General features: G+C 33.9%; 2 protein-coding genes across 11 annotated transcripts; one reads left to right on the top strand and one right to left on the bottom strand.

Moving 5' to 3' along the window:
- The first annotated feature begins 43,844 nt into the window (after nucleotides 1-43,844).
- Nucleotides 43,845-65,004, top strand: LOC149557903 (oxoglutarate-dependent flavonoid 7-O-demethylase 1-like). Of its 9 annotated transcripts, none has more exons than XM_089832360.1 (4): nucleotides 43,845-43,966; nucleotides 51,627-51,760; nucleotides 56,272-56,392; nucleotides 60,752-61,588. In XM_089832360.1, the coding sequence occupies exons 3-4, from the start codon at nucleotides 56,336-56,338 to the stop codon at nucleotides 61,055-61,057; spliced, it is 363 nt and encodes a 120-aa protein (XP_089688486.1). In that variant the 5' UTR covers nucleotides 43,845-43,966; nucleotides 51,627-51,760; nucleotides 56,272-56,335; the 3' UTR covers nucleotides 61,058-61,588. The 9 variants fall into 9 exon arrangements, 6 of the variants coding, with proteins under 6 accessions (XP_089688486.1, XP_089688484.1, XP_089688481.1 ...); XM_089832358.1 differs by lacking the exon at nucleotides 43,845-43,966 and adding an exon at nucleotides 44,068-44,403; XM_089832355.1 differs by lacking the exon at nucleotides 43,845-43,966 and adding an exon at nucleotides 49,058-49,511 and having other exon boundaries at nucleotides 49,625-51,760.
- Nucleotides 65,005-65,129: 125 nt separating this feature from the next.
- On the bottom strand, nucleotides 65,130-69,275 carry LOC149557902 (uncharacterized). Of its 2 annotated transcripts, none has more exons than XR_016364944.1 (4): nucleotides 69,026-69,275; nucleotides 67,121-67,453; nucleotides 65,857-67,037; nucleotides 65,130-65,767 (listed from the first exon to the last, which is right to left on the bottom strand). XR_016364944.1 is itself a non-coding variant. In XM_089832362.1 (4 exons), the coding sequence occupies exons 1-2, from the start codon at nucleotides 68,634-68,636 to the stop codon at nucleotides 67,220-67,222; spliced, it is 339 nt and encodes a 112-aa protein (XP_089688488.1). In that variant the 5' UTR covers nucleotides 68,637-68,914; the 3' UTR covers nucleotides 65,130-65,767; nucleotides 65,857-67,037; nucleotides 67,121-67,219. The 2 variants fall into 2 exon arrangements, 1 of the variants encoding a protein (XP_089688488.1); XM_089832362.1 differs by lacking the exon at nucleotides 69,026-69,275 and adding an exon at nucleotides 68,532-68,914.
- Between the last annotated feature and the right edge of the window lie 2,814 nt (nucleotides 69,276-72,089).

Below are 72,089 nucleotides of genomic sequence, written 5' to 3'. Positions count from 1 at the left end.
TTTAACTAGCAATCTGTTCGGCACCTACTAGCTTGATCGGCTCCCTCTCTCTAATGAAATTTAGTTAGGCTTTACAGATGTCTTAGCTAAAACCTTACATCTTTGATATGTTTCAATGTGCCTATTCTCTGTGTCTGTCATCAATACACTTTTTCATCAGTGGCTTAGCTAATCCTTCTACTTCATTTCAACATCATAACTTCAACCTTTCTCTAGGTGTTCTAGTTACAACTTATTGATTGCCTCCTCCTTGTCAATCAACCACTTGATAGTATTTGGATCACTAAAGCAATTGTCATTCCTGCAAGTAGCAAGTTTGACATCAATGACAAAACAATGATTGAGAACATTCTTTACTAGTTCCTTATGATCATTTCAACAATTTTCCTCATGATCTTTTCAATCATTTCCAACAATATCCCTCTTTGGCATTGATGGCAAAACCAAACTGATCAATTGATCAACTTAGTTACCACCAAGATTGTATACGTTGTCTGCTATTGTGTGCTACTTTTCTTGGCTTCTGCATCTTTACTACTGATCTCATATATATCTTTCAGTTTCTTTATTAATCTCCTTCTTTCATATATATCTCCCTCTTGCTTTGTATTGATCAGGTTTTTGCATATTTCTCCCTCTTTCACATAAATGCCAAAGATGTAGCATCTTTATCATGCAAAATATAAGCTTTGCGTCTCATGTTTTCTCCCTCTATCACCATATTTGTGACTGGTTTGGAGTTTCTGCTCCTGCTATCATCTTCTTCATCATTCTCCTAATATTTCAATGATTCGTTCCTGTTGATGCAGGGCAGCATCCTTGTTGCTTTAAACTGCTTGAGTTAGGGGTATTACCCCCAACTTGCCTCTAAGATATTCATAAGTATCCTTGGGCAATGGTTTAGTGAAAATATCTACAGTTTGTTCCTTTGTGTGAATGTATTCCAACTTCACTTGTTTGTCTTCTACCAATTCTCTGACATAATGATACTTGATTGCAATATGCTTGGTTTTTGCATGCATTACTGGATTTTTGGATATGTTTATAGAACTTGTATTATCACAATACAATATCACAGGTTTTCTTACCTCTTCTTTCATTCCTTTCAATAGATGTGTGAGCCACACAATGTTTGTACAATTGACTGTAGCTGCTACACATTATGATTTTGCAGTGGACTTGGATGTGCATGTTTGTTTCTTGCTAGTCCAAGTAACTAGCCTTTTACCTAAAAATAATGCACCCTTGTAAGATAACTATGACAATTTGTATGGATCATATTAATGATAGTCTATTGCCAGCATCTTTCCATTCCTCCCTTAGGTACAACATTGCAAACATTGCAAACAAAAAATATATTCTATCTTAATAAGAAGAAGATATTATTCATAACAAGTCAAACTGAAATTGTGGTATTTATCATAGGAATCTTAATAACTACACAATTGAATTACAATAAAAATATCAAAATAAGAATCACTAAATTTTACTCAAAAACTACAATTAAATTCTAATAAAAATATCACAATCTTGAATCTTGAATCTCATTATTATATTTTTATTTGAATAAATTATTATTATTATTGTTCAATACCATAAATGATTCATTGCCCTTGGGAACCTTGGAATTTCATCATCAACATAAAATAAATTAATTGAATAATGAAACAAAATAGAAAGAATGCAATTAGCATGTGAGAGTACATAATTTAATGAAAGATAATCTAGTAGGAATGATCATGTTGCAAGCATCTCATTCACCAATTGAGTGTCAATATACGAAGTTTTCTAATTAAATAAATTCAATGCAATAATCATTTTTCTTACCATAGAAAGTTGTAATGAGAATGTGATAATAAAATTCACATACAAAAACACATGTTAAACTCATTCTCAAACCCTCTAGATAGTAATTAATTCAAATGTCTTTAAATTGGAAGAGTAGAGAATCTTGAGAGTTGTGAACTGCAATGCTTCTCACTTACAATTTTCAAAATGGTTAGCTGTAAAGGAACCATCAACATATAACAACTATTTAAAATATATAAAGAACACATTTTAAATTCATTCTTAAACCCATTAGATAATAATTTATTGAAATGCTTTGAAACATTGATTGTATAGGATCATGATGCAATTCTCCTCACTTTCAATTTTTGAAACAGTCAGGTTCTTTCATATTTTGACTTTTTTTTTTTTCATTCACAACTCTCAATGGAGTGTAGGTTTCCTAAATTAGAATCCCAATACCTTATTTTATGGGTCAACCAAAGTGTTCTTGAGAACTCAACTCCATTTGAAGTCTAATTATTATCTAGATGGTGAAAAAACTGAAGTTATCTCTCATATAACCCTGGTTAACACCATGTATTAATATGTATACTATTGATAGCATTAACACTGTGTTCCAAACCCTTAAACCATTCAAATTTATAGCTAAATGTTTGATGAAAGGAATAAAATACAGGCATGGACATGACCTTGGATGAAGAAAAAATAGAAATGGAAATTGTAATCAATACCAATAATTTGAAATCTTATGCAAGGGCTTATGATATAATGGTAAATTATAAATCTTTTATTTAGGAGGTTTTGAGTTCGAGTCTATTCAAGCTTAACACATAATATTTATTGGTCTTGAGTTCAAGTTACTTTTATTCTTGAGCTCTCTTATAACAATGGATCCAAAATGTTGAACTAATGTCCTTAACATTATAATTAATCTAAACAAATAATAATAAATAAATAATAAATCTAGCCTTTGACCCATAAATTTGAAATCTTGCCTACTAAATTGTGTACCCATTAGATTAGAGTTCGGTATCTTAAATTGTAATTGAACATGATGGTTCATTAGGTAAACTTACCTCAAGTTGGGAGTGTGAGAAATGGGGAATCTACCCTATTCAATGTACACTTTGGGGTCCAATTCATGGAGCCCACTTGGATCAACAGGGTTTTTAACTCTCCATTTTTGACCAATAGCCACAATTATCATTCCCTGCATTGAACAAGGCAATAACATTTCAATCCAAACATATTATATCAAACAAAAAAGAAAAAGAAAAAGAAAAATGTGCCATAGAATCAGTTGTTAAAAACTTAGAAGTTAGAACATTCAATCCAAACATACTTGGAAGATGGAATTCAATCACACTATTAGAAAGATACCCAATTCAAGAATAAGAAAACATTTACACTCTAAACTCAAAGCCTGAGATGGGTTAAAAAAAGCTTTAAAAGTATTTTTGTTCTAGTAAAATAAATTTCTTCTAACTGAACAAAGATGATTACAATAGAAGAAACAACTCTTAGTAAGACTAGTTAGTCAAGGAAAAAATACTTACTAGTCAAGGAAAATATATTTACTAGTTAACGTAATATCACCAAAATGATCTAGATGTGTCACATGACCTGCCTTAGCAGATTCAACTCTACCTAGTTAAATTATATTACAAAAAATCATCTTCATCAGTTGAGAAATTTGGAATTTGGAATATTATATATATATATATATATATATATATATATATATATATATATATATATATATATATATATATATATATATATATATATATATATATATATATATATATATATATATATATATATATATATATATATATATATATATATATATATATATATATATATATATTACAAGTATGAATGCACATGACAAAATCATATAGGGATCACAAAGATCACAACCAAAGTCTTCACCACAATCCCTACAACCAACAAATTCGAATGCCACTACCAAACATAGGCCAATAACAACCATTCACATTATGAGGGCTCAAAGAAATGACCACTCATCAACAAAACACCAAGCTGGGTTATAAATGCAGAACCCTTAAATTTGGCTAAGTTTGAAATCTTGAAGCCCAAAAATTGGGCTAAGTCTGAATTTCTGAGGCCCTGAAATTTCCTAGAATTTTTATCTTATCTCAGAGAGGTCTGAAACCTGTCTCAAAAGATTCGTTGCATATATTAAAATATATCTTAAGTATAAGGAATTAAATATATGTCAACTTGTACTTATGATATATTTTAAACCCCATAGAAAGATTGTTTTGAACTACAAAGGTGTGAAATCCAATAAGGTGTCCAAAACCAACTTTCAAAACTTCTTTGGCCAAGCCTAACTACTCCTTGTTTCTCGTATGAGGAAGTGCACAATCTTGTGTGAGGAAGCACCAAGAATTGTGCGAACCCTCACATTCTCACATGAGGAAGTACCAAGAATCGCGTGAAGATATGCAAGGAGCTACGCGAACCTTCACATTATCACACAAAAAATTACAATTTCGCGCGAGGAAACACATCAGCAAGCCAAAAAAACTTAAGGAAAATAACTTAGGAAATGAATTTCCTCCACATTGGGGAGTATTGGATCCATGTAAGTCGAGGAATGAACACTCAAGTGCATAAACAACAAAGAAGAGGAACATGTATCCATCTAAACCATAGCAGTAAAGAACATACTAAAAGAAACATCACAATGAACATAAGCAACATTGCAATGTACAAAAATAACATCACAATAATTGAACAACCAAACTAAGTACGCGGTTCCTCCCAATCGTCAATAACATCATAAGACCATCATGGATCCTAGCCATCCCCTACGTGTAACATCCCAAACCACCGACCAGATCGTCGGTACTATCATAATAGGGACACCACTACTAAAACATGCTACAATATAAGTATAAGAAAATCTAACATGCTATTAGTAAAGCATAAGATAATCCCACAAGTAGATAACATCACCTATCACATGCTAAACATCAATAAGAAATAGATATACCAACAAAGCAATTCACATAATCTAATCATATGCTAAACATCATAATATAAGAATGCTAATAATAAAATAACATCATCTAAACATGATATCCACACATTCCAATGAAAGCATAAATCACAAGAAAGCATACTCCAAAACTCGAAGCATCAAGTGAAACATCCAACAACAGTCGCACTAGGATAAAAGACCATCTCTATACACTAGTCCCTAGTAGTGGTATGGGTAGCTATGCCTCCCAACCATGTGGTATCCATAGGTCCACACCCACCATGCTGATGGAGATAATGATCCAACCACAAACACAACACAAACCAAACATCCATGGCTAACACACATGCCAAGTAGTATGATGACTAAAACCAAGAACATAGACAATGCATAAACTATAGGTCTTGGTTAGACATCTCAATAGGCTACTAAGTAGGGGCTAACATCATGGAGAGTCACTTGGCATCGACAAGCCCAAGCTAGTATTGGCAGAATCAACTTCCCAATGGAAGGCACACAATTCTAGGCAGCATCAACTTCCCAACGAAAGGCGCACAATTCCTCTTTTTAATTATCTTAAGTTTTATTACCAAACACACATTATATTTAGTTATCACTTATATAAAACTTCCTCTGCCAATTGGGGAATAGTCACCAGGCTATGAGATAGAAGCCCCTTCATATGCTACCCTACCCTGCCCATGCTCATCCTACAACAAGTGCCCATGGGCATGCATATTCCCAACCCAACCCCAATGATCATAACTTTCGAAAGTACCATGGAAGATCGGACCTTGCAAGTCACTCAAAAAATGTATGCACATGTACTCATGTGTGGAACACCACCATCACAAAGATCATAAAACAAGGACTGGATGAGAACATAATGCAAAATAACTCTCAACCAAAAATAACTCAGGAGGATGAATTATACATGAATCCCAAGAACTATTAAAACCATACATCATGAAATCACTCAACTAGCCTCAATCTAGGAGCATGGATTCTAAATGAATCCCAATGATGCAACAAGACCAAACATCATGAACTCACTCAATCGACCTCAATTTGGGAGCATGGATTCTACATGAATCCTAGTGTCCATGAAACAATAACAAAGGTCCAAAAGAACCATAACACCCGGTACAAATCACTCAACCGAATACAAAGTTGGGAGTACAAATGTGACACACATTCCAATGCAAACACAAAAGTGCAATAGTGGTATGACTAATATCCAAATAGATCATCCAGGTCCACAACCCACATTGTGCCAAGAAAACCTGAGAAAACAGGGTGGCATGCAAAACAAGGTAAAAAACCTCAAAATTTTGGAAAACTTTGAAATTAAAACCCATTTGACCTTTCAGTACAAAAACCCCAAAAATCCAAAAATAATTAAGTTCGAACACCATATGCATAAATGGCCATCATAACAACTCAAAACCCCAAACCCTCATCCTAAAAAATAGGGAAATATTTGTACCCGCCCAACTGGGTAGAACTAGCATACAGAAATGGAGGGGAACAATAGTTCTTAGCCTCCAAACAAACAACTACAAAAAATAGAAACATAAACAGAGCCGAAACAATAAAATAGGAAAGCCCAACCTCACAACCAAAAGAAAAAAACAAGAATCTGAACCATAAAATAAATAGCCTGCAGAAGTAGTTGAAAATTGTGACAATCCAAGGTTTCCCTGAGCCAGATCCAACAAGCCCGATCTCACAATGATCCCACGCTTGTAGCTCCCACAACGAACACAACAATAAATCCTCATGAAGAGGATTTTGGGTTTTACTCTCCAAATTTCTAATTCAAAAGTGAGAAGTGAGGAATTAAATTCCTTTTTTGGATACTTATTCATTTTTCAAGTGAATAATTGATTAGGGAAAATAACCAACCAACCTTGTTAAACCCCAAATTGACTCAAATGAAAATAGATTGTTCCTATAAATAGGAATTCATCTATGGAAAAGATGCTAGAAATTAAAATAAATCAATTAAAAATCCTGAAAACCCAAAAAAACGTAAATTTCCTTAACAACTTTTGCGATAATGCGAACCTCTAAATTCACAAACACGCTCACTAGTCTAATCGCATAATGTAAATGAGTTTGGCTTTAATAATCACTGAAAGGATTAATTAAACAATTAACATAAGGATACGTCAACCATACAGGGACGACATTGGTAAAATATGAACTATTGAATCACTAACTCCATGTGCCACTGCCAGGGATATAAATCCTGCACACTAACAACACGATCAAGTGCAATTGCATATAATAACATAGCCAAATCAATAAATGCATTAAATCATCTAATTTAACCATTTATTTAATTATATCAAAATAATCTATTTACATCACTCACATTTGTATAAAGACTAACAATGCAGGAATGAAGTAAATAACCATAGCATTAAATCCATCACATAACATAATCAGTGATATGTCCAAAATACCAAATAACCAGATATCATCATAAAACACACTGTCATCTCAAAATGGCATCATCATGCAATATGATCAACTAAACAACATAGTAGTCTAACTTCTATGATATTGAAATCCAAGTATAACATCTAACCCTCAGATCATCTCACATGTAAAACATAACATAAGTAGATATCCATAGCACATAACCAATGAATCCAATAGGGACAACCCATTCCTAACTATTTAAGCATTTAATAATAGTTGTTTAAACAACAAGAAGGAGGAACTTAAAACACATAAGCAAACACCATCATAAACATGACTAACCATTGCCACAGGAACCTAGTCCAAGGTAGTAGGTAAAAAGTACATAGTGCAATCTCTACACATATATCAGGGTAATCACGGAACAACCTCATGATACCACATCGATCTTGGTAACCATTGGCACAAGCCTCAGTGAACCATAAATTGCATCATAATCTCATAAATCAACCATAAGCATAATCAAAGCAACTGATACAGAAACATACATCAAATCACCTCTATGGTGTACATGACTCATGGTAATAATTATGATCCATTAGAACAAAAGATCAACAAGGTTGCATCCATTAGGATGACTTACAGAAGTCAAATGGGAGAGACACTATAGAACATACCAATATCCATGAGAAAAATACATGGAAAGATCATAGACTCAAACATGATATAATCATTACTTCTTATAGTCAAAGCTACACTATTTCTCCACATTGAAATGTTTCTATTTATATGTTGTTAAAAATACATTTTGACCTTTTTGATACCGGTGCTACAAAATTGGCTAGATATTTTCAGTTTTTGCTTTATATTTTGCCATGCTATGGTTGAAAGTTTTCTTGTTGAAAATAGCTCGAACTTTCCTCTTATCAATCTTGATATGTCAATACCTTGACAACATTCTCATTCATCTCTTATATGTGGACATAGATACAAACTTTCACTTTATTTAAACTAACCCTATACAAACTTTCTGTTTGCATTGGTCTAAACTTACCATATTGTATAGCCACTTGGATTGCAAGTGCAAAATCTAATGGACATAATTGCACACACTAGGAGATAACAAATATCACTAATAGAGATAATTGACCATATAGAGATCACATATCTATCACCAACATGATGTCATTCAGATTTTTGAACAAAGGTTAGGGTGATTTATGTGCTATATATAGTAGTATATAAATACATGAAAAAATGATAAATATCTAGTAGTGTCTCCAATGAGCATCTACAATATATGCTCCAAGAATAGGAGAAATCCAAACTACTCCAGCCCAATCGGTTACATTCCTTGAGGAAGTCATTGTACCCTCATGCAATTTACTTGTCAAATAGATCACTAAATTTGAGGCAATCCCATAGAAAGCCATTATTTTGAATACTTCATACATTGCAACAAAATTTCATAAATTAATGAGTTTGACTTAAAAAAGTATACATGCATTCTAATAGCAATATCGTAATTTGACACAATTCAAAGAATAATGCCTACTTATCATGAATCTATCAATTAAAACTCCACAAAACACCTTACAATTAACTAAACTTGCTAATGCAAAATTGTAGATGTGAATAACATCATACCATTGATTTGATAAACTTGTGAATGTCACTCTGAATCAAGAATGCATGTGCAACTGCATTCTATATGCATGGACAATAGGCTAAGTTGAAAAAACCCTCCATGTTTACATTTATTTAATAAGTCTATTAAGTTTTTAAAAGTATAGATCATCATGAATGCTAGAACTCTAGCTGCTATGGATGAGAGAATGTCCTCAGTAAGGCAACATATAGAAAGTCTTGATTTTCTTGTATGCGGAGGACATTACCCTTGCCTATAAGAGTCAAAGCTACAATGTTCATGATGGTATATAACTTAAAATACCTAATTAAAGACCTCTAACAAAAATGAAAACCTGTTGGGTTTTTTCAGCTCCACCTGATGTCATATGGATATGAATTGAGATTGCATATTGAACCTGGCCTCCTTTTGCATTGCTTAAAACCAAGAGATTCATAGAGTTAGTTGTCATGCAATAGGTTAATGGTGAGATTCACTTGGTTTTGAGAATAGTTTAATATTCTCTGCTAATCAGGACCAACCACATGAAGGTGGAAGCAGCTCATTTGGCCCTACCCCACGAACATCTAAATTCCCCATTAACATCTATGTTATATTAATAGAATGTAATATTCATGCATTATCACATGATAAAATTAATTAACACCTAAGTTTCATTAAAACATTCACATTAATATTAAAACATATGATTCATTATAACAATCACATAAACATTCAATATAACATAAATAAAAATGTTAACACATAAGTTTCATTAGAACATTCACATTAACATTAAAACATAAGCTTCATTATAAGAATCACATAAACATTCAATAGAACATAAATAAAACATCTAGACATAAGCATCAATCATTATCAAATAAGTTATATAAGTTCACATGAATAATTTGCTTTTTCTTTTTCTTTTTCTTTTTATTTTTTTGTCCTTTCCTATATTGTTGTAGAGGCATATCCATGCCATCATCGATATTTCTTCTCACATGTGGATGTGATCTCATTGTCCTTTACAAAGATGGGTCCTCTGCAATAACAAAAACACTTGGATTAAATTTAAAAAATTTGAGACTTTAAATATTTTAAACAACATTGTAGCACTCTTTACCTTGTCCAACCAGATCATCTTGCCCGTCGGCTTGGACCTCAACATGCTCATGAAGAAACACCTCCACATCCCCTGCAACTGTAATACAAGATATTTTCTTAGTCCCAACACATATTATAAGTAGATTTGTATTACTACACCAAATTCAATTTAAAATGTTTACTTGTCTTAATAATTCAAAAATAAAAAATTGAATAGAAAATATATACCTTAAGTACTATGATCCACATTCGAATCGATGTCTCCATGCTGCTCAGCTGGTGTATCAGGATTGATAGGTTACAATCCAATGTAAATAATTAGTGCAATTATCAACATTATATACATATAAATACAAAAAAAAAATGTTGAGAAATGTTAATCATTTATTTTAAAACATATAAATATATTCACTTTAAAGTTTTAAACAAAAATATAATCATTGTTTCCTTACTTCAAATAAATATAAAGACTTATATTTTTGGAACGTAATATCAAACACAATAATTGATTCAACGTTCAATTTCAAATAAAATTCATTTGACTTATTTACCTCATTGATAGATCCAATAGAAGAACCTTGCACACTCATTGCTCAGAGTTGTTCAGCCACAACTATATAGCCTCATCTGTAGGCTAATTTCTTGTCCTCTTCAGAAATTATTTTTAAAACTCCATGGCTTACATTTTTGCTTGGTATCATGATGTTTTTTTGTAATCAATTTCATCAAAGACCAAATTTTTTACAATTTATAAATATTTACCTATTATTTTTCATTTACTTATACTTACAATTCATGCAACAAGTTTTGAATATCCACCCAAGCCAAGCTTGTGCTATTCGTGCTTCTATTTTCTTGCTTCAGTTGTCTTTGATGTGCCAAAACATATATGAAGTTTGAAATATGTTAGATCACATAAGTATTAAGAGTAATTATTACATAATGTTATTCTTAATATTATGACATATCTTATTTCCTCAGGTTGTCCCATGTCTCCACCATCTCTTGATTTTTATCAGTGGCATCCTTTTTAAGATTCTCCCACTCAATAATAGGAATATATGGGGGCCTCTCATAACAAGGGTTGTTTTTCATTTGGATCTTGTAGTTGTACCTAATAAACTTCAAACATCAGCCCACTTTCCCAAGGAGCCTAAGTCTTTGAAAGATGTTGGGTCCAAAAAGTGTTGTCATGACATTAATGAGTTTATCCTTTAACTCTTCATTTTGCAAATTCCACTTCTAAGAAATGAAAAAAACTATTAGATTCATAAATGAATTGAATTTACCTTTTAATTTACTTGAAGAAATTGATTACAGGAAACATGAACTAGCATAAAATCAAAATATGATACCATGTGCATATGGTCGACCCAAATATGTGCAAACATTCATCATTAAGTTTTTTATAAAATATATTATTCCCTGCAGAATAATAATGAGATTAGTAGTTATTGCAAGGGATTGCATGAGAGGTCAGTGCATTTGATTATGAGTATAAGATTGTATAGTTAGAGAAAGGATCAATCTTTAAATTACATGGAAGTTGGGATACTCTTAGGGGAAGACCATCTTCATTGCTCACAAGCAATTGATCACAATTCTTTAGTGTTCTCATACATCTAACACAAGTACACCCAGGAATTCCCTCATCACCTCTTGTATAAAATGAATCCAATATTACAAAATGCCCCCTAAGAAATAATAGTTCAAGTGAAATAAACATATGAAAATTGAGAGTGTAAAAGATGAATCTACTTACCAATAGGCACTGCCACTACATCTGTGTCCATGCTACGTGTTGTCGAATTTGTAGTTAGCATTACCTCTTCGGTTATGTTCCTTGTAGCAAGCAGTGTAGTGAACATAGGATCGATGGTAGGAGCTAAAAAATAAAATTGTTAGAGCATAATAAAACAAGATTTTTAGATCTAATAAAAAAAAATTGTTCTAGGAAAACACAAGCGTAGGATAGAATATGTGATGTACTTGAACTGCCTAAAGTATCATCCTCTAAGACATTGCCCTTGTACCTCCTCAACATCCTCTATAAAAATAACACATATGCATTTTATTTAATGACATAAATAAAAGAGTATACTATAAAAACTATTATTGAACTTTTGTTATAATAAAAAACTACATTAATACTTACTGTATATGTCTGAACTAGGTGCATCAACTCATTTTCCATCTATTGTATTTTAGGAGTCTAAGGTCAAGTTGCCAATTGCTTTAACCTTCTTGCTAAATCATGAAGCACCTTTTGCCCTACAGCCATAGGATCAGTGGTTGGCACAAAATCAATAATGAATTCATCCTGCTCATCATGTGGCTCCTCGTGGAATACTTTTTCTTTTCCCTTTTCCTGATCAACACTCATTTGTAAGAACAATATTATTAGTGCTATATTTAAAATCAATCCAAAATAGTAGCAAAGAATAAAATGAAATAAAAAATATGCAATCACATGTTTCTTGTATCTAATTTGTACAACAACAATGAGTATCACTTATTGGGAAGAAGAGGTCCCATGAGAACCATCATCGCCATGCATATCCTATGGCTGTTGATCCATATCATAGCCTTGTATTTCAAAAAAAATTATTAAGACATGTTAAAACACATGTGCTATTATTCTAAATTAGCAAAATAAATATACAAATTTAATAGTATGTTGGATTTATTAATTGGATTTGATTTTAAATGTGCATAGTATGTAGCACCACCTATGATAGTGGCTTTTTTTGTATCTATGTGATTCAAATTTTAATCAATAAGAAGCTCTTCGCCTCCACACATTGATTTTATCGCACATACAGATATGCAATTTCCTTTGCACACTTCAAATATGCAATTGGGTCTCTTCTTAGTTGACACAAGTCATGTACTATTTATAAAACCTACAATATTTTCTAATGCTTTTGACCTTCCAAAAATTTATATAGCTATTGTCTTACTTTTTTCACTAACTTTTTGTTGTATTTAATTTATCACGAGTGCATACCTACACATACTTTTTTATATATCTAACAATCTGCATCCAACTACTATAATCATAGCAAGGTCTAACATACTCCATCAATTCAACAACCTTTTTATAAGATACTTTTATGCCATCTATGAAAAATAAGCCCAAACCATGTAATGAGGATGGTGCTATGTGATATATTCTCTATATCTAACAAAAAAATCAGTGTTTACTAGAGGAAGTTCATCAGGGACCCATTGTTTTTGTAGATATCTGTACTCAAAGGGCACATCAAATTTGCATTCACTCTCATCATCATAAGAACATGACCCCCTTTAGAAAGGAAAAATTTCATGCACTTATTGAATTTCTTTCTGATATATTGACCTCTAGTGGATCTCCTTAATTTGGACATACTAAATGTCTCACTTTCTTCTTCCATTCCTACATTTTCCTTGCTCAAGGAAGACAAATGTAACAAATACCTATTCACTAGTACGTGCACTCCACAAAATAAGAGAGATAGGCAAAAATGAGAAAGATATTTTATAAATGGTAAAAGACATTAATCTCTATGGGGTATACTGACTTATACCTAAATATCCATAAGACCGTGTGGGATGCTTGTGAAAGGTTTTTGGGTTTCTACATATGTAAATCAATTGCCTTATGTTAGCTAAAAAATTCATGATATATTAGCATCACATATGAATTATAAAATTTAAAAGGTACATGACAAGCTAATGAAATTAATCATTGATCTATCAAGAACTTAATATTGAATAGCATATGCATTGATTACATAACTTTACATTTCATTCTTGTCATTGATAATCAAACCCCCCTTCAATGTTAGCTAATCAAACCCCTCATCATTGATATTATTCTTCATCCATCTCATCATTAGGATCATCATCATCATCGACATCGTCACCACCACTATCATGGTCATCGTCGTCATTGTCATCATCATCATCATCATCATCATCGATGTAGGAGCATCCTAGGTTGACGAGTTATCCTGGCCATTTGTGTTCATTCTACTAGTTGATATCGAGTTGCAACAGTTGCCAAGTGCCAATAATTTTGCAGTATAAGCTGAGTTGAAGTTATCCCATGTCATCTTAACATTTAAATTAGTGTGCTATCCCATCTCAATCTACAGTGTGTGTTGAGTTCCACAGTGTGTGCAGAGCTATCCTTCATGTAATGAGCTATTCTTCATGTGCTGAGTGATCCTTCATGTGCCGAGTGTTCTTGTTTATGATAAGTGTTAGCATTTTGGATGAGTTTTTTGTATTTTGTTTCTTAATGGGAGCCAACTTGAAAGATTAATTTTGATCACAAATTTTATGATTAGGTCTTCTCTTGGGATGTGTGCAGACCATTTTTGGGTCAACCTTTCTATTTTGTAATGTTTTGGAATCTTTTGTAAGCTATTTTGGCAAGTATAAATAGGGTGTTTAGGCTTAGAGTTAGGGAAAAACTAGGAGGTTTAGAAAGTTGGTTGCATATGTGTCTGGAAGTGTGAATTTGAAGTTAGATCTTGGATCTTGAATCTATATTGTATCTAGTTGTAACCAAGAAGGCTTTATAGTTGGGTATGTATGTTGATCATTTGAAGAATCAATAAAAGACTATTGTTCTCTCTCTTAGTGTTGTTCTCTTTGTGTATTTTCTTCCATTGTGTTAACTCTGCAAGGTTGTTTTTGATTGTTGGGTGTGCCTTGGCTCTAGTTCTTCTTTCCCTCCTTGCATCAATCCTCCTCCTCCTCCTTCTCCTCCTCACCATCATGATTAGTAGCAACATCATTTGTATCAAGAGCATCATTGACTAACTCTTGATCATGATCCACTTCTTCCTCTTCCTTGATATCTTCTTCTTCCATCACATTATACTTTATCACCCTTCCTCTTGGAGCACATCTAAAAAAAAATGACCAACCCAATTTATGTGGAACCTATGAGTAAAATACCTACTCACATTGGCTTGGAAGAACATAGGGATCATCTCCAACTGGCTCAAACAACCTTGTATTAATCTTTGAAAATTCATTCTCATGCTCAATAACAAATCTATCAGGATCATTTTGATTGAGTCATAGTTTGTAGCATTTGACAATGAAGAGAACTAATTTGAAGGAATTAAAGTCACAATCAAGTATATCAACCAAAATGCCATAGTATCAATTTTGAGATTCTCAAGGATGTAAGTCATTTCTAGATGAAATATTGGTCACCTGGAAGATTGCACGTATCCTACAATCAAAAGTTCTTTTTGTGTCATCAAATTATTTGATGTGAAATTTATAATCATTTCATAACATAGCCTTGTGGTGTGTCACCTACAATAATGTCAAACATGTATAACTTATTGCATCATGAGTTCAAAAACATATGATTGATTAACAAACTTATAAGTACTTGGAGATCACTTAAACCATATGCTAAATCTATTTTGTTTTGTGTAACATTGGGATCTCCATTAAAATGAGCTTTTTTAACCAATGAATACATAGATTCCCATTTTAATCTATGACCAAAATGTTAACATCATTCAATCCATATCATCATCCAATCTTTGATTGTTTGCAATAAACAAATGTATTGCATCCCACTCTTTAGCAGTTGTACAAAAGTAAATAGATGACATACAATAGATTTATTTTGAAGATTAAGAATTAATTAACAATAATAACATCTCATTATTTATTACCTTTCACTTTTCTAAATCTATCGTTCCCCACCAAGTATTCCCCTTCAAATTTTTTAATAGAGTCAAGATTCCAAATGCAATTTATATGGGTCTTTGCTACAAGATTAGGAAGATATTGAGTAATGTACACCATCATCTAGTATACCATATATCCCTCAATCATAGAACCCTTGGGACGTGCTCTTTGTCTAACCAAACCTTTCAAAAAATTTAGGTGTCTCTCAACCATCCACATTGACCTAGGCTATATAGATCCACACAATTCAATATCCTCAACTTGGTGTATGAGGTAATGTTCTTTTGCATTGAAAAAAGTCAAAGGTAAAAACTTTTGCATTTCCCACATTAGTAGATGAATTCTTTTCTTCCGATATTTTATATCTTCTTTATGGATTTCTTTAGATGAAAACCACCTACAAGGGATTCAAGACACAAAAACATATAAATATGAGACTTTAAAATATATTACTTGTTTGATATATTGAACAAATATCACTACTTACCTCATGCATTTCCCAAGATCATATATCACTTGTTTGATATTATTGTCGAAGTTGTTTGAGAGTGATAGGGGTAGCACATATTGCAAAATTGTCAACTGATCATTTCATTCTTTTCTAAAGTAATACAATAAAAATTTAATGCAATTTCACAAATATATTGTAAATACAAAAGATTATGACATACCTTGATGAAGGTATGAAAATCATGCATTTTCATCCCGAGCCCAAATTCACTTTTCTTTGATATGAGATTTCTTATATTCGCAATAAATCGTGTAGGAAATCAAATTTTTCGTATGACTTCTTTGATGTCATTAATGCATTGCTCCATTAATAACTAAGGAAGGGAACCTGCATTAATATGGTCTCCATTGCTATTTGATTCAATGATATTTTTCATTGCATGATTGGAATCATGAATGCCACTATGAATTTTGGTAAGTTTTTCTTTTCCACGCCTTCCATCCAAAATTTTCAACAGTGTCTCTATTACATTCTTTCTAATATTTATAGTATTAAACAAATGCACAATTTTTAGTTTCTTGTAGTAGGATAGCCTACTAAATTCTTTAGGATAACAGTTTAGTCCCTTTAGAAGGTGGTCAGTGATGCCTTGACAAACTTCACAATCATCAATTACATAATTAGCCAACAAAACACAATCAAAATATATAATTTCCAAACATAAACCATTAGGTAGAGTGGTACTACCTCAAATTCTATTATATTTCAATTGTCATATGTGAGGTGTCATTCTTCATGGCTTTGATGTAGTCTCTTCTTTCCCATTGAAAAGATTTTTTTTGACACTTCAATACTTATGATTTTTGTGGAGGAAGTGCCTATTCTCATCAAACACCTATTTTCTTGAACTTTTGGAATGATGAGATTTCATCTTTGGACCACACATTAGACATGCAATTTTTTCCTTTTTTTGAAGACCTATGAGATAATGATACAATTGGATTAAATATGTTCATTTTTGGAATTAATATTATCGTGTACAACTAGATTTCAGCATAACATACCACATAAATGTGTCAACCCTGGGGCATCATGAATTTTCCACAAAAGCATTGAATGGAATTGAAATTGCTTTTTCCCAATTGTTCTAGAGATATCATACATCGTGAAACCATTTCACAACACCAACAACTCATCGATACGAGGTGCAATACATACATTCATATCTTTCACTTGGTACTTACCTAGTTAAATGAACAACATCAAATAATTATTGTGGTCATTTCACTCCAAGACTTATAATTACATGTAGATAACAATAAAATATATGGAACAATCATTGCCAACATAATGTGCTCTCTCTTTATTGACATCCATGGAGGAAGGTTATTGTTGATAATGAAAACAAGACACACTGAGTAAACCAAGCTCATCTCTCCAAATGGATTGATACTGTCAGTTGCTAGAGAAAGCCTCCGATTTTGAGGTTCTTCTTTAAAGTGTGACCACTTTTCCTCTATGTCTATAAATGTTGAACTATCTACATGAATTTGAATAATGTCATATCGACTTCTATTGCATGTAGGGTATGCTAGAAATAGGAATTATTGAGAGGGGAGGTAAATCAATAATCTACAAACTTTAGTCACCAACTGGATATTATTTGTTACTTTAAACCATAAATAAAAAAGTAACAAAGTAATAAAGTAATGCTGAACAGTAATAGTAACCATACATAAAGATAACAAATAACAACATATTTTTTAAACTAGGGAAACCATGGCCAAGGGAAAACCTTGGTGGGGATGATACCCCCTAGATAATATACTGATATATAAGTTCCTTGTTAGCAGATGGACCCTGTTAGGAGTGAATGAGAAAATTCAGTATAGAGAGTCCTTCTTAGGAGACTTTGAATCCCTTTTAGGAGATTCCAACCCTATTAGGAGTTGTGCCAACCTTGTTAGGAGTTGTAGTATAGTAGATACAAGATGAGCCGACTGCCCAAACATGCACTTCCAATTACAAGAAGAGCTCACTGCCCAAACAAGTAATCAAACTTTTGGAATATAGATTCTATAACATCTTTCTTAATTGATCTTTGATCTTTAGCTCGATCTTGGATTAAAAAATAGCTTTATAGAAACTTCACATATATCACTTTCACAAAAGTTCGCATATAATTGCTCAACACGACTTCTACCACAATTACACACTTCTCATTGCAAGATGTCTTTTGCATAAATACCATGCCTTTTCAAAATTTTTTGCTGGGTTGGCTAAGACCACAATATAATTTTCCAACTTATACTAAACATTTAAGATGTTGGCCCTAATTGGTCAAGTAATTATTTTGTAAATATAATAATTCTTTTCCTTTAATTCTATTGTCCTATTTTATTGCTAAAACACAAATATCTCTTTTTTGTACAATCCATATAGACTTTTGAGGTTATACTCATCATCATAAACATGTATACTATCTCCATCTAACTTTTCTAGTCATACTATGATGTTAGTAACAAGTTACATACAAAACAATACACTGCTATAAACCAAATTCATACTTAGACCATTTTCTGAGTACCAAAATCTAAGTATCTTTATTTCTAAGGTTTCCTGTAAGCATGTACATCATGTGTTGCCATAAATGACAACAATTACATATCTTCATTGGCCAGTTTTCAACAATCTCCTCCTTTGGCATTGATGGCAACAAAATAGGGAAAATTGGCTAAGTATTAAAAAAACTAAAAAATAACATAGTAACGTTACATCTATTACAACCTGTCCATCTTACATATGCTCCCCCTTACAATATGATTTCATATCTTACAATTTTATCTTCTCTTTACCCAATTTACAATTTTCTTATGCATTTTCTCCCCCTTTGACATCAATGACAAAGGTTAGAATGTCAAAAAATGTCAAAAACTACTATAAAAAATGTTGTTCTTCTACCTTTAATTTGATAGTATCTTCATAAAATCATCAAAAAATTCCTTAAGATTTCTCATACCTTTTGTTTGTGTATCCTTGGTTGATTCAGTAGAGGTGGGAATTGCACATAAGGCATATGATGCAATCTCAAATGCATTAAGGTTGGAGTATAAAAAGTTAGAATAAGTGTCCTTGGCCTTGGCACATTCCTCCAACTATTTCTCAACAATAGATATTTTCAAGGCAATACTCTCAAAAATTTGATAGTCTCTTCAAAATTTGTTCCTTCTAAAGTTCTAGTTTCTTGATATCATTATGAATACTGGCCACTTGTCCTTCAAAATCATCAATTTTACTAGTAGGATGTTGTAACTGGCTAGATAGAGCCTTTAGCTCACTCATCTTTCCTCCAATTTGACTATCAAAGTCCTTAGTCAACTTGTGAGATAGAGTACATTTGATGTATAATATCTTACCATCCTGTTGACACTTCTGAAGTTCCTTGATACAAGTATCAAGACTTATCAAATTGTTCATAATATTCTGACAAATAGTGCTTAAAAAGTTAGCATCATGTGAGATCTATGCCTTAGATTCTACAACATCCAGTAAATTTGTGAATTCCTCATCAAAAGATTTTAGCCTACCAGTGCCCTCTATTCAGGATCTACCTTTGGGTGCTAGACTGCCAGAGTACTATGTAATTTGTTAGTAACCTCCATCAAGGTTCTCTGTAGGCTCTTTACTATCTTGTTCTTCTGAATAAGTTTTGACAAAGATGAGATCGAGTCAGTTTGATCATCATCATTAGTTATTAGGCTAGCAAGCAGAAGCAGAGTGGATGAACTAGAAGGTTTAGTGTCATCTTCCCTTTGCTTCTTTTCAATTTCCTCTTTGACTCTTCTTTCTTCTTCCTCTTTCTCTTCTCTTTCCTTTCTTTCTTTTTCTCTCTTTTCTTCCTCTTCTAATATCTTCTTCTTATCTTCCTCTATTTTCCTTTTCATTTCTTGTTTAATTAATCTTTTCTTTTCTTCCTCAACTTTTCTTTTCATCTCATCTTCAAGTAATTTCTGCTTGGTCTCTTCTATTTTCTTCCCCTCTTCCTCTAAGAACCTTTTTTCCTCTTCAATTTGTTTCAATTGATCTTCAATATCTTCAACTTCCAAGGTTGCGAAGCTTTTTTTACTGACTATTTAGAAGTAGTTACCTTCTCTGTTTGTTTAGCTTCTTGTTCTTGTTCTTGTTCTTCACTAGACTCAACAATTGTCAATAATGTCTTTTGTCTCTTTCCTAGTCTAGTGGCTTGTTGCTTGACCCTTTTAGACTTGGTGGTCACAACTTCCACTAATCTCTTAGATTTCCTCTTTGACTCACTTGTGTGAACATTTGATATTGCTGCATAAGGGGTGCTCTATTCTAAAGATGTCTCTACAATAGGTACTGATAAAGTTTTCACATTCAATATACCTTGTTTGATAGCCTATCTGACTGCTTGTGACTCACTCTCAGTCATACTAGCATTTGAAAAAGCTTGCTTCATTATTGTTTCTATCTTCTTGTGAGATGCTTTCTCCAAGGATGCCTGATGAGCTGATTGGGTAATCTCATCATAAGTTCAAGATCTATACTCAGCTTGGTCCTTCTCTGATTTCAACAATAAATCAATGTATCCAACTGCTACTTCATCACTTAATTCATAACCTAAGGGATCAAGAAACATTTCCTGAGGTTCTAATGCTTGAATATAAGTAGAATATGTATCAACCATAACACAAATATCTTCCTTAAATCTATCTATGATTGCAGGTGTGATTTTGAATCTCCGTCTCATCTCATTCTGAAATGTTTTCATTATCAAATTCCCACTATCCAATGTTTTATTTATTGGATGTCTTCTACATACGTTTGTAATCTTCTCTATTGTACATCATTCACTACTCATAATATCTATGACTGAAAAATATGGAAATATTTTAAGTACATGAAAGAATAAATGATTGATTAGTGACTGAAATCTAAACACACCATTCTTAGTCCTTTTGACTTTCTCTAGGTTCTCAAGAAGTTGTTGCATTCTTAGAATTTCATTAAGGTTACATACCTTGTAGGCTGCATAGATGAATCCGGCTGACAATTCATCAATCTTAGAACTTGCACATATAGAGTAGGAAATGATTCCACTCAGGAATCTTACATCATCTTGTTTAATGGTGCTGATCACCATGTCCTTTCCATTATACACTACTTTTGTGTAGCTCTCAACTTTCTTCTTAACTAATTTCCCACCTATAGGTACACTGCCTTGTTTACTAAGATCAATTACCTCATGAATAAGATCAACTGAAATATCAACTACACTATCTTCCATCCATAGTTTTCCATCATGTATTCTACTTAGTATGATCCGCGTCCACTCATCTGTGTCCAATTCTTGGTAGAAATGATATTTGAACAGGTCTAGTTCCTTCAAATGTTCAAATCTAGGTTTCATAGTCATATTGTGATGAAAGACTAGTTCCATATCCTTATTCATATACTCCCAATAGATTCAAACTTGCTATTAAGATAACTTCCTACATTTTCCAAATAAACTGCATTGTTCAGAGTAATGGATAATGCTAAATTAAGGTTTCCTTCTATAGGTTTCATGGAAACAACCTTAAATTTTGGTCTCTCCTCATTCTCAACATTATGAACTACTAACATATCCATGCTTCTATCAAATATAAACTTTTTATTAAATAAATTCTATGAACAAATGATAAAATACCTCTTTTCAAAAATAAGGTTTACTTTGAAATCCCCTTGTCAAGCCACTTTTGAGTGCTCTATGCTTTTGATGTAATCACAATGAAGTGGTAATCAAGTTTGTACTCTATTTATTGCTTCAACTTGAACTTGCATTAATTGCGTACTTTGCAAATACAAAAAAGTTGTCAATTATATTCTGAAATCAAATATTTGCTAAGGATCTTCTATTTGATCTTTAGATTCTGCCTGAAGTTTCTCATAGCTTCCTTCCATCATGACAATGCTTCAAAAAATTTTGCTCCATAAAATTCTCAGCAAGAACATAGTTTTTATCTTCTACTACAGAATTGACTTACTCTATAATAACAATAAATCTTAATTCCTTCCTAACTAGTGTAGATAAGCTCCAAATTACAAGCGAGATTAGATGTAGTCTAAACATATCTTGATACACCTTTTCCCAACTTCGCTACCTCTAGATGAATTTTTCAAATTCTAGCGCTGCGAACAAGCTTAATTCAACTTAATTGAATCAAACTCAATAACTGACTTCAATCTTCCCACCTCATCATCTTCTAGCTTTTCTTTTCAGATGTGTAATCCTTTTAAAAATGCCTCATTGATTTCTTTTCAAAGTTCATTGACTACATTTCCTTGTTCCTCATTATCTTTGTTAGTTCCAGAGTTCTTCTCATGGTTCCTTCTGTCATTTTCAACATTTCTTTCATCATTTCTTCTATTTTTGAAGTTTCTTCCATTGTTCCTTCTATCTCTGAAGTTTATGTCCATTCTGTAATACTTTTTTGTATGTTCGAAGTTGTTGCATAATTGACATATTGGAGTTCTGCTTCTAGGATTTTGATGATCATCAGGTGCATGACAATTTCAAGCTATGTGTCCAAAGTTGTTACACTTATAACACACAATCTGTATTCTTTCTTCATAAGGTCTTCCTTCTCTTGATGTTCTTTCATTAGACCTTCTTCTATTTGTAGGGTTATTATTTCTAGACATTCTACTATTCATTCTATTATTATCATACTTAGGTTTCCTACAATCAATTACTTTATGACCCATACCATGACAATTATGACAATAAAAGTCCTCAACATGATTAAATGACTTATTTGTGCAATCTCTTTTCATATGTCCTATTTCATTACATGAAAAACACTTACCTCTAAGTTCATACCTTGTTTCCTTAGGAGATTCCACTTGCTTTGGTTCATTGAATATCTCAACTTCCTTGTCTTGTCTAACTTCTTTAGGTTTATCAGAAGATTGACTAGATTCAATATTATCATCAGATTTATCTTTTTCTTTTAGATCTGATCTAATCTCAAGTTTCTTTAAAAGCATGTTAAATAGATAACCAAGACCAGTCTTATCATAAGTAGGTCGTTGTATTGACATTGAATCATCAAGCTTTTCTCTGCTAGAATAAATCTTCTCAAGTTGTTGCTTGCACTGAGTTAATTCATCTTTCACAATAGTATTGTACTTATGAAGTTCTTCATGATCTTCTTTCAATGTTTCAAATTCAGATGTCTTCTTTGCCATACTTGCTCTAAGATCTGTAACCTCAGTCTTCAAATCAGGTTCAACTTTTCTTGGATCACTCCTCAAAGTCAACTTCAGATTCGTAATCTTCAATTCATGCTTCAAGATCTTGTACTCTATCTTTAGCTTTGAATAATCATCATCACTAGTTTTAGATTCAGGCTTGGATTTGAGATGTTGAATCTTTTCCTTCAATTCTCCAATGTATACTTTGGAGTCTTCATATCTATCCTTCATCTTATCTCTTTCTTCAGTAAGGAGATCAATTTATTCAAGTTCCTCTTCAAGGTTCTTCATCAACTGTTCCATATCCATAGGGATCTTACTTAAGTTGTTAAGCCTCTTCTGAGTAATTGTGCTTAGATACCAATTGTTAGAAATAAGAATTAATGGGGTGGGGTGGGGTGGGTGAATTAGTAATCTACAAACTTTAGTCACCAACGAGATATTATTTTTTATTTTAAACCATACATAACAAAGTAATAAAGTGATGCTAAATAGTAACATTAACCATGCACAAATATAACTCACAACACCATATTTTATTAACTAGGGAAACCTTGGCCAAGGGAAAACCTCAGTGGGGATGATACCCACTAAATAATAAATTGATATATAAGTTCCTTGTTAGAGGATGGACCCTGTTAGGACTCAATGAGAAAATTTAGTATAGAGAGTCCTTGTCAGGAGACTTTGAATCCTTGTTAGGAGATTCCAACCTTGTTAGGAGTTGTAGTATAGTATATGCAAGATGAGCCCATTGACCAAACACGTACTTCCAATTACAAGAAGAGTTCATTGCCTAAACAAGTAATTAGACTTCTAGAATATAGATTTTGTAACTTCTTTCTTGACTGATCTTTGATCTTCAGCTCCATCTTAGATCACAAAATAGCTTTACAAAAACTTCATAGATATTGCTTTCACAAACATTCATATATAATTGCTCAACACAACTTCTACCACAATTACACACTTCTCATTGCAAGATGTCTTTTGGATAACTACAATGCCTTTCAAAAAATTGTTGTTGGGTTGGCTAAAAACACAATACACTTTTCCAACTTACAGTAAACATCTAGGATGTCGGCCCTAATTGGTCAAGTAATTATTTTGTAAATAAATTAATTCATGTTCTTTAATTTCACTATCATGTTTCATTTCTAAAACATGAATATCTCTTTTTCATATAGTTCATATAGACTTTTGAGGTTATACACATCATCATCAACATGTCTACTATCTCCATCTAACTTTGCTAGTCATAATATGATGTCAGTAACAAGTTACATACAAAACAATACATTGTTGTAAACCAAATTCATACTTAGACAATTTTTCGAGTACCAAAAGCTAAGTATCTTTATTTTCGAGGTGTCTTATAAGCATTTACATCATGTGTTTCCATAAATGATAACAATTATGTATCTTCATTAGCTAATTGTCAATAAGGTAATCCATAAATTATGCCAAGCTACTACACCTAAATAATTTTTTAAGACGTGGAATAATGGGGATGTAGCACAAAACCTTGCGAGGCACCTTTTTTGTCACATGTCATCTCGATATTTTCTTGTATGGCATTCGAGACATTCTATTGCATTTTCATGTTTTTAATGATAAAAAAATGATCTTCAGGACAAGTATCTATTTCTTGATACTCCATTCCAACATGTTTCATGGTAGCACATAATTCTCAGTATGAGCAAGGGAGAAGATTTGATGGTGGTAACAAATAGTCACCTATCAATCTCCAAAAATAAATATAAATCATTGGTATAAACAATATTAATGGTACATATTTCACCTTTTATAGACTATAATAATGTATATGACAAACCTTAGCATACATGACATTGTAATGTTGGATAAACTATTCATAACCTTCAAATTCACCAACAAGAATACAATAGAGAGAAGATTTGACTGGGATCCTTTGGAAATGTCATGTTTGCCTTCTCAAGTAGAGGTATATCATGGATGGCCTCAATATCATCCTCATCATCAGTAGAAACAACAACATTGGTACAAATGTTTCATGGATCAATGCATTTGTACCATCATCTTTAAATGTGTTTTCTGGCACATGATCATCATCTTCCATGGATCGCGATCTTCTCCTTCAATAATCGCACCTCTATGTTCCCCCATATTCACACCTCCATGTTCCTCCAAGGTGTGGTGGTCCATATCCCGTACTACCATGGGGAGATTGATCTATATAAAAATGATGATAATCAAACCCCCATTTCATGGTTTGTATGTATATTAATTATGAAAATAATATAGCATACAACTTACCAATGGATGATAGTCAAACCCCCTTCAGTGTGACCATTCTCCCTACAATGTCTTTTAGTTGTTTTGATTTTGAATCTTCTTGTCATTAAGCCGTTACAACTCTTGCAAGGACAATACAATTTGTCATCGCCTTCTCTTTGAAAGTTAGACAACAATCTAGCGATTGTCTCCCTATTTTGATCAAATTCACTTGTATTATCTAACATGATCCTTCTTCATGGGAATAACTTATTCTTGTACCCTTATTGAGTTGGTTGTACTTAATGTTTATATCTGCACATATGGTTTTGAAAGAAAAAATTGGTGTAATTAATGTATATATTTGCATAAATATTAGGCATGTTGTACTTATTTTTTATATTTGCTAATATAGTCTTGAAAGAAAAATCTGGTATAATTAATGTGTATATTTGGAAAAATATTGGACATGTTGTACTTAATGTTTATATCTGCACATATGGTTTTGAAAGAAAATTTTGGTCTAATTGATGTGTATATCTAGAAAAATATTGGACACATTGTACTTAATGTTTATATCTGTACATATGGTTTCGAAAGAAAAATTTAGTCTAATTAATGTGTATATCTGCAAAAATATTGGACATTTTGTACTTAATGTTTATATTTGCGCATATGGTTTTGAAAGATAAATTTGGTCACCTTACTCAAATTCAACATTATTCCTTTTTAACATCCCACCTTTGCATTTCATCCCTATTGATGGAGACACAACCAAAGACTAGAATGAACACACAAGAAAAGGAAAATATTATTATCAATGAAAAATGCCCTATGGGCTTACAACAATATGATTCCGGAGAAAGAAATCCTCCACACAATACCTTCTCTCTAACTCCACTAAGAGCTGCCTTTACAATGCCAAAAAGGTTCTTAAATAAGCCCCAAATGGTTTAGGGTTAGGAATAAATCCTAGAATATGCTAGCTAGCATCTACCACCAAAACAGAAGGTTCTAGAAATCACGTTAGAAGTCGGTATAAAATTAGAAGAATCCAAAAATGGTGGTCCAACTTTTAAAAGGCATAACTTTTGAACCGTAACTCTGATTGACGAACCGTTTACATTTCCAAAAAGTTCTCGAAATGCTCTACAACGCTATGCACCAAATTTTCTCATCCCCCATTTTTTGGCCTTGTACAAGGCCGTTTAGTGCCCCATATCTGACTTTGAAGCGCTCTTAGGAGGTCTCTAGGAAAATTAAAACTGCAATAACTTTGTAACCATAAAGCCTTTTGACCTGATTCTTTTTTTGGAGTGTTTTAAATTAAAAGTACAATCATCCCTCCAAATTAAATGCTCTAACTCATCATAATTTTGGCTCAATTATAAAATAACTCATTTATGCATTTACACGTATCCCAAGGTGCTTAAAAACTAATAAAACTCTAACCCAGAAAACTAATAGTGGAACAGTGAGAGTTGGAACCTTTATTTAACCCAAATGGGTATCTAGAAATGAAAACAAATTAAACAGAAACTATCTCTAGGCATATTTCTGGGTGATACAAGATTGCCCTTACACTATTGGATGCGCCTGCATCACCTATTCATCACATTTCTCACCCAATGATTGACCCATCTCACCACTATAAATATGCTCCATTTATACCTCCATCTAAAACATCTACACAACTCCCATTTCATATTGATTACTTATTTGGACTATGTTTCTCCCATTGATAAGTTTTGATAGTGGCAAAGAACTAATTATCTTAGTTGTTGATGAGAACCAATAGACATTATTGTCTAGCTTAGGGACATAATGAGAAGATATAGCTGCAATGAAGGAAATGTCATAATTTGTGTTTCATTTATGCCTCTTCATTTTGATTTTGTTCAAGGGAAGCCCATCAATGCTAATAAAAAACAACAATGCATTTTATAAGAGTTTACAGTTGTTCAACAAAATTAATGTTTTACAAGAAAACACACCTAAAGAACTGTTAGCTTAGAAGCAAGAACATGGTGTTGATTTCCTTCATTAGGTCCAGTGTAGACACCATGACAATGATCTCATATTTTACTGGCCTGCCATATTAAAATATTGGGCATCCTATACAACTTTTGTATGCTTTGCATCTTCAATTGATTTATTAAAACATTCATAAAAAAGGAAAAAGATACGTATCATTTCCCTCATTTGGTCCAACGTAGATGTCATGAAAATGATCTCATATTTTATTGGACTATCATATTAAAATATTGGGCATCCTACACAAATTTTGTACACTTTGCATCTTTAATTACTTTAATAAAACATTCATGAAAAAGGCCAATTAACTCCACCTATGTGCATGCCACAAGAATCTTGCCTCTCCTCTCAATGAAATCATAAGACCCAAGATCTACAATACAATATATAATATATGCAACTCTTCATGGGTATGGAAACAAAAAATTAGTCATAGTTTCTATTTTATATAGGCTTTGTATTGGTAGATCTAGATAAATCAATTCCTTCAATTGGGTTTTTTAAATGTTTCAATAGGTTTTCTTGGGTTTGAATCCAAAACATGTATAATAGGTAAGACATATGATTAATACTTGGATTGTAGCCTAAGGCAATGGAGTTAACAAATGCATTTGTTTATATATATTTGGGGTTGTTGCATTTTGCCAATATTTGACATGGTTTGTCCAATGCCAACAAGAAGGATAACATGTGCCATTGAACCAAGTCAATGTCTATCCAAATCATTTAATTTTTTGGCAATTAAACTAGAAAGTTAGAATGTGAGCATCAAAGATTTCCCATATGTTCAAAACTCAAACCTAATGGATGTTGGTAGTTTTGTACTAACAAACATGAGTGATTCAATTCCATTCACATGCATCTTGTTGGTTAAAAATGGATATAGGCATTTGTATCCAACTAATATTCTCACAACCTTTTTAATTGATTTCGTTGTCTAAAAAGCTACTTGTCTCCCTTTGTTGAATTTCCTTGAATATGATTAAATAATAACCCCCCACAAATATAAATGTACAATCATATACCACTAAATGATGTCTTGTGCTTGTAAAGAGTTCCATTACATATGTTAGATCTGCCATCATAGCAAATCAATTGTAATGGGCACTCACATGTATTCCAATGCATATATTTCCTTATATGCACAATTGGTAATTGTTATACCTTATAGAAGATAAAATTTTATAGGTACAATTACTCAATCTTGTACTACAATAGATAAGATGTTCTCTATAAATATTCGGCTTTTCCATTGCTTATGTTGGAGTTCTTTCTGGGTAAGGAACATATTAGGTGGGTTTAAACCTAATACCAAGAAGCATAAGACAAGGACAAGCCTAAAATGAGCTAAATATTATATTCAACAAGGCTAAATTTTAGTTGTGGGCCAACATTAATAGAGTCATCACCTGACTCACTTCATTTTAAGCTCTATAGGGCCAAGATGGGCAAACCTTAGGGATTGATCTTATTAACTTGACACTCTTCTCTACAAGACTATCCCCTATAGTAGAAATGGTTTGTATTCTTCTATAATTTACAGATAAACTTTCTGATTACAATAGCTAATTATAACCAAAGGGAAAGTAAATGAAAATAAGTAACGACTGTATATGAGAAATGTTAGTATGCTAATAGAAAACAAATTTAAATAAAGCTTCTACAAACTAAACAAAATTCATAAACTTCAAGATAGACTAAGATGAGCTCTCAATTGAGAATATGAGCCATTAATGGACTCTCTCAATGAGAAGCTCTCTTGTTGAGTGGCTTTGTCTAAATAAATAGGATGTATGCTCAAGCTTATGCTTCAAAAAGGGCTTCAAATGGAGTTGAAATTTGGGTGTGAGTGTATGGTTTTGATGTAAAATGGCTTCTTAAAATGGCATTATGACTTTACTTCATGGATTGTGTTAAAATGGCTTGGGAGAGGATTCCTTACATAGGCAAGAGGCTTGAGGGATTGAGGGGTAAGATGCAAGGATGGGAGAAAGCTCATGGAGGGCTTAGATTGCATGAGAGGAGAGCACATGGATTGTGCTTCCTTACAGCCAATCAGGGACTCACACATGTCACAGGGTGAGAGGATGGAGGAAAGGGGAAGGATGAGTCAACAAAGGAGGCTCAAGGGATAAAATCTTCATAAAGACCCTCATAATGGCTTGTAAGAGCAATAAAAGGGCTTGGAAGAGTCATTTATGGCCTAGTGGGCTTCATAAAGTTTTATGGTTGAGATATTTCGAAAGAGATGAGAGAAATTTTGACTTGGGCTTGATTAGGAAGGTTTTAAGCTTGCTTAGGATTGTGCAAATGATTAGAGGATGAATTAGGATGGTTTAGGATTAACTTAGGGATAGGCAAGTGGATGGCATTTAATGAGGGTGGGTGAAGGAGGAGATATTTGTTAACTTTGGCTTGGGTTAGTAAGTCTTAACCCATGTTTAGAGAATGTGACAAGCTTAGGAGGGTATTAGGATTAGGTTTAAAGACATCTTCTAGAAGAGTCTAGACTTTGGATGAGGATAAAGACTTTCTAGAATAGTCTAGAATTCCCTAGGATGAGGATGAAGACTTTCTAGAAGAGTCTAGAACTTCTTAGGATGAGGATGAAGACTTTCTAGAAGAGTCTAGAACTTCTTAGGATAAGGATAAATTAGATTTTTAGGAAATAAATAAAGTTTTATTTATTTCAAGGGTTTGGGTTGAGGAGATATTTATTAAAACTTTTTAAATAAACATGAGGATTAATATTTAATCTTAATTAAATATTTTGAGTTGGGATTAGGGGTAGGAAATGATGGGATTAGCCTTTAATCAAAATTAAAGAAGGATTAGAAGATTTTGGAAGAGGTTAGTGGTCTTAAGGAAATTGGCCAAGTTTTGGGCAAAAAATAAATTTTTTATTTATTTTGGGTTTTTTGGTCAATTTATTAATTAAATAATTAATAAATAAGGAAATAATATTTAAATAAGATTTAAACATTTTTGGGAGGGATTCCTTAATTAAATATTTTTAATTAAGATAAAGGGATTTAATGGCATAAAAATAAATAAATAAATTAAATAAATAATTAATTAATAAATGATGATGTCATCAGGAATTTTTCAAAAAATAAAGATACTTTATTTTCTAAAGATTTTTAGGTGTCTACAACGACCAACACTTCTAGTTCTTCAATACATAAAAAGGTAAATTGATATTCGATTAAAGATTTGGATCTCAGCATAACCCAAGTATGCAACAACAGAGAACATGCAATCTCTAAGCTAACCAATCCCTTATCCATTGGGCATCAACTAAACCTTAACATACACATGGACACCTAAAGTATACTTATAGATTCAAACATCTGATCTATCTATTTAACTTCTATATATACATCTTTTTCATAAAAACTCTCATACTTATTGAATATCCTTATGGTGAAAACTGCAACCTTGTCAATGTAAACAAGCATTTACATGGCTCTTTGTTCCAATAGAAAATCTATCTAGACATACAAACTTAAGGGATTACAACTAAGTTTAAGCTCTTTGTTCTTAAACACAAAACATTGCAGATAATAGGAGAAGGAGATGAGAATCAATATGAAACTAAGAAAAATGAAGCTCTTGTATTAATCTCATTGAAACCAATACATCATCTATATGTCAAAACTTAGAAAATAACACCAAGGAATGTCTATGTAGCATAAAATGCTTCAAAAGAAACACACTACTGCTGTTCATAACAAAGGAATATTGAGAAGAAAATGGTATCACAACTCTAGAACTGGAGCCAACCTTGTGGTCTCACTAGTCATAAAAATTGGAACTTGTACAAAGACAAGAGAGGAATAATTTATAAAGGAGAATAAATTTCTAGATCTGCAATCTGATTCTGACATGTGTCCTACTAAAATTGTCTTCATCTTGATGTTGTTGAAATTGATCTTCTTCGTCTGCCAACAATTAAAACCATCAATGCTGTTATAGAAATATCTGATATATATCTCCTTAAAGTAATCAACAAAAAATCCTCTAAAGAAAATATCAGATATACATCATAATATGTGCTAGAGTTTCAAATCTAATCATGGTTTGTCATGCTCTGCTTTTGTCGTGAAATTCAATTGTACTATCAGCAAACTCTTCATTGCTTCCAACTACCTTTAAAACATTCAATTTTACCTTTACGGTTGCTTAGGGCATTTGATCACATCAAAATATGATCTAATCCTGATATTTTTTCATCTGAAAACATCAAACTAGCATTTCCATTAAGGATGCCCCAAAATTACAAAACCTCTCGTAGCTGCCTGTGGTGAACACCTGTATAAAAACTGACTGCAAAAATGGAAAATTCATCTCTTGTTAATTCCAATGGTATATCACATTGTACATTTTGGATAAAAATTGTGCCTCTGAGACTAATCTGAATTTTAGGCCCTAGGCCATGAATTGTTATTAAATGAAAAATTTAAATGATCTTATAGTATAAACTATATGAAATCATTAAATTTATTTAATCCTTTCAACTTTTGAATTTCTATGCATTGAAATAATTGAAAAATCTTTGAACTTTCAATTTTATTAATTTTCCCTTCATTCCCCATATCTCTTCCAATCCACTGATGCCACTTGTCCACTTCCAATTTGCCATCACCATACGATGCAGGCCCCACATAACATTATACATTTGAAAATTTGAAATCATTTCCTTCTAAAATATTACAATCCATCATTCCCATGATATCTTAGCTCTTCAACATTATTTCTACGATCTTACAACAATGTCAGCAACGTCGTAACATCTTACTTCTTCAAATTTCATGCCCTGACCATACGAAAAACTCACCATTTTGATTATCATAACTTTGTAACACATTAAAATTTATTTGGTGACCATACACCAATTGTACTATCAGAGAACCTTACCTCGGCATAATATCAGGGCTCCCAACTTTACCTCTCATGATCTCACGGCAATGGCATAATATCTTAGACCTCCAACTGAGGCATCCCGGACTTACGATCCGTCGTAGGATCGTAACTTGATCTTATGAAATGCTTCTTGAATTGCAACGTCACCATTCTTTTGCATTGACCATTAAAATATTGCTGACTTTGCTACCAATTGGCCTCGGTGGGGCCCCATCACATGACTAATGACTTCCAATAGCCCTGTGTCCCTTAAGACACATACAATATTGTACCTTGGGTCATTTAAAAAAACTTATTTACCCATTTCTCATTCAACGTGGGATAAACATCCTAAGCATTGCTTTCATTGTGTTTTGCAAAGGACTTGCAAAGGGATAGGAAACACCACCCTTGGGAGGAAAAACATCTCCACACTGTGACTTCCAAAGTAGTTAAAAAAAATTAGACTTCCCTGCCACCATTCCCTGTACATCCTTTTTATGGAGCCCTATATTCTTCCACACATTAGAGCTTTTTATCCCCTCATGAATGCTCTCCCTTGTCTTCAAACGTGGATTTTTGGGCCTTGAAAACCTTTGGTGCTTTCTACCTTTGTGGGCGACTCCTCTCTTTTGTGTGGAGACTACCCTTGTATGCTGAGGTATCTTGCATTTTCTGTGTATGTGATGCATTTTGATAACTTGATGAAGAAAGGGGGAGAGCGACATGTTCTACTTTCAAATCCTTGTGAATCTCTTACTTAGTGATGTTCTAGTCCAACTACAACACTTGTATTTGTCTTATTTTAAATGTTGCATAATCAAACATCATATAGATGGAGACATCACACATGTATTGTATTGATTGCGCTCACTCTATTGCGGAGATTTAAATGGAAAAGGCCTGAGAGAATTGGCAGGAGAGCCTAATCAAAAAGGCCTCTAAACCTCCTTCTTATATTCATTAGGATGTTCACATTTCTTGTAACTCCCCAAGTTCAAAAAGTGTCAATATATTCTTGGGCACCAGTCTGGAAGAAAATCCTGAATATCCATTACTGAATTTATGTTAAAAGACATGGTATCTTCCTTGAACTTAGTCCACAGGTCTCCACCTATGTAAGATGTATCAGGCTGATTTATAAGAGCATCCATATTTACCATTTAATCCATGCTTCTTATAACCTTATGGCATCCGAAACATGGGCAACCCACATTGAATCATTGAAAATATATCTATGCAACGTTCCCCTTTATTTTGATTGAAAAACCAACAATCTGCATGTCTCAATGTGAAAAAATAAAAACTTTTCTTTTTATTTCAAATCTTCAAGATATATTCAAGGCAAGACAAATTCAATCCCCATGGCATTTAATTAATTTGAAACAATTAGTCAGACCCCCAAAGCGGGTTTGGCTACAATTTTTTTTGAACTAAAACACCCAACATTGCAAATTGATCCATTGATCACCAGGTACTAACTGGATTCAAAATCAACCATTGAACCATTATTTAGAACTCATTTATCACTTATCTGTAAACTATGATTTTGTGATAACATGGCCTATCGGGTGGCTTTAAAAACTGACCTAAATAGATAACTGGGCTTTGAAAGCTAAAATGCCAATAATTTGTTCCACACTCCTTGACCCTATCAGATCTCGTTGCATGATGAATTTGGGGTCAAAAGATATTGGTCATCAAAGTTTCTCAGTTAAAACTGTCAGCAAATAACATGTTAAAAAAACATAAAACACATTTGGTTTTAGCTTCAAAAACTAGGGAAATGGATGCTTGAGGGTACAAAAAATGGAAAAATAGTTCATTGCCATGAGGGAAATATAGATCTATGATCTAGTGTCATGATGGATAACGGGAGACATTTGGCGAGTGCGTGAACTGGGCTACTCAGAATTGTAGGACTGGAAACATCAATAGAAAAGTATTTTTTGCAAATGGAATGTCCATAAGAAAGTGTGCAGACGGATTCGTCAAGGTTTACAAACTAGCACACTTGAAATATTTCTAAAGTAGAATGTAGTAGTATAAACCATTTGATCTAGGCAATCATAGATTTAGAGTTATAACATCCCGAATAGGGGTACTGACCAATCTGTATTTTATGACACAAGTAAAAGTTATAAATTGCATTTAGAATCGTGTTTGAAAACTAATCAAACAGATTCGTCATAAGCTTAAATCCAAATCGTAGCAAGTGTGTGACCTCTAGAATGTAATGCAAAAATGAATTTTCTCTGTAGGGTCAACTGGGTCAAAGTTATAATAGGTCAAGCAGGGCTTCCTGAATTTCTGAGAAATATGCATCAGCATGGTAGAGGTAAGTAACCAACTTTGAGGGATTCAAAACCTGGTCAAAACATATCAAAATGACTCAAAAATAGAAACATAGGTTCATTGATATGCATACTAAACAATTCAAAGTGACGAGTCATGAAACACAACCGAGTGCAAGATATTCAGATGCAAACTAGGCCTCCTGTCGCTATTTGACAATTAGGCAAAAATGTAGAATTAAACACTGCTCAAAATAGAACTTCACAGAATGACTCAGAAGGACAATTTGTCAATATAGGACACATAGATATGCTGAATGCAAGGTGTTAGAAACATAAAACACCTTTAGGCCTTAAAATGATAACCACGTACACAAGCATGAAAATGCGCATATAGGGCTCAAAGTGACTCAAAATTTTGGAATGATACTCAAAATGGGGAATGCAAATTTGAGTCCCATTAGCTTATAAGAATGTTTCAAGGTTGGGAACCACTTCAATATCCTTTGCATGGTTTAGAGGTAATTTCATTGTGGCAGAGGCTTGTGCAAGGGAATGAGCCTTATGATTATGACATTTACACAGAAGCAAAACTTGCTTCTTCAACTCCTTACACTTAACTCTTCACTAAATTATTCTTCTAGTAGTGAGAATAGATGCTACAAATTCTTGGGAGCCAAGGGACCCTAAACCTATGCTATATTTTCTAGAGACATGGGATAAGTTACCAAAAATTTCAATACTTCATAATATTCTAGATCATATAGTGATGTCCAAATTAACAACATCAATAGATACTTGGGATCCCCACAGGGAGACTATGCCAATACATGCATGGTTACATCCTTGGTTTCCATTGTTGGGCCATCATATGGTGCCTTTATATCCAACCATTAGTTATAAGTTGGGGAATGTGCTTCATGCCTGACATGCAAGTGATGCATCTGCATATGCAATTTTATCACCTTGCAAAATTGTATTTGATCCTGCTAGCTGGAAATAACTAATTGTCTGTTTTATTATACCTAATCTGATGATAGTTCTATAGGAATTTGTAATCAACCAAAATAATTAGTAACTAGAAAAATTTAATTTGGTTATGGCTTGTTTCTTTTTAAAAATATTTGCTATGATATATTTTTGTAAAATTTCTTGTGAACTCTGCCCATTTTTCCTGGTCTGCATTATTTTTGTGCAGGATCTTGAGGTAAGTCACTTAGTGCTAGTTGAATGAGTTTTATTATTTTATTATTTGGATTATGAAATATGTACACATTTGGATCATTTTTTATCTTTTGTAATAATATGCAACAAGCACCTTAAAAAACATCTCTCTGTATATATAAAGAGAAGCCCTCAAACAAGTAAGACATGGAAAGAATCCCTTCAATACTTGTTTTAATCTATCAATTGCAATACCATAATGATAATACTTCTTCTATACACTATGGATGTATCATATGGTTATGCTTTTGTTAATATTTTCAATTTCACTTATTACATATATTTTGGATGTATCATATGGTTACACTTTTGTTTATAATATAATAATTCCAATTTCTCTGTAAAATTGATTCTCTATTTCAGTACCACGATGTTCAATTATTTGACTGTTATAATAATTATATTTAAATTCCCATCTTTTGTTCTCAAGCATGAAGAAATATCATTTCACTACATACATTAATATTTAAAAAGAAAAAGAAAATCTGAGTTGAACTGAATTGATAAGAAAAAAACAAGCATATCGCAGCAGTGGTGTTATATAGAGTGACTAAAATGACTTTTAGGGGCCTCATTGAAAGTATCCATATACAATGTACATGTATAAAATTGTTCATCTTTTTCAAGTGAAGTTGTCTACTAATTTTAGGTTATTTTTTGAGAATTTTTCTATTAAGAATATGGATGTATAATTTTTAGAAATAAATGGTGTTATACTTCAATCTGTGATGCATATAGAACGTTTAATTACTTGACATCTTAGAAATGCATCAAACAAAAGTTAGTCTTATATAACAATTGTATTGCAACATACAAGAAGCTTGTTAGCAAACGCAAACTCCTTTATTTTATTAGTAACTTTTTGCCCTAAATCTAAAGGAATTTAAACTCTTTAGGTGGCAAGTATTGGAAACATGGATTCTCTAGTTGATGAAAGTTTTCAACCCAAAGAACGAAATTGATGAATTTATTACAAACCTTGATAATCATTATATAGTAGTTTTCATTTGGGTGAAATGCAAATGAAGTGAAATGTGAAGACCTGAAATACATGATGTTGACAATGGATTTTATATTGGAAATAACAATGAATGTAGCGAACAGGTGAGCATTCATGAATAAAAAGAACCTTGTTATGAGCTCCTATGGTATTGCTCATGATCAAAGGTGGGTGGCCCAAATATTTTTGCAAATGGTACAATCTTTTTTATGGTAAAACTGGGGAAGTTGTTGGTGTGCACCATTTTTTCCACATTGGATCCCTTGTCATTTCTTGCCTTAAGTTCCTTGGTTGTTCAATATGTGTCCATGTATGTGATTGGTAGAGATTATGCAGAACTATTTGGCTTGAATTTGGAGGAGCTTAAAAACCCATGGTTTCTAATATGGAGATCTTTGGATGTTTAGTTATCAAGCAAACACATGGTTTTAGTGGGTTGTTGTATGCATGGAAGCACTACTACTGTGCTAAATGGCTAGTCTTACACTTGATCAACCCTCATGGAGTTCACTTTCACATGTTTAAACATAAAGATCCCAAAAAAGAGCCCTATTTTTTATTGGTAGAATGTCTCAAAAAAATTTCAGCTAATGGATTGAAGATTGTAAGATGTCCATAAATGAAACTTGTTAAGTATGCTTTAAAAAATTTCAAGAAACTGCATTTCTTTGGTATGAAGTATTATTTTATATTTAAAAAATTAGTTCTAATAGACTTTGAGAGTTTCATAAGGAATTGATAATGATAATGTAGACCAAGACTACACTAATACTCACTGATAATCTTTTGTGTAGGGAGAATGCAAAGCAAGGGCACAAAGATCACAAGGTAATGACACATCAACACAATCGCAGAGCAAGGGCACGACATAGAAACAAAATATAGAGCAAGGGCATAGCTAGGCAGTGAAATCATAGATCTCCACACTCTTTCACTCTATACCCTCGTTCAGAGCTCTTCGCATGCAACTCTCTCCACAATCGATCAAATGGGAATGGTTAATATTGTTTTTCTTTTCTTTTTTGTTTATAATTCCTTATAGATTTTTTATCCTCCATAAGAACTAATGCCAATGCAATAACTAATGTCCTTAAGAAATTCTCCACCTAGCACAAGTAAATAAGAATTATGTGCTTCTCAAAAAGTTTCCATTATGAGAGATTTGGGAGGAACCTTCTACTCACTAGATCCCACTACAAACAACACTGTATGACATTTACCCATTTACCCCAAATGGATTCCCTTTATCCCTCCACTAAAACCCTTCAATCAAGGCACACTCATCTTAATGCTTTCATTTATCTCGACTAAGACTAGAGATTAAAAACCCAATGTCCAATGATATTTGACATATCCCTCTACACAAAGGATAATGTTCATCCAACTTTCTAGATTTAGTGATCAATCACTCAATACTTGACTTCCTATAAGATTTAAAAGTATTGACAACCCAATTTATAGTGCTTACAAAGAAAAAAAAGATTGTACAACTTGGCAATCAAATTTTAGATTAAAACATTTGACCATTTTAAAAGATGGGAACAATACAATAATTTTGTTAGCTCAAAATTAGGTAATATAAAACTTGACTTTCAAATGTAAATACTCAAGTAAACACTCAAGATCCTACAAATAAGATGTAAATGTCCAACCTAGAATACCCAAATTACTTATTCATTGAATTAAATTAGGCTATCAAACTCACGCATTCAAACAAACAATTCACTTTTCTGAATGTACCTTTCCAATCCAATTGACCAAAAAAGGTCAATTATACACGTAGTTAAATTTTAATTATTTTAGTTTGTCAAGCACACCAAGAGGTTATTTGAAAAATAAATTAACTCCAAGTGACTAGATATGATGCATCACAATGATCAATAAAAATATCACTGTGCCATTAGCTTGGGCAGTCTCAACCTTAAGCAAGAAAACTGTGAAGAATATTGGAGGATCAATGGTTGAAAAGCTAATTCAACACTCTCCTTACAACTATAAATGTTAATGCTAGTGTAAATAGGTTGAGAATAACCAACACATGGTCAAAAGAAGGCAAAGAAGAAATTAGAAATGGAGAAAGAGCTTCAACCAAGGCTACATAAAAAACTATTTTGTAATGTCTCCTATTCCCAATTAAAATATCCTCCACCTAGTAAAACAAACTGTTCTATCTATCCTGTTCATCATTGATGAGCTCTCATTACAACTAAGCAATTAAAGTGGGAATGATAAGAGGTGATGAATGCTCACAATGATATTAAACACTTGAATGATATTAATCACAAACCATGTTGTCACAAAGGTTTTATCAAGAATTCTATAGATTATCTACTCCATTGTGATCATTTAAATCACTTTGTGTGAATATTTTGTGCTAATTTATTGGATTCCCTATTTCATAGCTTGATTAAGCATCTTTACTAGAATCACAACAAAAGAGTAATAGTTATTGATATAAATAGATGACAATCGATGGGGAGTGATAACCTCTATTAACAACAACAATGTACATAATAATTTATTCTATATCGATCATATATGAGGCCATCAATATCACTTCTATTGCTAATTCTGATAAGCACTAATCAAGATCAAAAGGAAGAAGGGCAATGAAATCTAAGAAAGACAAGATAACATATGAAAAGTATTGTTTCAAATGCACAAAAATGGCATCAATCCCTCCAGACTAATTTTCCCTAGCTTAGTTCGCACTTCAAATTTAGGCAACACAATTTGTGCCACCACTAAAATGTCGTCAATCCCTCCTAGCTCGTTCACACCCTAGTTTTGTTTGCCCTAGCTCTGTTCACACTTTGCATGCAACATTTGAGGAAAATGAGAAATATTTTTCTTTTGTTTATAATCATGTGGGTGTTGCAAAAATGACGACATTGTTGATTTTACGATGGCGTCGGGGACACTTACAAAAAAAAGCACAAAAGTCATCTGCAAATTACACTACTGTTGCAATTTGCCATCTCAATTTGACCCCAAATGTAATACTAAAAGGCGTATGTCAAATCTATCAAAGGAATCTATGAAGGAAACCAAGAGGATATTGAAGTATGTGAAAGGAACCATAGATTTTGGTATTCTAATCACTCCTCTAACAAATTCAATCTTGTTGGTTTTAGTGATTCAGATTGGGGAGGTAGGTTGGATGACTAGAAATCCACATGTGGTAATTTTTTTCTTTGGGTTCTAGTTTAATCATATGGAGCTCAAAGAAGCAAATCATGGTTTCTCTCTCTTCTATAGAAATGAAATATGTTGCAGTTACTTTGGTAGACACATAAACTTTATAGCTTAGAAAGCTTCTTGAAGAAATTAGAGAGGTACAAATTTAGCCTACTATGATCTCTTGTGACAACATTAGTCCCATTAAATTGACCAAGAATCTAGTTCATCATAGCAAGACAAAGCACTTTGATTTGAAATAACATTTCATCAGAAATTTGATACAAAAGCGGTTTAATTGAAGTATTTGAACACAAAGGACCAAATCGCTGATATATTCACAAAGGCAGTTGAAAAAGATCAATTTTTTGCACTTTGAGATATGATTGTTGGCTATGAGCATCAAGGGGGAGCATCAAGGGGAGTATTAAAATTGATATCGTTAATATCATTGTTAACAAGATTAAGAATACTATGCAGTGGCATAATTAGCCGCAATTGAAATTAGCTTTCTTCAATTTATTTTATTAATTCATGCATCTATTCAAGGGACTTTGTTATTCATTACTCCACAGTTTTTGAGTGAGGAATAAGCGCATGTTTCAAGATGTTGAACTCACCATTAATTTCAATAAAGCATGCTATGCATGCGTAATTAATTTTCAGTCAATGCTAGTGTCTACTAATTAAATTAGTAAGTTTTAAATCAACTTTCTTTTAGCATAGAAGAGTCTGCAATGACTCTAATATAACAGAGTCAATGTAATAGTCTTTTTATCAAAGTATATACACTGTAATAAAAGTTCAATATTATCTACCCCAAAATAGAGCACCTTCTGTTCAATAATAGAGCTTTTTTTTTCTATTTTATTAGTCCTTGCCTTCTAAAGGCAGGGATTATAATTTTCAACTTGCTATTAGCTATTAATTCATTTCTCAAAAATGGTGCAAGATCAATAAATTTGACCACATCCTATGGCCACTAATATTTTTTCTATTAAAATGATTTTTTCTATAATTTATTGCTATTTTTCGATTGGTTTTTTCAAAATTTGCTAGTGATTTTTTCTATTTTGGCAGAGAGAAATACGAACAATTTCTAGCATCCTTTACGAGACTTCTTCCTTCTAACACATGTCTGCATGTACCGCTATCAGGAAACTCATGCACATGCCAAATGCCACTACTAAAATATACTTCATATAACTTTGCTATGTCTGGCTAGTCTCCATTTTATACTATCATCTTTTTGGTTGATGCATTTTTGCATGGTTTTCTTTGTTTAGGCTAGACATTAGGATCAAAAGTGAACTCAATTTTCCTCATGATTGTAGGATTTCCTACATTGTGCATAGAATTTAGGGTGCATAACATTTAGGTGGGAGGATCCATGACACCCATTCATTTGCTTTTCTTTACTTCAAACTTTTGTAGGCTCATGTAGCTCTTGTGTAACTTATCCATGGATAGGGTTGTCAATTTTATTTTCTATACCCTAGAGCCTCCTTCTCATCACACCAGTTTTTATTTTAGTTACGACTGCAATAAAATGATTTGTGGCATTGTTAAGGTATAGAAGAATATAATATCTATTTTTCTTTTTTCTTTCTTGTAAATCAATGTTCTATATAACTCACTAGGTTGATTGATATGTAATAGGATATATTGTGCGCTTCAATTCCATAGTTCAATTTGTTTTTGTTCTTTTAATGTTAGTCATTTCCTCTATTTGCTTGGTATGATAAAATTGGGTTATTTCTCTATGATAAATTGACACCAACACTCGCCATAATACCCAACTTATAGTTGTAGGAAAATGATTAATTTAATGTGATGCCTAGGTTTAAAAGTGTAATGCCCACCCATAGTTTATTTTTCCATTATATTTACCAAACTCTTTTATGCCTATTTCATGGATGTGTTAGTTTCAAGGATATAATTTCATAACTTGGACTAGAGATATATCAACGATGATTACTTAGTTGACTATATTTCATGTGTTGTTTAATGATCATGGTCACTAGTGCATTAATGATGCTTTAATGATTCATAATTACTAAATGTGATTTCTTTCATAGAAATGTCAGATGATGCTTTAATGATGATTACTTCATATTCGTAACGATGCATTATTTTATCTAAGCATTTGATGTTTGACTTATAACTATTATGGTACTTACCCCATATTTGCATGTGTATGGTGCGTGTGTTTGTTTTATCTTTTTGTTTGTCATGTTTGATATGGTTAAGGGAGGGAGTCATAGTCACTTGCTAGTCGGGATCTACACGATGTACCACTCCCTGCCATTGCTTGTATAGTTTAGATATATTTATATACATGTACATGCTCATTTTTTATGCAAAATGTAGGTACCAGACATCGACTTTGCTGAATTGCCAAGATGAGCATGCCCTATCATAACAACTCAATGGTAAGAATGGGGAGATAATGTACCATATCATAATTATTTGTCCTGAGAAGGAGGACATGTATTTGGCTTTCCACCCTTTTTAAACCTAGGAGTTTATCTTTGTCCGTGTTGTTTGATTTTGAGTTTTGGTCTGTTTTGATAATGTTGCTTTTATGTGGATTTTGCTATGTGATTTATTTGATAAATGATTTAATTATAATATTTGGGTTAATCATATTATTAAATATTATTTGATTAAAAAGAAACTATTAAAGCATGAGAATATTTAATTAATGAAAAAACTAATTAAATTGATATGGATATAAGTTTTCATTTGTGCCCATTCATATTATGACTTGAATCATAGTATATTCTCCCACTGTTTATTCAACATAAAATCATGCACATTAATTAAAGCGTAACTTCCACATCTGGGCTATAATATTAGGTTTTCCCAATGTTCCTTTTTTATTTAATATATATTTCCTTAAGTTTGTGCTATAAATAGAGGCTTTCACTTTATACTAAACCAAGGTCAAATCCTATTATTTTATCCTAAACATGAAGTCGCCTATAAATTTCTCCAATGTATTCTAAAAAGATTACTAACAAAGATAGTATAGGTTGAACTTGTAATCTTGGGCTTTTGCTGCAGTCTTTCTAGCAAATAAGCTTATAAAGAAATTGTCTGCTTTCAAATTTTAGTACACGAATTGCATTTTTAAGCTCTCCACTAAATGGATATTTTGGCTTTTAAGTGTGTCTGTTGGAGTTTAAAGATAATGTGGAATTCTTCACATCATTTTCTAGATAGGAGATTTTAAAAGTCATCATATTTATAAAAATTATGATATTTTTGTTATTGTTTTTGAATTTAATTATTTGAGATATTTTAATATGAATTATTTAGAACTCATTCTATAGCTTTGTCGAGATGATAGAGAGCTTAAGGAGATGATTACCCTCTAAAAACCTATTGATGGATCACAAGTTTGATATTGAACAATCTCACACAATCTAATTCAAAATAATAGAAACAACATATAATTACTAAATAAGCATTGACATAAAAGATTTATACAATAAATTGACATAAAAATTTAATAATCTATGTACGTAGAATTACAAACACTTGAGCCATGCAAATTGGTGTAACATAACATCTAGGAAAATAGATAGTGAAAGCCACTAATCTTTTCATATAGAGGAAATGGTTTTGTTGACAGATGCAATTGTTGGGGAAAGAAGATTCAGCACATACTTTTCAGTTTGTCCATCCTCTCCATTGTCTTGAGGTGACATGTTATAATTTTGATTTGTAATCTATGTGTGCCACTTTTAGAAGTAGATATGTAATCTATGTGTGCCACTTTTAGAAGTAGATATGTTCCATAATAGATATTATAACGTAAGAATATAATAATATATTATAAAAAAGAATTCAGCAATCCTTTAGTGTGTGTTGTTTATTTTACAGATTGGGGGTTTGACATGCTTCTGTGGGTTTGACAGATTTTTAACATTTTATAGCTCACACGATCCGTACATCCAAGGATGAAACTGGGCACCCACTGAAATTAATTTAAAAAATAAAACAAAAAATGTTTTAAATGATCTAGAATCTAGTGTCCTTTCCAGGCATTTGAAACTGAGCATGAAGCTCTGCCCAAATACAAAATACCCTAGCGAAGAGACTACAGAACTCTGCATAGCCTCAATTTGATTTTGTCAGGTAGTCCCAAAACACATAAGCGTAGTTCATACCAATCTAAACATTGACCATCTATATGCTACTAATATCACAAGCTCTCCTAGGTTACAGAACATTCAATGTCAATTTAGTTTGTGTGAAAAATCAAACTATTGCAGTCACTGATAATTAATCTCCTATCACAAATGATTATTAAACTGCTGAAAATAAATTTCCAGCTAATATCGAAAAATAACACAACTGCAACTTCACTTAAAATATGGAAAGAAATGCGCAACAGAATGAACACAATATTTTCGGACAAATTGTCTCTGGAAAAAACCCCTAAGGGAAAACCAGTTCTACAGATGAGAAATTATATTAAACTTCAGAAAATCAAGAGATACAAAATTCCTTGCCTCACACTGGCAGAACTCCGACAACCTCCTAATTTCTCCCGCTGATATTTCTCACTGCTATCCCTGCGCTAACACTGCGCCCTTGCTAACACTGCAAGACTGTTTGCTAACACTGCAAACTCCTTCTCCAAAACGCTTCTTCCTTGCTAATACTGCAAGACTGTTTGCTAACACTGCAAACTGCTTCTCCAAAAGCTTCCTGCCTTCTGTGCTCTTGCTAACACTGCAAGACTGTTTGCTAACACTGCAAACAGCTTCACCAAAGCTTCACCGCCTTACTCTCCAAATGCCCCCTAGACCCCTTTTTATACTACTCTTGTTGGTAAATCAACGACCGAGATTAAATCAAACCAACGACTGAGATTAAGACAACTCGACAGCCAATAATAGAATTGGTTGCAAAGTGTCCAAAAGGGAATCTCTAAAATTAGTAAATAATAACCATTTACTAATTTTTGGCAAGTGGACAAACAGCTGTCCAAACCACCCATAAATACAACCGCTATTCATAGATAAGGACGAACAACTGTCCAAGCTACCCAAAAATAGTGCTGCTATTTCCGGGTCAGAAATAACAGCTGTCCAACTAACAATAATTAACACTCCCTCTTAGCGAGGAAGCTGTTTTGCATGACACCCATCTTATCTCTGAAGAAGATAAATTTGGCCTTTCCCAAAGCCTTCGTCAGAATGTCTGCTACCTGCTCATCTGTAGGTATGTATTGTAGTCGAACAACTTTCTTCAATCTGCACACGTGGGTCTCTTTGCTGTGTGCTACAAAGCCTTCTGGTTGTTCTATGTATACCTCCTCCTTCAACTCACCATTGAGGAATGCTGTCTTGACATCCATTTGATGGATCTGCCATCCCATCTGTGCTGCAAGTGAGATTACAGCTCGTATAGAAGTATACCTGGCAACTAGAGCAAATGTCTCCTCATAGTCTATTCCCTCCTTCTGAGAGAACCCCTTTGCCACAAACCTAGCCTTGTATTTCTCGATGCTACCATCTGCACCATGCTTTATCTTATAGATCCAGCGTGATCCAACTACAGCCCTATCTGTTGGTCTAGGTACTACCTCCCACACATCATTCTGCATTATTGAAGAATATTCCTCAACCATAGCATCTCACCAGACCTGTTGTTCTGCAGCTTCCTGATAGCTAGAAGGCTCACTATCTACCAACTGACTAACATAGTCATTGAACTTGGCTGGTTGTCTTCGCTGTCTAGTACTCTTCCTAGGAGCTCCCACAAACTCCTGAGTATCCCTTTGTGCACAATCTCTGATGAAGTGATATCTGATATCTATATGTTTAGACCTATCATGAAACACTGGATTTTCAGACAACTTGATGCAACTCTGATTGTCACAATGTATCACAGTAGTCTCAACCTTCTGACCAAACAAGGCTACTAACAACTTCCGAAGCCATATAGCTTCACATGTCGCCATGCTAGCTGCTATGTATTCTGCTTCTGCTGAACTTAGAGCCACAGACTTCTGCTTCCTGCTGAACCAAGATACAACTCCTGATCTCAAGCTGAAACAACACCCTGAAGTGCTCCTTTTGTCTGTTGTACTTCCTGCCCAATCTGCGTCAGTATAGCCTATCAACCTGATACCTTCACCTTGAACATATCTGATCCCATACTCGACTGTACCACACAAGTAACGTAGCACATGCTTAGCCGCTCTCCAATGCATTCTCTTTGGTTCAACCATGAACTGACTAAGAGAGTTTACTGCAAATGCTATATCTGGTCTAGTGTTGACCAAATACATAAGCAAACCAATCAACTGTCTATATAAAGTGGGATCTACATCTTTCTCCTTAGATGTATCGTCATGCTCTGTGCTCACATCCAGAACACCTGTCACTGTCTCACGAAGCAATCTAAGTGCTCCATGATGAATATGGCCCAACCTCCTATGCCATAGCTCTCCAAGATCTCTAGGATTATTGTTGCTCATAAGTGCCTTAGGAGTATCAAACTGCAATCTATAAAGGCGACCACTCCTAACTCCAATAGTTATGGGTGATTTCCAATCCTTGTGCTTAATCAACACATGTGTCCCTCTAAAGAGTACATTATACCCTCTATCCTGAAGAACAGATACAGAAATCAAATTCATACCTAAGCCCGGCACATATAACACATCATGAAGAGGAATTATCTTTCCATTCTCCCTCTGAAACTGAACAGTCCCTTTCCCAACAGGGTTGAGTTTGGACAAGTTTCCCATAGAAATCTGGATGTTGGTGTCCTCCTCCTTGTAACTGGAGAAGTACTCTCTAACTCCTGTCATATGAAATGACGCCCCACTATCTATATACCAAACACACTGTGAGGTTGAGCTAACCATACAAGCTCATCTTCCATTCTGCTGGAGAGTTCTTCTGCACTTGCTGAAGCTGCCACCTGCTTCTTACCCTTTTTCCTCTCTGGGCAATCACTGACATAGTGGCCAAACTCGTGACATCCAAAGCACTTAACCTTAGAAAGGTCCTTCTTCTTCTTTTCACTTTGTGAATTTGATCCTTTGCTAGATCCCTTCTTTGCTTTCCCTTTACCCGCTAAGGCAACGTACTCTTGTTCCACCTCATTTTTCTGACTCTTGTTGGCCCCATTGACAAGACTTAGTCTAAACTCCTCCTGAGTGAAATCAGTCCACAGTCGATCCCAACTCGGTAAAGTATCTCATCCACTGACAACTTGAACAAAGACACTCCATTGTTTAGTAAACCCATTTAGGGCTATTCTCACTAGCTCATCATCACTAGGGCTATCTCCAACAACTGCTAACTCATCCTTGACAAGTCTGAGCCTGGTGAGGTAACTTGTGACGTCTTCTCCCTGATTCATCCGGGTATTCTTTAGCTTCTCTCTGAGAATCAACTTCCTGTTAGTGGTAGCATTCTGGTACAGATTTAGAATGGCGTCCCACATCTTCTTTGCTGTATCTAGCTCCGAGATATGTGGAACAATATGATCCTTGACACCATCAAGGATAATCCTCCTCGCTTTGGCATCGTCCTTCCTATATGCTGCAAGCTGTGTTGCATCCGTTGGTACAGGTACACCACTGGTAGCATAATCTTTGATACCATTCTCTTCCAACAATAAGGAAATTATGGCCTTCCAGACACCAAAATTTGAGGCACCATCCAATCTATCCTGATCTCTCAAACCAGCTGAAGCCATCTCAAGGGTTTAAAGCAATAATAAATCTAAAGAGATTAAAATTTCTTTCCTAGGGAAAAACTCTTCTACCCTTAACAATGCTCTGATACCATGTGAAAAATCAAACTATTGCAGTCACTGATTATTAATCTCCTATCACAAATGATTATTAAACTGCTGAAAATAAATTTCCAGCTAATATCGAAAAATAACACAACTGCAACTTCACTTAAAATATGGAAAGAAATGCGCAACAGAATCAACACAATATTTTCGGACAAATTGTCCCTGGAAAAAACCCCTAAGGGAAAACCAGTTCTACAGATGAGAAATTATATTAAACTTCAGCAAATCAAGAGATACAAAATTTCTTGCCTCACACTGGCAGAACTCCGACAACCTCCTAATTTCTCCCGCTGATATTTCTCACTGCTATCCCTGCGCTAACACTGCGCCCTTGCTAACACTGCAAGACTGTTTGCTAACACTGCAAACTCCTTCTCCAAAATGCTTCTTCCTTGCTAATACTGCAAGACTGTTTGCTAACACTGCAAACTGCTTCTCCAAAAGCTTCCTGCCTTCTGTGCTCTTGCTAACACTGCAAGACTGTTTGCTAACACTGCAAACAGCTTCACCAAAGCTTCACCGCCTTACTCTCCAAATGCCCCCTAGACCCCTTTTTATACTACTCTTGTTGGTAAATCAACGACCGAGATTAAATCAAACCAACGACTGAGATTAAGACAACTCGACAGCCAATAATAGAATTGGTTGCAAAGTGTCCAAAAGGGAATCTCTAAAATTAGTAAATAATAACCATTTACTAATTTTTGGCAAGTGGACAAACAGCTGTCCAAACCACCCATAAATACAACCGCTATTCATAGATAAGGACGAACAGCTGTCCAAGTTACCCAAAAATAGTGCTGCTATTTCCAGGTCAGAAATAACAGTTGTCCAACTAACAATAATTAACAGTTTGAAATAAGGTCATTTAATCTAATTTTCTTTTGGATTACCTAAAATTGGTCTATAGAACCCATTTATCTGATAGCTTAATATTGCATTTTTAATAAATAATGAAAGTAGAGATGTTGCTGGACAAAACTTTAAGGAAATAAGAAAAGTGGCTCTGAAATTGATGGTAACAATATAAGATTGGGACTGCAGCCAACTTAGCTATATTTTCTATTTCTGCATTCTCCAATCCTTTCAATACATCCACTGCCAATGAATGTGTCTTGGTAGACAGCTGAGATCAATATTACTGTCGATAAAAATACAAAAATGGGACTTATCTTTGTCTTTACGGTAACGCTATGAAATGAAAATTCTCCTCCTTTGATCTTAATTATTTGGTTGGAATCGTAGGTGCAACAATTTCAGTAATAGGAACTTTTAAGCCAAAGAAAACAATTTCAGTAATAGGAACTTTTAAGACAAAGAATACATTATGTGATTTTAATAAACCAACATTTTCCTGATAATGGTGTACTCTTGAATTGCAGGATATTGTTTCAGCATGTGAAAAATGAATTGCAATGGTATTGAGGTGCAATGTCATTAATTATTTTACAATTTGTTTTTATTAATTTGATGAATCTACGCAGTTTCAATTTTTTAGAAATACGGTCTGAACTAGACTATTGCCTATCAGGGCATCGATGTTTTTCGTATAAGAAATAATAGCAGAATTATAAGCCCATATAAGAGCTGGCAGGGATGGAGAAACATGATAGTCTTCAAGAAAATATGGTCATAAAAAAAAATGATCTCTAAATGAGAAAAAATATATTCATAAAAAAATGATTTCATAGTGAGAGAATTATGACGAAGGAATGATGCAAGGCTTCCTCAAAGACGCTTTAGCCTCAAAATTCTGATTCCCATCCTCCAAAGTAGTCTTATATATAATTCCATAGTTACTCTTGCCTATTACTTATCTAATTTCACAAAGTAGATATCTGTTCTGAAAACAGTGGGCGGACAAGCTTTCCTCCTACCTTTCCTCCTTCCACCCCAGCAGATGGTTCAGCGGTACTTTTCTCTCAACCAGATCTTGCAACAGACTGCGAAGGTTTTTGACCAAAGAAACAGAGGAGCATAATTTCTATTGATACTTATGGACAACTTTTTTAATCAATTTATGTTCTCTCAAGAAAGAACATTTTTATAATATTTTAATGTTTGATTAGTTTTCTTTCCTTGCATAAGACAGGGACTCCAGGGGCTCCAGCTCCAGGGACTCCAGCTCTGCAGAGCCCTTGTATATCTTGTTTTTATGATTGAATTTAGTAGTTGTTGTTGCTATTTGAATCCTACAGAATCCACAATTTTGATGTTGAACTGTGGATAGATCTTTACACTTTTAAAAATAAAATACCGAGTTACAAGAATCAAAGTGAGATATTTGAAACAATGTGTTTTGAAGGTTGGTTCAAGTCTCCCGGGATTTAAAGGGAAGGTTTTAATTTCTTTGCAGATAAAGAATGAGGATATTTCACTCGAGGACATACTTTCACAAATATGAAAATGATTGATTGCAAGTGTGAATGAAATATGTTCACATGAAGGGAAATAATTATTTTGTAAATTGAGGTAAAAATAATTTCAGAAGAGGGGAATAATAAGCTGTAGTGTTGGGATTGTTTCATCATTGAATGTTTTTCACGGGAATATAGCGAAGGATGATTGCAGTTTCTTTTAAATTGGATTCTTATTCTGTGAAGCATATGATATACCTCATTCTATATAATGATGCAGCGTTGCAACTCCATTACTTGATTTCAAAGTTGTATGTAGTTTACGACATAAAAAATTCACTGGGGTGAAACATCCCAATACAAACAACAGGAAACAAAACCTGCAATTTTAACTTTGATTCTCTTGTTTGCCTTTCTGAACTCTATTTGTTCACCATCTACTTTCCCCTGTTACAACATTTGCCAGCATCCATCAAGGCATAATGAAATATATAAAAAATGTCAAAGCATAATCAAGGCACACAAGTGTGTGACAGAAAGCCTCTGCAAAAGGTGGAAGCATGAATAAGTAATATGAAGTCCGTAAAATGTGAGAGCATGAACAAACACGCAAACTGTTTGACAGAAAGCCTCTGCATAACAGCCTCAAAATGCCATCTCATTGAATGCAATGGTCATAGAATTTCAGGAGGTTTTTCTCAGATATTATAATTGGAAATGCTATGTTTGACATGCATTCAAAATGTACAGTCATAGACAACGCCTCTGAATTGTTTGGCATACTGCCTCTAAACGATGTCATGTGGGTTGAATATATCAACTGACATGGAATTGCATTGGAACATTGTGGTTGTCTGTGTGACACAAAGCCAAGAGATGTAGTGCTTATTGAATTCAAGGTTTTTGACGGAAAGTTCCGTTATTAACAGCAGTACTCCAGAAGATAAGGTGACAATCCCAAATATTTTATTTGCTATATTCTTTGCTTAATCCTGGTCTAGGTTTTCTACTTCTTTACAAAGAGAAGCAAAGTGAAAGAGTGTTTATATATAATTGGAAGATAGTTGTTCTCTGCAGTTAAAATTTTCTGTATATATGAAAATTTCTGTAATTTCCAAAACAGGGCATAATATAGATTGTAACTGACAGATTCATGTTTATATGAAATGAATACAGGATGAAGAATCTGTTTACAGTGCTGTTGGGCTTCAGCAAGGGAACGTGAATGTTGATTGTCATGGGGAAATTTTAAGAATTTATCTTTGAAGAAGAAACCTCATCATTTGGTCCATGTTCTTCCCGCACACAGAGTAAGTTCTTATAACTTTTTGGAACCAGTTAATAACTTTCCAGATTATTTACTGAACATCACTTTCTTCAGAGATTAACCAGTTATAGTAAACATTCTCCCAAAGATCCCTTAACCTTTGTGCACACGTCACTGGGAAAAGAGTCTTCTCAGAGTGTATGTATAATTTTGAATTTCAGTCTTTGGAATCAAGACAACATTGATGGCATTCAAATACCCAATTCAAGCAAGATTTCACCTCATCCGTCTTCCTTCTACATTTAGGGATAAATAGCTTGGGAACAAAGCGGAGCAGATGAGCATACAAAGAAAATGCTCAGCTCACAAGAGATACTTTCATGTCCGACAGATTCAAACAAAAGAGAATTCCAGGGCATATTTTGCATTCGACCTTCAAAGAGGAAAGAAAGGCCCATGCAAGTGGGAAATCTTCTCTTTGGGAATCCCCACCTAGTAAACAGTTCGATTGTGGGCTTTTACAAGAACCGTGGTTGAATAAATGTTATGTTCCAGAGCATTTGGAAAAGGCAATATGTGATCACATTTATTCATGGACAGAGACAAATACAAGTTTTGTCGAAAATCTTGTAGAGCTAGCATGGAAGTAAGAGGCAGAAGATTGGACAAAATTCTGGGAAGAAACACATGAGATAGGAACTGAAATAGAAGTAGATATTCTTGGACTGTTGATCGAAGAACTGATATCCGATCTTGCTTGTCGTCAAACATGACATAAATCTACTTTATGAAAATTAGTGCTATTTGCAAGAACCGGTATTATTTTTGCTGGGTTTTTACAGAGGGTCAAAAGATTATAGTATGCTTACCACTTTGTCCTAATGATAATCAAGCCGTACGCTTGGACTGATTGCAACCAAACGAGTACTGTTCAAATTCTGATTTGGATTCCAGAGTTGCAATGCAAACTGCTTTTTGGAGTGGAGTAAGGGAGTTATTGTCACATATATGGCAGGGTTAAATGAAACTGACTTCCGGCCTTGCACTGAAGCAATTTGAACTTTTTAAAAGGAAAGTGTTATACCCCTATGTCTTCAAAAGCATGCAGTGCCTTTTTTTGTGGAATAAATTCTCGACTAATAGTGACATTAGATAATTTGTAATTGGTGTAATCCTTGCACCTGGTTGGTGCAAGTGCTAGTTTTATTACATCTTGTTTGTACATGAAAGGTGCAAGTGCTAGTTTAATTACATCTTGTTTGCACATAAAATGAAAGATAATTTAAGTCTATGGAATTCAATGTAGCGAAATCATTTTCTTACAAGTTGCCCCACTAAGCCGCCCATAGTCTCCATAACTCTATCCCCTTCTCCCATCACTACCAATCCTTTCTCAACTATGACACTCTTTTGATCCAACTTCTTATTTGTAAATTCTATCGTGTAGCTTTCAGATGTGTGGTATTGAGAATATTCTGTGAAGACACCTATCCATACCCATCTCCCTGCCTCCAAGTTCACATAAGATGTGCAACCATGGCTAGATTTTGTACATACCCTTAGCTCTTCCATAGATGAACCCCACACAACAAATCAAACAATAATGGCATTGCCATTCCTGGGCTGCTTCACTTCTAATTAAACGCCACTTTCCACATTAGAGCAGGAGTCAATGACAGAGAGAGTAAGAATTGAAGCCAAGGAGTTTACAATTGAGGCTGCATTCCTGACTGCTCGTGTACAAACTACTATTTTGCCAGCCCTTTTCTGCAAATAAATTGTGCATCAATATTCAAGCTAAGTCTCACTAGCACAAAAAATAGTTAGAATTCTAAATTCTGAGAAATTTGCATTACCTGCATGCTTTGAATGCAACTTTCAACAACTGTTTTCCTCAGTCCTGTGAGATGCAGCCTTCAACAACTGTTTTCCTCAGTCCTGTGAGATGCAGTGCCCTCAATCTTTCATTGGACACCAGATTCAAACCTTTAATTTTCTTAACTTGGTAGCTACCCATCAGTCTAAATTCCTGGAGAGTAGTTAATTGTGCAAAGCTGGGAAGTGCAGACAACTTGGGGCATTTCATTATAACCAGTGTTCTGACAGAACTTCGTAGGCTTTCTATTTTCCTCAGATTGCTATTGCTACAAATTGCAGGTGTCTCAAGGGCAGCGCAAGTGTCTTTTGCGATGAAAATCTTGGACAATTCATCATTGCCTGATACGTCTATAGCATGAAGCTATATCTATATCTTGCGAAAGAAAGTGGCTCAAAGCACACCAAAGGAAAACTTCCTTCTGGAATCTCACCGTATTGTTATTCGCTTCCCTTCCAATAATAGAATAGGGGCCGTAGCCCATAGAATCGTAGGGCCCATAGAATTGTAGGGCAATAAAGCAACTATATCCGGCCCAACTAAGATATATATATAGGGCTCTTATAGTTCCTTCTTATCTTTAGTTCCTTCTTTAGTTGATGATTTTATGCATGCGCCCTTTTTTTTCGATGTAGTGTTTCTTTTCAATCATTACCCCACTTCCACATGACAGGATAGGCAATCAACTTTTCCCAACATAACCAAACCACTAGAATGAATGGAGGGGCCATGCGTAGTGATTGATGGCCCTACTATTCTATGGCATTCTCTCATTCTTTTTTCACCTCCCACTGGCAATGCAAAGTGCCTTCTTCTATTCTTTCCAGTGAGAAACGACTAGCGGAAACAATAGGGCTAGGAATGACCCCACCTTAGGATGATTAGGAAGCACCCCTGCCTTTCTCTACCACTATTTATGTACATCCCCATTTAATGCCCCCTATTCTGCCCTTTGCAGTTCCATAGTAGGCACTTAGCGGCGCCATATTTGCCGCTACCAACTAGGCAGTTCCAGCCGCCTTTCGGGTGCTTTCGAAGATGCATGCAGAAGTCGACTGGCTCTTCCAATAGCTACATCCAAACCTAAGGGCGACACACACTATAGAGGTAGGGTTAACCCAGGACTACTGAAATGGGGTTATATTAGGCCCCGCTATTGGCTGACTGCATGAAGAATGTTTGGACATAAAACAGAACCAGATGGTTAAGGGCTCTCCCTAACAGTCAAGCACTTCATCTCTTACTACCATGTACACCAACTTGCCCTACCATTTTATAGGGATGGCCTCCTTGTGCATTCGAACCGATTCCCCGCAACACTGGGGCAACTTGTCGAAGTCTCACTTATTGTTCCCATTATGCCTATAGAATGGTAGGGCTTTAGTAGGGTTTCTCCTTCTAAAATGCTCCAAACGCATCGCATCAGAAGGCTGAAACTAAAACCTATGAATCGTAAACATGGCAGCCCTTTATAGAGTTTTCCTCTAATTTATGGCTATGTATATGGTTCTACTGGTTGGGTAAACTCAACCTCTTTCTCCAAGTTATCAGAGGCAACTTCACACTTTCCCCTTACTCCCCTTACTGCTGCCTATTGATAGACCTTGGCTTTGGTTGATGCGGGTATCCATAGAGATTGCGGCGAAGCACATAATATTGTAGATGAGGTCTGCTTTATAAGGCTGTTGATGGCTGGAAGCTAAGCCATAGAGAAGGGGATGCCTATGCCAGTTCCTATTTGGTTTGGTCCCTCGACAGAAGCTCATGTAGAGGGACCTCAGGCCTCTCGGCTATAAGTGCCTAGTGGTAGTTGCATGTGTCTTGATTGCCTGGTCCGTGTAGACTTTATTTTGAGTGTCTGGTTGTTTGGTATAAGTCAATTTGTCTACCTTCAAAATAGTAGGGGTGCCCTCCCCGTCTCCTCCCTCCCACAATTGCCTATAAAATTGTAGGGCCCCCTGCATTTTTAGATTAAGTAAGGACATAGAATTGTAGGCATTCACCCTGCATGCATTTAGACTAGTATTCGGTGATTCCCTATAGAATGTGGGTGTAACATTCATATAATAAGACGGGGCCACCCATGTTACGTATATAACCAAGCCCTATTATTCTATTATTCAACTATACCCAGCCAAATACTCTGCCCTCTATTCATTGGCAGGGCGGGAGGTATTTTAAGGGGAGGGGCCTAGAATTTTATGGGCTATGACAAGTTGGGTTGGGTGGGAGTTAGTAGTTCTATAGCTCCTGGGAACAATTCAATATACTCATCCCCACCAACCACCATAGTTCACTGGCTCAAGCCCAAGTATAGTTCCCATGTTAGCTGGTTTATTATTTTTATATATTTTTCAAATTAGAAAATAACTAATTATTTGAACTTTTATTGGTAGCTATCAAAAAAGGCAAGAAGAAAAATCTTTTTTTCTAAATCAAAATTAGAGATAATCTAAAAGTCTAACAACTGCTTTATACTTTTGGCATTAAATAATGCATTAATGGAGAACTTTCTCTTGAGAATTCTCTGATTTTTTAAATCATTTTTCTTCCACTGCCATAAGCATTAAATTTGACATTAATGCAGAGCTTTATCTGGACAATCATCTAGTTTTGTTAATCATTTTCTCTATCCACCGCCTCTCTCTGTTTGTCTCAATTATTTTGTTGTCTGGCAGGCCATCATTCTAAAGCTAAAGTTGGATAAACTTGCAGTGTATTTGAGGAGCTTCGGCAATCGTCATGAAAATAGAGTGGGAATACAGGTTGTTTCTGTGCTGGAATGCTTTTTATAGACAAGTACTATTATTAATCTAATAATTAGCACACACTGCATTTGTTGTGCCATTTCCTGAGCTTCTAAGAAGTGGTTTCAATGTTTTTTATTGTCTATTCTTGGCTTGTTTTCATGCTTAGAGACATGAAAATAAAGAGCAATAGTTCAACATTTTTTCTTTTGTTTAAGGTTAGGGTATTTTTCATGTTTCCATTAAGTTGTGCTCCATGTAAATTTAGGGATACGAAGGGATGGCTGTGAGGAGGTGTCTGGCAGTACAACTCGCACATGACTAGCAACTCATCTTCATACTCGTTCAAATAATTTTCATTAATCCCATGGCTGGAAGCCCTGACGATAGGATATGTAGCCCCACGGATGCCATTGGGCAAGTAGCGACAGTAGGAAACATCTTTCTTCACGTCCTTAGGCCTCTCAATCATGGGGAACATAAGCCCCTGGGGACCTAAATCCATGGCCTTTTTAGCCATAACAGGTTCATTATCAGGGATCTTGATGATCGCAGGGGTATTTGTGGCCACCAATACCTGCAGCACATGAACGACCGCCATGAAATCACCAGGGCCGTGCTTCATGTCCACAACAGCAAAATATTTGCTTTTACCAATAGCAATTCTATGTATTAAATTTTAGCACATTGTCCAAATGTGATCTAAAATTGCAATCTGTATATTAAAATTTACAAATAAAGAGGTATGCATTTCATTCATTAAACAAAATCCAATCCTAGGGTCATAGTACAGTGGAAGAAACAAATTATCTTTGAAATTTCTAACATACCAAACTTGAAAGTAAAATCCTCATTGAGCACTGAGATTTCTACGACTCCCACTCAACATTCTTTTTCACTTTTAGACATCAGCAGGTTAGGTCAGCTTGAGGTTAGGGGTAGAATCGTATATCTTTTCAAGGATGCTTTTTAGTCACACGACTGGTCGTGTACTATGCAACTATGAAAAAATCTAACTGGGTATCGAGTTAAAGTATTCTTGGTATAGAGTTAAACTATTCATTAGAACTGCTCTTAATTGAACACATCATAATCCTTGCCTATATTTAAAGGTTGAATGACCACTATCGTTGTCTTTTCAACAACTGTTCTAGATCATAAATTGCTGGTGGGTATACTACATAACACTAATGTAGAAGCTCAACTAAGATATTGGTAACAGATGTCCATCATGTGACAATATGAATTCCAATCAAACATTGGCTCGCCAAATACTTACTGTTGCAAATGACAAATAGAATTTGAAGTTAATAAATAAGTAAATGAGATCTGTGACTGTTTTTCCCATTTGTACACTGAGTAACCAAATTTGTATTGCATAAAGAGAGAAGTCCCTTCCATATTACAAACTTTGTGGCTGTCAGATACAACTGATCCTCCGTGTTGAATGATACATACACTTGAATTTCTTTACCAAAATCATATCACATCAGTGCAACCAAAATAGTCAAAATTTTGCTTTAGGTAATCAAAGCAATTTACATTCAATCCCTGGATCAGCAGCTCTCCTATTGAACTTGGTGTTTTAGCATTTGCTTAAGTTCATACCGAAGTAAAGAACATAAAAACAAGAATAATAATCTATTTATCCAAAACCGCATTTCAATATTTTAAGAAACATGATTCTATCAAGAAATTTGCATGCCATATTAGTTATAACAGTAATACATATATTCCAATTTCCCAAAAATATATATTTTTTTGTTTGATACACTCACTACTTAGGACAAGCATATGCCTGCCCCAATTTATCAAATACATCTTTTTTTTGTTTGATACACTCGCTACTTAGGACAAGCAAATTGGCACAATGCTGATGTATTTATCTGCTGTCAAATTCTATTGCACATAAATTTGACAGCCTTCTATATACATACTTCTTCTCACTTCAAAATTTGACAGCCTTCAATGTTTTCTACAGTTAGTTAATATATGTTGCATGCACTTTTATTATTACGTCTACTGAATATTGTTCTCTATTTCATGCACTTTTATTATTACGTCTACAAAAGTAATTACTTAATTTTTTAAAAAGCTTTTGGGAAATTTCTGAATTGAATTGTTTTTTGTAACAGCAATTAACTTTCACTATTTTGCATGATATCTTTTTCTCCATGAAGTTGGTTTCATTACTGTTCCTCATTAGCCAGTTCATTAGCTTTAACTCTTAGCTAAATGTTAACTTGTAATGATGGATTCCTTCATCATTTTTTTGTTAGTTACATTTATGCTTTTCACTTATCTAGATTTCTTCTACAGTTATCAAATGTCTCTCACTTTCATAATTTTATCGCATACTCCAAGCTCCTTTATAGCATATGGCAGGAACTGTGACGCATTGTGTCCCTTGTTACTATAGGTACGTATCGTAGAGTTTCTATTAACACCACTAAAATTTTATACTGAGTATGTATTTAATCTTACAAATTTAATTTTTTAATCAGATTTGGCAGGGAAGCTGAAGTATACACTATTGTTAATACCATAATCAAAATTTAAACTATAAGAGTTTTAATTTTTTCGTATTCATGAATTTAACTCCCAATTTCTGATTGAGCTTTTTATTTGTGGATGGTGTAATTAATCATGGAATTGAGCCATCTTTGGTAGCCAGTATGTTAGATGTAGCCCATAAGTTCTTCTTCCTCTCCTCAGAGGAGTAGTAGTATGGTAATAGGGATGTATTGGATCTAATGAGATATGGAAGCAACTTCAATGCGAAAGTCAACCAATTTTTCAGTTGGAGAGATTATCTAAGGCATAAAATCATCCAAAATATAGGTGGTATTTTGAGCATTTTGATGTCAGAAGAGATAAAACCTTAAAAAATAGAAAGCATGAGTTTAGATTTTTAACATTTTATAGCTCAAATGATCCGTACATCCAAGGATGAAACTGGGCACTGACTAAAATTAATTTAAAAAATAAAACAAAAAATGTTTTAAATGATCTAAAATCTAGTGTCCTTTCCAGGCATGTGAAACTGAGCATGAAGCTCTGCCTAAATACAAAATACCCTAGCGAAGAGACTAAAGAACTCTGCATAGCTTCAATTGGATTTTGTCAGCTAGTCCCAAAACACATGAGCGTAGTTCATACCAATCTAAACATTGACCATCTATATGCTACTAATATCACAAGCTCTCCTAGGTTACAACATAGTTGCTAGAAATGTGACGGCAAACTGTCATTTCATGTTTCAATGCAAGAAATCGACTGTTTCTAGCAAGGAGGAAAAACATTGCGAGGTGTCTTGTTGGACAAAATAAATTTATTAATTCTTTAATGTTTATGTCAAAACATTTAGGGCTTGTTTGGCTGTGGGAATATAAAAATGGGAATAAGAATAACTATTCTAGAATACTTATTCTCGAATAGAAAATGGGGTTATGTAGTCCTATTCTTGTTTGGTTCACCCATAATTTTATGCGGAATTCATGTACTCAAAAATTTATGTTTTCTAAAATAAAAAAAATTGGAGTAGGAAAACATATCCAATTCCACCAATTTAGGTGGAATAGCAAATGCTCATTTTTGGGCCAAAATTGGAATACATATTCCAATTTTTTTCCTATTCCAATTCCGATTTGGTGCATCCAAACAGAGAATTCAAAATTTCAAGAATATAAATATGCCTATTTCACTTGTATTCCTGTTGCCAAACGGACCCTTAGGTTTAGAAATTGACGAAGTAGTAGTTTCAAGTAGTCGTTCCCGAGTATTAACTCTTTTACATTTAGTTTCTGAGATTGAGTGAGGATTTGTTGCATTATTATCTCCATTTTTACATTCTAATTATTTTTAGTTAATATAGTATTAATTTATTAATTATCTTTATTTACAAATAGTTCTCTTTATTATACGAGTTTGTTATAAGTTCATGGTTAGTATACTTATTTGTTAAACTATAGTTCGTTAATTATTTCATTTCCTTTCTCAATTAATAGTTATTTAAATATTATATTTATTTTGATCTAAAATTTAAATAAAAAATTTAAAAATAATTTATTATATTATTAGTCTTTGTTTTTATTGTATTTGATAAGCAGCAGTTAAAATTGTGATCTTGCTAATAAATTTCAATGGTGTAATTTTGAGAAATCAAATTATATATATATATATATATATCATGTTTCTTATACGCAACTTTTAAAATTATCATTTCTCGTCACCTTGTCGTTGCGATTACGTTTCTCGTTTCTCCTCTCTGATAACTATGGATTACAGAATATTCAATGTTAATTTAGTTTGATATAAGCTCATCTAATGTAATTTTCTTTTGGATTATGTCAAATTGGTCTATAGAACCCATTTATCTGATAGCTCATTATTGCATTTTTAATGAAAGTAGAGATGTTGCTGGACAATACTTCAAGGAAATAAGAAAAGTGGCTCTGAAATTGATGGCAACCATATAAGATTGGGACTGCAGCCAAATCACATAGGAACTATCTTCAGAGAGGGCCTTTCGGTTGGCATAGTAAACTTTAATCTAGCATCTGCACAACGAGAGCTTACGATGGCCATTGCACCCCATTCTGACCATGCTAGACTTACCATACTGTCACAAAATGAAGTGGGAGGTCTACAAGTGCAGCATGAGGGTTATTGGGTGGCAGTGGAAGTTGATCCAAACAACTTCATTGTTAATGTATAAAGTTCATCAGAAAAGTGATAATATCTATTTAAGATTTATCCATCTGATAAAGCCATGCCATTATCTGAGGAAAAGAAGCATCCCTATTGCTGAAGACTCTTCCCCGTCTATGGATATACTTAATGGGACACTGTATATGTTGACAGTTCTCTTCAACCACCATAGTAATTATTTGTAGAAATCCACGGAGTTTAAGCATAGTAGTTTCCTGGATGTCAGGGTAACCCTTGCACCTCTGAAATGTTAATGTTAAAAAGTTCATGCAATAATGTTAAAATGTCCATGGAATTGAGTCCAGGAGCATATAGTTGATATTGACATCATTTGGATGCAAATATTCTATTTTTCAACTTAGCTATATTTTCTATTTCTGCATTCTCCAATCCTTTCAATACATCCACTGCCAATGAATGTGCCTTGGTAGACAGCTGAGATCAATATTACTCTCGATAAAAATACAAAAATGGGACTTGTCTCTTGTCCTTATGGTAATGCTATGAAATGAAAATTCTCCTCGTATAATCTTAATTATTTGGTTGGAATCGTAGGTGCAACAATTTCAGTAATAGGAACTTTTAAGCCAAAGAACACAATTTCAGTAATAGGAACTTTTAAGACAAAGAATACATTATGTGATATTAATAAACAACATTTTCCTGATAATGGTGTACTCTTGAATTGCAGGATATTGTTTCAGAATGTGAAAAATGAATTGCAATGGTGTTGGGGTGCAATGTCATTAATTATTTTACAATTTGATTTTATTAATTTGATGAATCAACACAGAGGTTCAATTTTTTAGAAATACAGTCTGAACTAGACTATTGCCTATCAGGGCATCAATGTTTTTCGTATAAGAAATAATAGCAGCATTACAAACCCATATAAGAGCTGGCAGGGATGGAGAAACATGATAGTCTTCAAGAAAATAATGAGAGAAAAAATATATACATAAAAAAATGATCTCATAGTGAGCGAATTATGACAAAGGAATGATGCAAGGCTTCCTCAAAGACACTTTAGCCTCAAAATTCTGATTCCCATCCTCCAGAGTAGTCTTATATATAAGTATCTTATATATAAGTACTCTTATACATAATTCCATAGTTACTCTTGCCTATTACTTATCTAATTTCACAAAGTAGATAATCTATTCTGAAAACAGAGGGCCATCAAAGTGGACAAGCTTTCCTCCTACCTCTCCTCCTTCGACTCCAGCAGATGGTTCAGCGGTACTTTTCTCTCAACCAGATCTTGCAACAGACTGCAAAGGTTTTTGACAGAAGAAACAGAGGAGCATAATTTCTATTGATACTTATGGACAACTGTTTTAATCAATTTATGTTATCTCAAGAAAAAACTTTTTATAATATTTTAATATTTGATTAGGTTTCTTTTCTTGCATAAAACAGGGACTCCAGGGACTCGAGCTCTATAGAGCCCTTGTATATCTTGTTTTTATTATTGAATTTAGTAGTTGTTGTTGCTATTTGAATCCTATAAAGAAACCACAATTTTGATGTTGAAGTGTGGATGGATCTTTACACTTTTAAAAATAAAATACCGAGTTACAAGAATCAAAGTGAGATATTTAAAAGTATGTGTTTTGAAGGTTGGTTCAAGTCTCCCAGAATTTGAAGGGAAGGTTTTAATTTCTTTGCAGATAAAGAATGAGGATATTTCACTCGAGGACATACTTTCACAAATATGAAAATGATTGATTGCAAGTGTGAATGAAATATGTTCACATGAAGGGATATAATTATTTTGTAAATTGGGGTAAAAATAATTTCAGAAGAGGGGAATAATAAGTTGTAGTTGGGATTGTTTCATCATTGAATGTCTTTCACGGGAATGATAGCAAAGGATGATTGCAGTTTCTTTTAAATTGGATTCTTATTCTGTGAAGCATATGATATACCTCATTCTGTATAATGATGCAGCGTTGCAGCTCCATTGCTTGATTTCAAAGTTGTATGTAGTTTACAACATAAAATATTCACTGGGGTGAAACATCCCAATACAAACAACAGGAAACAAAACCTGCAACTTAACTTTGATTCTCTAATTTGCCTTTCTGAACTCTGTTTGCTCCCCATCTACTTTCCCCTGTTACAACATTTGCCAGCATCCATCAAGGCATAATGAAATATATAAAAATATCAAAGCATAATCAAGGCACACAAGTGTGTGACAGAAAGCCTCTGCAAAAGGTGGAAGCATGAACAAGGCATATGAACTGTTTAATAGAAAGCGTCTGTAAAATGTGAGAGCATGAACAAGCACGCAAACTGTTTGATAGAAAGCCTCTGCATAACAGCCTCGAAATGCTGTCTCATTGAATGCAATGGTCATAGAATTTCAGGAGGTTTTTGTCAGATTTTATAATTTGAAATGCTATGTTTGGCATGCATTTAAAATGTACAATCATAGACAATGCCTCTGAATTGTTTGGCATAATGCCTCTAAACGATTTCATGTGGGTTGAATATATCAACTGACGTGGAATTGCATTGGAACATTGTGGTCGTCTGTGTGACACAAAGCCAAGAGATGTAGTGCTTATTGAATTCCAGGTTTTTGACAGAAAGTTCCGTTATTAACAGCAGTACTCCAGAAGATGAGGTGACAATCCCGAATATTTTATTTGCTATATTCTTTGCTTAATCCTGATCTAGGTTTTTAACGTCTTTACAAAGAGAAGCAAAGTGAAAGAGTGCTTATATATAATTGGAAGATAGTTGTTCTCTGCAGTTAAAATTTTCTGTATATATGAAAATTTCTATAATTTCTAAAACAGGGCATAATATAGATTGTAACTGACAGATTCATGTTTCTATGAAATGAATACAGGATGAAGAATCTGTTTACAGTGCTGTCGGGTTTCAGCAAGGGAACGTGAATGTTGATTGTCATGGGGAAATTTTAAGAATTTATCTTTGAAGAAGAAACTTCATCATTTGGTCCATGTTCTTCCCGCACACAGAGTAAGTTCTTATAACTTTATGGAACCAGTTATTAACTTTCCCGATTATTTACTGAGCATTGCTTTCTTCAGAGATTAACCAGTTATAGTAAACATTCTACCAAAGATCCCTTAACCTTTGGGTACACGTCACTGGGAAAAGAGTCTTCTCAGAGTGTATGTATAAATTTGAATTTCAGTCTTTGGAATCAAGACAACATTGATGGCATTCAAATACCCAATTCAAGCAAGATTTCACCTCATCCGTCCCCCTTCTACATTAGGCAGAAATAGCTTGGGAACAAAGCGGAGCAGATGAGCATACAAAGAAAATGCTCAGCTCACAAGAGATACTTTCATGTCTGACAGATTCAAACAAAAGAGAATTCCAAGGCATATTTTGCTTTGGACCTTCAAAGAGGAAAGAAAGGCCAATGCAAGCAGGCAATCTTCTCTTTGGTAATCCCCACCTAGTAAACAGTTCGATTGTGGGCTTTTACAAGAACCATGGTTGAATAAATGTTGTGTTCCAGAGCATTTGGAAAAGGCAACATGTGATCACATTTATTCATCAACAGAGACAAAATACAAGTTTTGTAGAAAATATTGTAGAGCTAGCATGGAAGTAAGAGGCAGAAGATTGGACAAAATTCTGGGAAGAAAAACATGAGATAGGAACTGAAATAGAAGTAGATATTCTTGGACTGTTTATCGAAGAACTGATATCCAATCTTGCTTGTCTTCAAACATGACATAAATCTACTTTATGAAAATTAGTGCTATTTGCAAGAACCGGTATTATTTTTGCTGGGTTTTTACAGAGGGTCAAAAGATTATAGTATGCTGATCACTTTGTCCTAATGATAATCAAGCCGTACGCTTGGACTGATTGCAACCATACGAGTACTGTTCAAATTCTGATTTGGATTCCAGAGTTGCAATGCGAAGTGATTTTTGGAGTGGAGTAAGGGAGTTATTGTCACATATATGGCAGGGGTAAATGAAACTGACTTCCGGCCTTGCACTGAAGCAATTTGAACTTTTTAAAAGGAAAGTGTTATACCCCTGTGCTTCAAAAGCATGCAGTGCCTTTTTTTGTGGAATAAATTCTCGACTAATAGTGACATTAGATAATTTGTAATTGGTGTAATCCTTGCACCTGGTTGGTGCAAGTGCTAGTTTTATTACATCTTGTTTGTACATGAAAGGTGCAAGTGCTAGTTTAATTACATCTTGTTTGTACATAAAATGAAAGATAATTTAAGTCTATGGAATTCAATGTAGTGAAATCATTTTCTCGTAAGTTGCCCCACTAAGCCGCCCATAGTCTCCATAACTCTACCCCCTTCTCCCATCGCTACCAATCCTTTCTCAACTATGACACTCTTTTGATCCAACTTCTTATTTGTAAATTCTATCGTGTAGCTTTCAGATGTGTGGTATTGAGAATATTCTGTGAAGATACCTATCCATACCCATCGCCCTGCCTCCAAGTTCACATAAGATGTGCAACCATGGCTAGATTTTGTACATACCCTTGGCTCTTCCATAGATGAACCCCACACAACAAATCAAACAATAATGGCATTGCCATTCTTGGGCTGCTTCACTTCTAATTAAACGCCACTTTCCACGTTAGAGCAGGAGTCAATGACAGAGAGAGTAAGAATTGAGGCCAGGGAGTTTACAATTGAGGCTGCATTCCTGACTGCTCGCGTACAAACTACTATTTCGCCAGCCCTTTTCTGCAAATAAATTGTGCATCAATATTCAAGCTAATTCTCACTAGCACAAAAAATAGTTAGAATTCTAAATTCTGAGAAATTTGCATTACCTGCACGCTTTGAATGCAACCTTCAACAACTGTTTTCTTCAGTCCTGTGAGATGCAGCCTTCAACAACTGTTTTCCTCAGTTCTGTGAGATGCAGTGCCCTCAATCTTTCATTGGACACCAGATTCAAACCTTTAATTTTCTTAACTTGGTAGCTACCCATCAGTCTAAATTCCTGGAGAGTAGTTAATTGTGCAAAGCTGGGAAGTGCAGACAACTTGGGGCATTTCATTATAACCAGTGTTCTGACAGAACTTCGTAGGCTTTCTATTTTCCTCAGATTGCTATTGCTACAAATTGCAGGTGTCTCAAGGGCAGTGCAAGTGTCTTTTGCGATGAAAATCTTGGACAATTCATCATTGCCTGATATGTCTATCGCATGAAGCTTGCACAAAGAAGGGCCAAAAGACACCAATCCAAGTTTCAGTTTGCTGATTTGACAGCCTTCTATTATCAGGCTTTCAAGATTAATCAACTGACTGGTTGATTCTGGGAAAGATTTCACTCCCGAATTGCTTATGTCTAAAACTTTCAAGAGACTAAGATGCCCCAAAGAGTCTGGTAAAGATTCCACCCGCCTGCTTTTTAGAAATTATGAATGTATTCAAGGAAGACAAATCTCCAAGAGATGCCGGCAAGCTTGTCGATGAATCACCCCCAAAACTCAACATTTGCAACTTGCTCAGTTGGCCGATCTTCATTGGTAGTTCCTTTGTATTCCATAAGTTAAGCTCCCTGAGGGATCCCTGATTTGTGATGTGACTAGGCAACTCCGCCAACTGATGGCAGTGTGAGAAGTCCATGTACTCCAACTTTGACATGTTTGCCATAATGTCCTGCTTAAAGGTAACATTATCACAGAGCGTCAAGCTCAGATGTTGCAGCAGCCTTAACCTTTTACAAGAGTCTGGTAACTTCTTCAATTTGCTACAAGCCTCCAAATTTAGATGCCGCAGATTTCTCAAATTGCCGATACTGTCTGGTAGCGATGACAGCTCTGTACAGCCTGTTAATTCCAGGTGCTCCAGTGATTGCAGTACGCAAATTCCTCTGGAAGACTTTTCAAACACTCCATTGAGTTCAGGACTACATTTTTCAGTTGCTTGAGAAATCCTATTGAGTTTGGAAACCTCTGGAATTTTGCACAACTAAAAATAACCAACACTCTTAACTGCAAAGGAGCCTGAAAAATATTTATGAGGAATTAAAGTTTAAACTAATCATTCAAAAGATGTGGTTAGAAAGAAATAGGTGGAAAATACTTACATCTCTCTCAGCCACCCAAAGTTCTTGCAAGTGATGATTTTCTTGAATCAAATCTTCACTGAGTTATAAAACCCTCAAAGTTTTGTGTGGACTTAGTGATTAAAGATTACTTTGCCCAATGTCAAGCCAAGAAAGCCAGATCAAATCTCTTGATACTTGAGCAATTACATGACTTAAATTGGGACCTTGAGTTTTAATGAATTTGAGCCCAAATGTAGAAGGTGGCAGGGTCCGAATTCCTTTGCTTGTGTTAACCATGTGTTCCATGTGTGATGAGCAATCCCCAAACTCCTCTGCAGAAGTGGCTATTATTCCTCGAATGCTGATTTTGTTCTGATCTCAAACAAATCATACAATTAAATAACTGTGAGAATAATGTATTAATAGAAATTTCTGGAGACAACTGAAAACCAGAAACACACAAGATTTGTTTATAGTTTGAAGAGAAGTGGTGATCAGCATGGATACCCCAATCAAGCTTAAATCGGTTAATAGGCAGTTAGCTTTCGACACACTCATCAACGAGCTTAGACTGAAGGAAGTGTCTAAATTCAAGCATCGTTTTCTCATGAATGCCATCAAACAAGTTTTGGGTTTCAACTTTTTAAATACTTGCCATAACAGAGTCAACTCGCACATTTGTGCTGGTTTTAAAGTATATATTCTGGTTTCAAGGGAGCCTAAACTAGTTGCATAACAGAATTGCATAAGATTGTTAGAACAGAAGTATTTGGTGGGGCTTCGTGATGCCATCATCAATATTGATGAGGATGACTTGACCATCCCCCTTCCATTCAAAAATACAATTGTGACGAGGGCGGGATAACCTTTCCCAGGATTTTGGAACAGACAAAGGAGAAACATCTACAGTGCGCCTCCGAGAAAATTCTTTGTTTTGTGGGATTGGGAATGGTAGATCCAAGATCTCAGAAGTATGACGAGGAGAGGACTGACCATCAAAAAGTTTCTAGTTCTGCTGGATGGCATGGAGGCTCCTTATAGAGATGATGTAGATGAGCAGGAAGAGTGGATTTACAATATAAATATGATGAGAAGCTAAATAGTCTGGGAAGTCCGGATATCTCCAAAGCTGAACAAGAAGAAGAAGCAGAACATGATGAGGGTGATGAAGAAAAGAGAAGGACGTAGTTGTTGCAGAGACGGGCTGAAGAGGAAGATGGGGAAAGGGCTGATGTACAGTAAGAGGTAGAGGATGAAGAGGAAGCTGAAGAGGAGGAAGAAGTGGCTCTTTTTCATAGGACGCGGCTATCCTTCCTACAAAATGTACTGTTGACCAAATTTCAAAAAATTGAATACACAATGATTTTTTTTCGAAATTTTCAATATTTTTTCTTCACGATCTATATATTTTGTGATCGAAAACAATAAAAATTTTGAAAAAAAAAATTACCGTGTTTTCAGGAATCTGGAAAAAAAGACATGTTTGACATTCATTTTTGTATTTAGCGCATTTTGTTTGGAGATTAGCTAGCGCCTTGTACACTCTCTTCTTCATCTGGCAGTGGTTAAGAGATAAGCCTACTTGTTTGTTTTTGTCTTTTTTCGCAAACAAGGTTTTCCGATTAAGTTTAGCTTGTCTCTAAGATGTTGAGGGAAGCAACAGTGCCCTATTCTGGTTTGCATTGAAGTTCCATATGTTAGGTAGCACTTTCATGAAACTTTATTTATCTTTTTTAATGTTATAACTAATAGAAACTCTCAGCCCTTTTTTTATATAAAAAAAATATATTTATTTTTCATCGATAAGTCAGTCAATAAAAATGCAAAATGTAATCTCACGTTTTCTTCATCATTAACTCTATCTAAACCAAAAGCACCAGTTGGATGTCCATTATTTCTTTCATGCCCATTCCATTCTAAGAAACAGGTGATATCTAAGAATACCTCCTATTCTTCATCATCTAAAGCATCATACTTTGATATCATTATGTACATCATAAGATCTGCCAGAACTAGAGATAGATGGTGCAAATTCTTCAACCCTTGAGTTAGAAGTAGATGCCATTTCAAATGAACTGTACTGAACAGAAAGAACAAAAGAATAAAAGACAGGCTAATGAAAGAAGGCTTCTTGTTTTGGCGATATGAGGAGATAAAGAGGATAGAATATACAGAGGCTGTAGATTGGTGATTAAATGCGTATTTGCATAATAAACTACTTGAATAGAAAAGAGATCATCTCCAAATGTGAGCTAATTAAGATTTTTTATAAGAAAGTCAATGTGAACAATAGCAGGTGCGATGATAAGCGGCAAAATGAAAGAAACGGAAAGTTTTATTCAAGTATTCTCAAATAACATTTATTTCAAATAAAAGTAGAAACTAGTATCTTTGTTAAAGTAGAGGCACACAAGTTACATTACATTGGACAAACTTAGAACAAGAGGGATCTTTAGAATTTTGAAATTCAAAAATTATTTTTTCAAACTTCTCTTCAATGGAGTTGTGGAAATTCTAGTCTTCTTACTTTCTATTTATTTTTTAGTTAGAACCAAAAGGTATCTTTAGAGTTATTATTCTTAAAAAATTAAAAATTGATGAGATTTGAAGCTACTTCAATAGAGCTTTATAAATTTTTCTAGATTTTAATGAAATTGTGAAAATAAAAAAACTAAACTTTCTCTATTAATCAAAATGAATTATTTTGTGGAAATGATGTTATACTTGTGAGTGTTAAATATCTATTTCTAAATTAATCACACACTTTAACATGATCATTGTTTGTTGGGTACATCCAGGAATGAACATGAGATTATTCATTTTGAATGTCTACACAAGGCGATTTGTTGCCTTCTATCTAGACGAGATTTTACTATGGGTTCTCATAATCGAGTTTAGTAACTAGACTAACTAGAATGAAGGATTTAATCTAAAGGAATGCAAGGTTAAGCTAATATGCATGCAAATTAATCTAAGAACAAGATAAGTAAATTAATCTAAATGGATGCATTGAAATCTATATGAGAAAGCATATGAAAGCTATGGAATCTTGAATGTGAAATCCTTGAGTGCTCAAATCGAGAGCAATTCAATATTCATCAATCACATCCCCTAAATGAGAGGCAGAGGGTCTCTTTTATAAAACCTTTGAACTAATCAACAAACAAGATCAAACTAGATGAATAATTTAGATTATAGAAGAGTTGAGTCAGAATAGCAAGTTTCCATTATTGGAGGAGTTGGCTGAGACGAATGAGGAAGGAATATTGGAGAGGATATTTGATTTATTCAATTAGACATGACCTCATAATCGAATATTCTGATTAATTGAATAATTAAATTCAACAATTAGGATGAGGGTATTTAATTAAATCAAACATATTTAATTTCATTTTCATGTCTAATAACTAAAAGGGGTGAATTTGATTTAATTAAAGTGCTAGGACTTGTAATTAAATTAATTTGATTAGAAGGTTAATTTAGCTAATTTAAGTTGATATTTAGGAATTAAATAAAGTCTGTGATCCATTTAGATTAATTTACTTATCTTGTTCTTAGACTAATTTGCATGCATCTTAGCTTAATCTTGCATTCCTTTAGATTAATTCCTTGATCAATTAAGTCCTATTATACTAGGTATTTCTAATTCTAATTGTCTTTACTTGACTTAAGTGTTAAATGCAGAGAACCCCTAATCTACATTAATCACATACTTTATTTAATTCCTAAATATCAACTTAAATTGGCTAAATTAACCTTCTAATCAAATTAATTTAATTACAAGTCCTAGCGCTTTAATTAAATTAAATTCACCCCCTTTAGCTATTAGACATGAAAATGAAATTAAATATATTTGATTTAATTAAATACCCTCATCCTAATTGTTGAATTTAATTATTCAATTAATTAGAATATTCAATTATGAAGTCATGTCTAATGGAATAAATCAAATATCCTCTCCAATATTCCTTCCTCATTCATCTTAGTCAACAAACAAGATCAAACCAGATGAACGGTTTAGATTAGAGGAGAGTTGAGTCAGAATAGCAAGTTTCCATTATTATTGGAGTTGGCTGAGATGAATGAGGAAGGAATATTAGAGAGGATATTTGATTTATTCAATTAGACATAACCGCATAATCGAATATTCTGATTAATTGAATAATTAAATTCAACAATTAGGATGAGGGTATTTAATTAAATAAGATATATTTAATTTCATTTTCATGTCTAATATCTAAAGGGGTTGAATTTAATTTAATTAAAGTGCTAGGACTTGTAATTAAATTAATTTGATTAGAAGGTTAATTTACCCAATTTAAGTTGATATTTAGAAATTAAATAAAGTATGTGATTAATGTAGATTAGGGGTTTTCTGCATTTGACACTTAGGTCAAGTAAAGACAATCATAATTAAATACCTAGTATAATAGGACTTAATTGATCAAGGATTTAATTTAAAGGAATGCAAGATTAAGCTAAGAAGCATGCAAATTAATCTAAGAACAAGATAAGTAAATTAATCTAAATGGATGCATTGTAATCTATATGAGAAAGCATATGAAAGCAATGGAATCTTGAATGTGAAATCCTTGAGTGCTCAAACTGAGAACAATTCAATATTCATCAATCACATCCCCTAAAATGAGAGGTAGAGGGTCTCTTTTATAGAATCTTAGAACTAATCAACAAACAAGATCAAACTAGATGAATGGTTTATATTACAGGAGAGTTGAGTCAGAATAACAAGTTTCCATTATTGAAGGAGTTGGCTAAGATGAATGAGGAAGGAATATTGGAGAGGATATTTGATTTATTCAATTAGACATGACCCCATAATTGAATAATCTGATTAATTGAATAATTAAATTCAACAATTAGGATGAGGGTATTTAATGTTAGAGTAAAGTGTTGATTTAATTTCATTTATTAAATTCGCTTTACTCCCTTCTTAATATTTTACTTTATGCACCTTTTGCATCTCTATTTAATAATTAATTATTAATTA

The sequence above is a fragment of the Cupressus sempervirens genome, chromosome 5 (genome assembly GCF_028749045.1).
Source record: "Cupressus sempervirens isolate cs-2001-9-10 chromosome 5, ASM2874904v1, whole genome shotgun sequence".
Classification (NCBI taxonomy): domain Eukaryota; kingdom Viridiplantae; phylum Streptophyta; class Pinopsida; order Cupressales; family Cupressaceae; genus Cupressus; species Cupressus sempervirens.
Note: the sequence above shows the minus strand (reverse complement) of the source record. Positions and strands in the feature narration are given on the sequence as shown.

Coding starts and splice junctions, on each gene's coding strand:
- LOC149557903 (XM_089832360.1), top strand. CDS start 56,336: ATGAAAATAGAGTGGGAATACAGGTTGTTTCTGTGCTGGAATGCTTTT. Junction 56,393..60,751: donor GGAATGCTTTTTATAGACAA/GTACTATTATTA, acceptor TAATGAAAGTAG/AGATGTTGCTGGACAATACT.
- LOC149557902 (XM_089832362.1), bottom strand. CDS start 68,636: ATGAAGAAGAGAGTGTACAAGGCGCTAGCTAATCTCCAAACAAAATGC. Junction 67,454..68,531: donor TCCAGATTCCTGAAAACACG/GTAATTTTTTTT, acceptor GTTTGAGATCAG/AACAAAATCAGCATTCGAGG.